Here is a 71,029-nt window from a genome sequence, read left to right as displayed (position 1 = left end):
TGCGAGAGGCGCCAAATGGGCACGGAGCCAAGCCCCCCCAGCGGGCCCGATCCTGGGTGATTGTGTCCACACCGCTTTGGGGCCCTGGCCAGTGCTCCCCTAAGCCATAAACAAGGCGAGGCAGAATTTTACGCCGTTGTTGGGCAGGATTGACCAGAAGGCCGGGGGGCGGGCACAGGGTGGTGCGCCTTGGGCACACACAACTCTGCCGATGCCCCTCAGTCCTTGCCTGCCGGCCCCCCCCCCCCCTCCAGTCCTATACCTCCCCCCCAACCGCTGCAGCGTCACCTCACTCACAACCTGCGCCAGCCCCGCTGCCCCACTCAGCCCAGACACGCACAGCTCTGCCCCGGGTGGCACCCACCGACGACCGGCAAGGCCCCCCCCCGCTATTCTATCTCAGGGCTTGCCTCTCATCTGCCCCTGGCCTAGACACCCCCCTTCAGCAACCGCTGCCGTGTCCACACCGGCATCCCCCCCGGGGCACGGCCCCCCCCCCCCCCGCGCCCCCAGACGTCCGTCTGTCCGACCTCCCCCCCCCCGCCAGCTGCAGCAGGATGTCAGCCGCACGCCAGGCCCACCGAGGCACCGTGCCGCCCCCCCCCCCCCCCCCCCCCATGCCGAGGCAGTCCGGCTCGGTGGCCATGCGTAGCACTGGGCTGTGGCGCTACTCTGGGGAGGGGCTTACAGGCCGCGGGGGGGCCAGAAGGAAGGAAAAAGCCCCTGCTGTCCTGTATGGATCGGCTGGCAAGCTGGAGTCGCTTCGTCAGGGTGGGGCTGGCGAGCGGGCTAAGGAGAGGCCTCAGCCTGACTCCGGTTCATGAGACCGGCCCACCCTGCCCTGCCGCCCCATCGCAGGCAGGGTCACGCGCTCTTGCTCAGCACTGCGCGGTGCCTTCTGCCCACCAGCCCCGGCCCGGGGAGCCCCCATGCCCAGCTGCCAGCGCCAGCCCTGCAGCTGCAATGCACATCCCCCCACCCAGCCCGCCGTGACTCTGCAGGCCAGGGCCCAGCTCGGGCGAGCCCAGGAATTTCTGAGCAACGCGCCAGAGACGCGCTTGTTGTGTTGCCAAGACGCAGCGTCCCACCCGCCTCGGCGCTCGCTCGGACGGCTCCCAGAGGGGTTGTGTCAGCCCGCCGGGCTAACAGGGCGGGAGCCTAGGCAGGTGCCCGCACCTCCGCCCGAAGGCGTGCCAGGCGCTTGCTCTCTCACACACACCTCCCCAGCCACAGCCGCCGCCTCAGTAGACTGCCAAGCCCAGCCCAGCACCAGGGTGTCCGCCGGGCCGTCCTCTAGGCCTGGAAGAACCCTCCAAATGGCAGCCGGGCTGGGGGCCGTTGCCCAGGTGTACCCTGGAGAACCATCCCACAGAGCAGAGCCCTGGCATGGTGGGGGACGGAGGGTGTGGAGCCAGTGTGGGTGGCGAAGGTTTCATTTCTCTGGAGGCGCGAGGAAACAGGACGGCCCAGCCCCGTCGCCTGCATGCTGGCTTTTCAGCATTGCCCCCGCCGTGGGTTGGCGTGGCACCATCAATAGCTGCCCATTTTCCTGACTTGGTGGGCGAGGAGGGGCTAGAGAAGCAAAGGCCGTTTCCTCAGCCAACAGCGAGAAAGGTGGTTTGAAATAAATGGGGAGCGGGGTTGCTGTGTCCCCTGAGCGCCAATGGCTGACTTGTCTGTGCCGGCAGCATCTCAGGCTGCTCCAGTTTGTTGCGCACACGAGGGGCGTCTTCCGGCCATCCCGCTGTGCCAGGGGGCTGCACAGACCCCACTGAGGTCAGGGCCCAGTTGTGCAACCCTGAAAGCAAGAGACGCCTCTCACCAGGCTAGGGTGACCCGATGGCAAGCGTAAAAAATGGGGCCAGAGAACGGCGGGGAAATAGGCACCTCTATAAGAAAAAGCCCCAAATATTGGGACTGTCCCTATAAAAACGGGACATTTGGTCTCCCTTCACCAAGCCAAGGGAGGCTGGACACCTGGCCCTGGGGGAGTCCATGCACCTTACACTTCAGGAAGCCAGTTTCATAGATTCATAGACTTGAAGGTCAGAAGGGACCGTTATGATAATCTAGTCTGACCTCCTGCACAACTCAGGCCACTGAACCTCACCTGTAATACCCCCTAACCTATAACTGCGTTACTGAAGTCCTCAAATCATGGTTTAAAGACTTCAAGCACAGCGAATCCACCACCAAGGGACCCACGCTGAAGAGGAAGGGTCAACAGACAAGACAGACAAAGGGCAGGAGGGGAAGTGACTTGCCCAAGGCCACCCAGTTGGTCAGTGGCAGGGAATAGAACCCAGGTCTTCTAACCACCTAGCCAGGGCCTCCCACACAGCCCAAGCCTGCTGGTAGGCCTCTGGCTGTGAGCAGGGGCCCCCAGCATCCTGTGTCCTTGCCCATTTCAAGGTGCAGGAATGGAGCAAGTCGAGCCAACCCCTCTCTCAACCGGACACAGCAAGCCAGGGGTCTGGAGCGTAAGAGGGGTCGTGCCGTGGGTAGGGTCTCAGGCGGGCGCTTGGACCCCAACGGCAGCCTCCAGTCCCATGGGCTGAAGCTGCCATCCAAGTGGAGCCGCACATGGGATACAGTGCGCTGGGGCGGTGCCCCCGGTTAGGGCAGGGTGGAGAAAATATTTGCGATGGAGGCTCAGGCAGGATGAGGCACGTCAGAAAGCCCGGGGACTGCGGCAGCTGTTGCAGTCCAGGAAGGACCCAGTCGTGGGAACTGGGACTGCAGAGCAATGGTGCAAATCGGTGACCGTCATCGAAGGGGGGTGGGGAGCAGTTAAAAGCAGCCGTCTCTCCAAAACAGCGACTTAAGGGGGAGCAAAACCCCGGCGCTCAGTGGTCTGGGTATGGTGGGGTTGGATACGTGGGCTGGCAGAGCCCCTGTGGCACCAGGCCAGGTATTCATCTCACAGTGGGAAAGGCTCTTCTCCCTTCGTCCTGCCGAGGCCTGCGTTTGTTTGGGAGCTTTGGGGACACACCCTCTGATTGAAGGCTTTGATAAACATTAAACACAGCACAGGTGTGGCAGGTGGAGGGGGGGGGGGAAAGGAACCACCTCAGAGCTGAGGAATCCCAGCAGCTGAGTCACCCACCGCCGAGAAGCTGGAGCAGGACTAGCGAAAGCAGCCTTGCACCCACCGGAGATATGGTCAAGCAATGGGAGGCCGGATTTCCCCAGGCCGACCTGATGCAAAGGGAGATGGGCCACCTCCAGTGCCGGGGTGTCTGGACTCCCTCCTGCAGTGGTAGCTGGACTCTTCCCCCTGTCTTCTTGCAAGGAAGTCTAGCTTGTGCTAACCAGCCTGATTGTTTCCCAGGGCAAAGGAGCATGATCTTGTTGATACACATGCTCCCGGCCTCTCCTAGTGCAGATATGCCTCGCCTCACCCCCTGCACTGGGGTGAGTGTATTAGTGACCAGCGTATCCCCATACCTGCGTGCTCCCATCCCAGCTCCCTCCACGGTGACACCTCCATATGCGTGAGCTCTTTCCCTGGGGGAAGGTTCAAAGATTGGGAAAGCTGCGGCCTCAGTTTCTAGCACTCAGGGTTGCAGAGAAAGGTTTAAAAGCAGGAGCCTTGAAGACACAAAAAACAGAAGGCCAAGGAAAAGAACCCCACATTAAATGTATATATTGAATCTCATGATTTTTAAGCCTAGCTCATGGATTCAGGGGCCTTGATGGCTGGTTTTTAATGCTGTTTACATCACCAGCAAGTCTGGCCCTCATAGGAACCAGACAAACCCTTCTAGATCCCTTCTGAGTCAACTGCTCCCCCCCCCTCCCCATCAGGCTTTGCTCCCTAGCACCTGGTTCCCAGGCTTTGTCCAGTTTAGCTTTCAGTGTATCAAACTGATGGGGGCAGCCTGGTCCTTCTGCACCCAGAGGGAGAGAAATTAAACTGCAGACACCCCGTGTCCACGTTACAGAGGCAATTTCCTGCCCTCGTTAATCGCACCAGCAGCAATCGCACCAGCAGCTAACGAGCACGTTCCAACCTGAGCATCCAGTTCACAGCGCTCCCCCAGGGCGATCGCCCACATATGTACCTGGAACATGCTCCACAGGTTACACAATGCAACTATGTAGGACACCAGCAGGCAGTGTCTTCAGATACCCTGCAGAGACGGGCCCCGATCCTGCAAGGGGCTGAGCGACTGCTGAGAAGGGCTGAGTCCCTGCAACTCCCGTGGGTTGGGGGCTCTTGGCATCTCCTGGGTGGGATTGCAGGATGGAGCTCAAAGGGGTAAAATTCTCCCCCATGAAAAGGGCCTGCACCCAGCCTATCCGCTGGCACGTCACGGGTGCAGGGAGCTCACGCTGGCCATTCGGAAGAGCAGCTACCCTCTCAGGGTCCCCTCCTCGGCAGATGCCAATCAGTATCGCGCGGCTGACTCCAATGGAGCTGCACTGGCGCGCACTGGCCCACAACGGGAGGATGCCCCATTGCTGCCCCCACCATCCAACAGCAGGTTCTGGGGGAGAGGGTCAATGTTTCTCTCTTCATTCTGTCTCTGGTCTGCTGTATCACAGACAGAGCAGCCCAAAGACCGAGAGAGACCACCACAGGCCAGCCCATCCCCTTTAGTCTGGAGTTCCCTTCTACTAGGAAAATGACCCAGGGTGGGTCCCACCCTCCCTCAAACGGGCGGCAAGCTGGCCTGAGATTGAAGAGAACCAGATCCAGTGCCTTGCTCTGCCACCGGCTTCCCATCTGACTGAAGCAGAGTTACTGCTGGTTTACCCGAGTGAAATCAGAACCCAGCCCTCCCTAACAGCCAAGGAAGTTGCAACCAGGAACAACTGGTGTACACGAGGCCTTAGTAAGGCCTGATCATTTGAGGGTCTGTCCTGGCTCCCCGTAGCAAAATCCCCCTTAGATTCGATGGAAGCAAGATCAGGCCCCTGGGTTGCAAGCTGACATGTGTCTCCTTTGTGCTGCTCGCTCTCTGCATGCATCAGGAAGCCTGGGGTTTGTTTGTTTTTTGCAAACTATCCCTGCCATGCGAGGAATGGGGTGGGGATGTTGTGACACAGCAGGTTGGACCCTGGACCGACCACCTCCCTCTGCGGTCTTCTTTTATTGCTCTCCTTAAGTGTTTTTCTTTCCTGATAGCATCTGGGAGTGGATGACTCCACCAGCGAGGCACAAGTTATTAAAACACAACTGGTGTGCTTAAGCAGCGTAAAGTCACAAATACAGGAAGCGGGAGATTAGAGACTGCTGAGGAAGATACCTGGGATTGCAAAAGATCCTATGCCTGTTGGATTGCCAGGGACAGCGTGTGTGCAAGTGGGGCGTGGGTTTATCTGTGTGGGTGTTCCCAGTTCCCACGCGTCTACGTGTGCAAGGAAAGGGCTTTGTTTACAGGCGTGAGCTTTGCTTCTGAGAGCAGAAGGGAAAGTCTGTGCACACATGCCTGCATTTGTGCATGTGAGTTTCTGTGCAGGCGTGCGCGAGCTCGTGGGCGTGCATGAGGCCATGTATGTGTGTGAATGTTTTCAGAGGCACGTCTGTGTTTGTGCATTAGTGCAGGTGTGTCTGCGTGCAGACACACTTGCCTGTGTGGGTATGCATGCTAGTGTGTGTGTGTGCGCGTGTGAGGTTTCAGTGTACAAGGGTATCTTGCTTTTTCCTCCTCAAGGTGAAAGACCAAAGACCGGACCCTCAGCTGGGCGTGACATTGCTCGGATGTCAAGCGTGCTTCATCCATTTACACCGGCTGATGGTCTGGCCCACAGAGGGAATCATTCCATCACCTTGACATTCAAGAAGCCCCTGGACACCCTGACACTGACAGACGGGCATCAGTTATGTCCTGAGAGCAAAGAAAGGGAAGTCTTTGTGGGCTGGTTCCGGCCGCAGCTATGTAGGAGGAGCGGTGATAGAGAAAGCTCCCAGTTAGCAAGGATAGTGAATTCATCTCAGGCTCTCGGCCCTACCTACACCAGAACAGGACCTGCTGTTGGCAGTGAGTCTCTGCTGCACCCCTCGGCTGGTGTGAAGAGCAGTGTAGCTGCTAGAGTGGACAGGAGAAAATCATTTTCACTTCTGTTACGGGAAGACATTTACACACAATGTCACTGGGCCTGATTCTGATCTCCCTTTCACCAGTGCACCTCCAATGGCCTAGAACCTCAGGGGGTGTAAAGTAGCCTAGCTCTGACTTTCCCGCACTGAGGCTCTGGCCTGCGGATTTAATTGGCGTCACTCCTGATTTACACCACTGCGAACCGTGGCCAATGCAGTCACGCTGGTTTAACCTGGTGTGAGCGCAGAGCCAGGCCTCAGTTCTGCGTCCAGATTTCCAAGTCGGCTCATATCCCTATATATCAACTGACCTCGCCTCCCCCCAGATCCCAATGCTCCAGAACTTTGCAAGGGGGGGGGGGGGGGGGGTTGGAATCCAGATGTGACTGTTGCATCTATAATCCACATCCAAAAGATTATGTCATCACAGGGCCAGTTCTGCAGGGTGCAAGGCTGCCGCCAGCTCCCGTTGAAGCAGCTGCGAGTTGAGGGTTCTTGACTGATCTGCTTCTTGTTAGTGACGCAGGCTGAGTTTGCTCTCATGGCCGTGCACTGGGTAACAGCAGGCTTAGCTTGGGTGGGATTTCTGCTACCTTATCACTGCATGCTCTGGGGCAGGGGTCCCAACCTTTGTGGCTCGAGGACCACAGGTATCATGTTTACAACCCTGAAGGGCCACCAGTTTCTGCCAGCAGGGCCCCCACTCCTCCCCCGACCCCCCCACTGCAGCCAGACGGAAGGAGTCTCGCTGATCTCCCGTCTCCCTGGCTGCAGCAGGGAAACAGCATGCATCTCTAGCCCTGTGCACTCCACCTGGGTCCCTAGGCAGTGGCTCCCTTCTGCAGCCAGGAGGACGGAAGATCAGTGCACTCCCCTCCCTCTGGCTCCAGCAGGGACCCCAGTGCCTATGGACGTAGGCGGAGCACTTTGCCTTGCTCCCTGCTGCAACTAGGGGCAGGGCAGCGCTGATCTCCCATCCCCTTGGCTGCAGCAAGAAGCCTGCACCCGTCTTTTAGCCCTGCAGCAACGCACTCCGCCTGGGTCCCTAGGCAGCGGCTCCCTTCTGCAGCCAGCAAGAGGGGAGCCGGGGGCCATTCTGAAAGACCCTGTGGGTCACTTTTGGCCCCCGGGTCACAGGGCCCTTTGGGCTGGAGAACGGAGGGAGACGCTGACAGCCCAGGCCCTCCCACTTCTCTTTCCACCTCTCTGGGACGGGAGACTTCATGCTTCTCAGACTGAGGCTGGTCCGCGCCCTGGCCCAAAGGCTTCTTTATTTCTTTTTTTTAATTTTCTTTGTCAGCATTGTTCCCAGCACAGGGCGGGCCCCAGGCCACGGGCCCCGCCCTGCACCTCCCTTCAAGTTTGCTGATCTCGGAGCTTGCAGCGTCCACCAGCCGTGGGAGTGGGGTGATCCCAGCAGGAGTAGGTGGCTCCAACCCGCTTTCCCTGGTTTGTGCGCATACGGCAAATCTTCCAGGCTTCAAAGCGGCTCCATCAGCAAATCAAAGGCTGCAGCCGACTCATGAACCTTTGTGTGGACCCAGGAGGCCAAAGTCGGTTTTGTGATGGGGCAACTCAGCAGCCCACTAGGAACAAGGCTGAGACCCGCCAACCTCATCTCACCCAACACCTGTCCGACAGGAATGGCTTTGGGTCTCAGCTCACCTGCGCTGGACTCAAACTGTTGATCTAGGAATAAGAGGTTCAGGGAAACACGGGGAGAACTTCATCGATAAATGAGCTGGGACCCAGTTGTTCTGCACGAGAATAAAATACGAAGCTGGGCAAGTTTAGAGCTTCCAGGTCTTGCTGCCCTGGAAATCTGAGACGGGCTCAGGCCCGACCCTTCCAAGTTTCAGCCCAAGTGGATCAGTTGGGATTTCCCTGGAGGAGAATTTTCACCCCCTCAGTGAACATACAGATGTAGCAGGTGGAATCTTACCCCAGGGAGATCAATGGCCAAATTCCCAGTGACTTCACTCAGGCCATGATTCCACGTACAGATTTGAAGGCCAGAAGGAACAATTATGATTATCTGCTCTGACCTCATGGCTTTACACAGGCCATAGACTTTCACCCAGCAAGGCAGTCTCCAGCCCACAGCTTGTGGTTCAACTAGAAGACCTTTTCTAGTAAGACCATCCAATCTTGGTTTAAAGACTTCGGCTGACGGAGAATCCTCCACATCCCCTCAGGAAGCTGCAAGTCCCTCACTAAAATATGACTCCATTATTCAGCAGGAGGCCAGTCTGATTTTGTTTCTACTGTGGCTGCCCTCTGGGAGCTAGCAATGCTTTCTGGGTAACAGCGTGCAAACCAGCACCCTGCTTCGAGTGTCAGGTCTGACACGGTCATTCCCTCCAACACGCTGTTGTCATGTGTCCAGATGGCATCAGATGTAAACTGGTGACACTTACTCGGTGCCTTAGTTTCCCCAGCTGTAAAATGTGCTTTGAGCTCCTCAAATAGCAGCTGCCACGTAGGTGGAAACTGTTGGACCCGTTTCTAGATAGTGTTTTGCAAGCACTTATGGTAGGAGATTTTTCCCACAAGGCCACACGCCTCACATGCATACTCTCACACAAACACCCTGCATGATCCACACATGCACAAACTACACATGCCCCGGGCGTGTATACACACAAGTACATGTCTGTATGCACACCCATGCACATACACTTAGTGTGTATGCCACATGCAAACACATTTACCTAAGGTCTTACCGACGCGGTTTAGATCTGCACACTTTGGCTGGGGTTCATTCCCCTGCCCTGTGCGGCTCATTCACTCTCTCCTCATTTTAAGCCTGCAAAGAAAACAGGAACCCTTTGCAAATATTTTCATTAGAAACGTTTTGTTTGCAATCCTTTTACGAGCTCCCCTCCTCCCCCCCCCCCCCCACTTCCGACACACACACACACTCTCCAGCTGCCTGCTCCCCGGATGCCTGAAGTCAGCACTTGGTACAAACCAGCTGAAGCCGGTCTCTGTTCTCGGAAAAAAAACAACTCACACATGCACACACAAACCAGAGAGCAGCGACCAGCCGGGGCCTGCAGCCTTGGCAGGGAGTGGACGAGTTCTGCTGGTGACACGCCGGTGAGAAATGCAGAACCAGAGCGAACACGGAGGCAGCAGGGTTAGGTCTCCCTTTTATACCTACCCCTCCAGGCAAAGCCCACTGTGTTTGGGCCGCTAGCTAGTCACCAGGGAATCTTGCCTGGGGAATGGCCTGACAAGACCCTGCTTGTCTTTACACTCCTCTTAGTGCCTTCATCTACAGCCCAGAGGGCTGCTGATCCCCACAGATCAGGACCTACCAACTCGCCGTGGCACCAGACCCTGCCCGAACAACAAATCTGAAACCTGCAGACGCATTTTCCACTGCTCCCATCATCAGCACACCTTCACAGCACACCTTTCGAGATTCGTCACGTGCCTATCACAACACATGGTGCACCTCGTCCCATGCATCACATCCCCCAGTGACAGCTGTGTAGGTGGAACCAATTCATACCTACCCTAGCAAATGAACTCACACAGAAAATGATAGAAGGCCCCCCAAAAAAAAATACCCACCTCCCTATCTCACCCGTGGGCACGTTTCGCAAAGCCATCATTCTATAGCTGACCTCTCAGTCCTGGTCCTCAAAGGAAAACGGCACGACACCTGCAAACAAGCGAGCCTGGGAACGTCAGTTCATAACTGTGCCAGACAGCAAAAACCATGGACTGAACTAGGACCATTTGTAGCACGCCTCACTGCTGGCTACCCTTAATTGCCCACTTCAAACCCGTTATGCATAATCATCTAATCCTCAATTTCCCACTTGGTTTCATGTGTCCGCCTACGCCACGCGTTACCCCTTCTGCTGAACAATCTGTCCCAACCTGTATTTAGTCCGGGCTGTGGGTTAGTCTGCACTTAAAACTAACAGCTGTACCGCTCTAAGAGGGGTTGTGTAACCGCATGATGTCCCGCTGACAGAACAAAAGCACCTAAACGAGCAGCGGTAGCTATGTTGGCCGGAGAGCGTCTCCTGCCGACATAACGCTGTTCCCACAACCACTTGTGCCGGCAAAACTTACATTGCTCAAGGGCTAAAATAAGACAAGTTGAGCTGCTGTTGTGCCTCAGTGTCAACTCTCGCTACAGCGACAGAAGGCCTTCTCCTGGCGCTGAGGGTAAGCCGCAGCCCTGAGAGGTGGTAGCTAGGCTGACGCAAGAATTCTTCTGTCCACCTAGCGCTGTCTACACCAGGGGTCAGGTCGGCTTAACTACATCTCTCAGGGGTGTGGACTTTTCACACCCCTGAGAGACACAGCTAAGCCGATGCAACTTTTCAGTGTAGACCAGCCCTCAGGCACCCGTCTTCCTTCCCAGACCTGAGGAAGAGCTCTGGGTAGCTTGAAACTGTACACTTGCCACCAACAGAAGCTGGTCCAGTGAAAGACGTAGGAGAGTAAAGAGTTAAAAGCTGGACAAATGGTCAGGCCTAAGTTGCAGGGAAAAGGCTCATGGCATGGGCAAACCTTCTTTCTGCTAATTGGTATGAATTTTAGTTGGAGTCAGTTATCTCTTCTTTTCCTCCCTTCCTGGCCATATGCACAAGGAATGAGGCTAACAAAATAATTATCTCCCCTCTTGCGCAAGACCTTTGGTGGGAAGAGGGCATTATCTCCTTTCCCTCCCTTGCATACTGATTATTTTAAAGAATGTGAGTGTAAAAATAATAGGTTTCAAGGTAATGCGCCTGCGCTCTGTCAGATAATTCTGTAAACAATAAACAGGGGCAGGTATAATTGTATCCATTGTATAGGTATTAATATTCATTTTATAGCTGTTAACGTAACCAAATAAGGGTCTACCGGGAGTCGCTGGAAATGAATACATTTACAGACTGTTATGGGTAAAAGGGTTGTGAAGTAACCCCCCCATCGCTCACTCACGGATGCGAGGTGGAACAAGCAGGCAATAAAGGGCAGCCGTCGACTCGATCCGCTCCTGGGACCCCCCGTTTCTTATTTCTAACCAAAGATATTATCTCGCCTGCCTGGTCTCTGCCACGGAATTAGCGAACGCGCGTGTTCAGGAGGAGGACGCGCTGTCTGACCCACCCAGGCTGGGGACCGCTCCCAAGGCCCTACTGCGCTTCTCTCATTTTAAGTCAGATGACATATTGAACAGTGGGGCTTCCTGCTTGTCCCTGGCACGAACACACGGTGGGAGGAAATCCATAAATGTTAAGGCCACGAGGGACAATTATTGACCATCTAGTCTGATCTCCACTGGGTCCTCGAGTTTTATAAAGCTCCTGTTGCTGCTCCCCCCTTTTAGACCTGGGGGGGGAGGGGGTACCTGTAACACACACAAATGCAGCTGCAGGTTTCAGGAGTCCTCCCCGGTTCTTTCCCCTCCCATTGAGCCACATAAACCTTTAACAAATTTACAGTCAGGACAAAAATCAAATCACCCAATTTGAGAGGGGGGGGGGGGAGGTTCAAATTCTGCCGGCTGCCCTCATGCAGAAGCTCTGCTCTAGGCCTTGTTTGCCATGAAAAGCCTGCAGCAATTGCTATATGTGACGCCTGGGAAGGCAATTTACCATTCACTTGGAAATCCCTAAGGAGAGCGCTGGAAAGCAGTGGGTGTTGGGCAGAGGGGCAGGATGGGGCAGGTGCTTCTGCAGGGTAATGACAATTGGACCGAGCCCTTTCTGGCATGGCTCTTAGGCTCTTTGTCTTGTCTTGCCTTTAGATGAAGGGTTCTGATGAAACCAGAGAAGAGGGAGAAATCTGCGATGTGCCCCTGAGAGAGCTGAGATAATGCAGTGATGGTTCTAAGTACTTGCTCTGGGACATTCAGGGTAACAGAAAATGTAGTGTTGGTTCTAGGTGCCCATCCTGGCAAATTCAGGATAACAGAGAACCCAGGGCTGGTTCTAGGTGCCTGCTCTGGAACATTCAGGATAACAAAGATTGCAATTATGGTGCTAGGTATCAGCTCTCAGAATTTCAAGACCTTTTATAATATTCACGGCACATATTCCCGAAGAGTCACTGCAGATTTTTGAAAAGGCTCCTGCTAATTCATGTGTCGCTGTGCACTGGCTTTTTAAAGCCCTGATTGTGCACAATGTGACACAAACTCACAAAGCAGATCGCACATTCGGGAGCATCTTCACAGCAGAGGGGCAAGCAGGGAGAAATGCATCAGCATGAGAGACAGGATCTCTGCAGTTCACAGGCAGTACCAGAGCATGGGCCTTCATTTTTGTCAACTGAGGTCAAGACATAATTGCCCTGGCATCTTCCATGCTCATGACAGGTCCATTTGGTTCTTATAACTTGCATGGCCCTGTAGATTATTCCTGAGCCTCCCATTCCTCCTGCCTGTCCACCCCCCATGCAATTCTGCAATGGGTGCCACTCTCTAGGTACCAAGGAAGGGAAAATGCTTCCTAAAAAGAGCATCCCATCTGAGACATTCTCCGTTGCAGAAAAGAAATATGGGCAACTCAGGGGGCAACACCCTACCACAAAGACCTCACCCCCATGCCTGAAACAGTGGCCCTTCTGGGAGGCCGCTGAGATTAAAGGGACCCAGAGAACAGGGGCTGAGAAATCTCATCCTCCAGCCAGGAGAGGAGACGCCCTGTTTGTTTCTTTTGATCTCGGCTGAGAAGACTACAGATCTGCCCCTCTCCTTTGATGTGTCATCCCACAGTTTGTTCTTTCTGGGGGAAGGCGGGCCTGTTGCAGCATGATGAACATGTTGAGTTAAGCGCCTGGATTCCAGTCTCCGTGTCACAAAGCTGCATTTCAGCAGCTGCAAAGTTCTTTGCAGACCTTGGAGTCTCCGGGCTGACCCCCCCGCCCCCGGCAGGCCAAGAATTGCCATGACCCCAACAGCCAGGTACACCAACACCCCGACAGCCAGGTACACAAAACCCCGACAGCCAGGTACACCAAAACCCACTTGTATGGATGCTACATAACTTATGACCACAGCAATAAAACTATGCCCCCCCCCCCCCCCCTTTTAGGAATGAGGCCATAGGATTTCTCCTGATGGGTCAGGTCATGGGCCCACCAAGTCCCACCTCTCCTGGGGGGCAATTTTAAATGCTTCAGCGGGGCGGCCATCACCTGGCTGCACATCCATACACACAAAGACACTGAATCCAGCCCCATTGGGCCCTGCTGGGCATGAAGGCGTAGGAATCAGAGCTGGCTGGAACATTCTCGACAAAATTTCATCTCATTGAAATACGCTGGCTCGTCAAAGCCAAAACATTCCGTGGAGACATATCGGTTTTGACAATGTTTTCACAGGGAGAGAAATGGAGAGAGGCTCTCTCACTTTCCATAGCCTGGTGGCATAGCAGGGGCCTGGACCTGGCGTGTGCACATGCATGCACCCAGCCTTTCATCCAGTCCAGCATAGAAAGTTGGACTAAGTCAGTCTCTCAAGGTCCCTTCCAGGCCGACATTTCTGATTTTATGAATCAAAAAGCTCACGTTTCGGTCTAGTGGGTGTGGATATGTCTACATTGAGATAAAAGACCCCTGGCACAGCCATGGCTAGCCCAGGTCAACTGACTCTAGTTCGCAGGGCTTGAGCTGTGGGGGCTATGAAATTGAAGTGTAGACATTCTGGTTCAGGCTGGAGCCCGGGTTCTGAGACTCCACAAGCAGGGGAAGAGACTGCCATCCTCTGATCAGCTCTGGTAAGAATCCCTTCCTGACATGCCGGCTCTGTGATGATCAGTTAACACTCTGACCCATGAGCTTTGAGTGCCCTAATGCTGCAAAAATTATTGCTTGTCAGACCTCCCCTACAGCCCCAAAGAGTCCAGTTTCCCTACAAAGGCTCCCCAGGACTCAGAGGTTTGCTGCATAGCCGCCACAACCCCAGTGCAGTGCAGAGATCAAGACAGCCAATAACCATCCTCAGCTTCTAGGCCTGATCTGAACCCCAGTGAAGTCAGTGGAAGTTTTTCCATGGATCGTGGACCAGGTCTGTATGGAGCACTTTCCTTCCTGAGATCTCTGACTGCTTTGCAGTTGCAAAGCCGCTTCCCCATCCCGCTGAGACAAAGAGGAAGGAAACTGCAGTGCTGAGAGTAGGAGCGGCTTGTCCAAAGCCACCCAGCAGAAGTTGCAATGGAACTCAGGTCACATGAATCTTAGCAAAGGGCCCCAGCCAGAGATCACCCTTAACATGGAAGAGGGGAGCTCGGTTGCCTCCAGCCATTCAGTCAACTAGTAACTTTTAATCATCTCAAACTCTTGCAAGGGGGTGGCCCAAAAATAGGCAGCAGGGGAGGGGGAATCTGAGCTGAGTAGGAAAAAGCTTTATCCCGAATCAGGATGAAACTGAGACCTCACCAAAAAACAGAGACAGGAGCAGCCCACCCCATCATGGCCACAGCATTTGCTCAGCATGGCGAAGACCCAGGTTCAAATCCCAGCTCTGAGCCAGGCAAAGCAGGGGTTTGAACCTGGATTTCCCACATGAAGGCCCCAAACGATTGGCTAGTCTGAGGACTCTGGTCTTGACTAAAAACTCCATTCGGTGACCAGAGAAACCTTCCCAATGAAAATTTTGTCAAAACCAACAGGCTCCCGTGAGACGTTTCAGTGTCGACAAATCACCATTTTCCAGCAGAAAAGAAAGTTTTGGCAAAAAAAATCCCAACTGGCTCAAGGGCACGGGGTGTGTGTGTGCATATGTGTGTGTATTTCTGAGTGCAAATCTGGGTATTGGGGGGGAGGGAGTGACTGCTCAAGGGGTCCCCATGTGCCACATCCCTCCCTGCCAGGAGACACTCCATTTTCCATGGGTCTGCAGCTCCCACACTTCCTCTGCCAGTTGCTGGCGAAGAGAAGAACTTGGTCCCAGAGCGATGAGGGAAATCATACCCATAAAGCAGAACACAGGAGAACTGCAGCCTCTGCCACAAGGAGCTTGTAGCAACAAGCTACCAGGCTTTCAGCTACAGAAAGCTGCTTCCCGGGGGGCGGGCAGAGGTGTCGTTGCTGATTCTTCTTTTCCAAACGTGAATATTTTACACCTTCAACCAGCTCAGGCTGCCTGTGGGAACTGAATTAATTGACCCATCCATTGCCAACGTTTTATTCGCCAAAAAATCTGGGATCAAGAGAGATGGGGAGTAGCTGCCACAGGGTGATCACCGACTTACCCGCTCTGATTTCCATATTAAAATCAATTTCCCTCCCACCTCTGCTCTTTGCACAAGTTCAGCTCTAACTATCCAGCAGGCAAAAATCCCTCCAAACCAAACCAGGCCTGGCTGCCAAGACGAGTCTACCAAGCCAGCCTGCCAAGCCTTTTCCACTCTTCCTCTTCGCAGGTTGCTGCACACATTGTAAATGGTTTCGATTTTTTTTTTAATTAAATAAAATTAAAGGGAATTTCAAAATGAAAACTCATTTTGCACCAAAAAAGTCAAAATGTTTCATGTACAATATGTCAAAATCAAACATTTTGACTTTTTCAGGATTTTTGTTTGCTTTTTTAAAGGGACAATTGGGCAAAATGGACACATCACCAAATCTGCTTTTTTTGCTAAAAGAAAAAAAAGTTTTGGTCCAAGGATTTCACCCATTTCTAGATGTGACTTTTGTGTGTGCGTATTTCTGTGCATGCATAACGCGTGTGCATGTGTGCAAACCTTCCTAAGCACCCCCTATTGGATCAGTTTCTGATCTCAGACCCACTAATGCAAATCCAGAGTTAAGTCCATTGAATGCAGCAGGACTTACTCCGGATTCACACTGGTGTGGGCCCTCTGAATCCATCTAAACCCACGGTTTGTGCTGTGTAACCCACAAGGGGAATAAAGACTCTGTGGGACAGGTGAGGAATTGCAGAGGAGATGGGAAGTAGGGCCCTTGTAGCATGAGCCATGAATTTCTTCAGTGGGGTGTAAGGCAAGGTACCCCGATGGAAAGTTTGGCTAATTCCTGCCATCTTGACACATTGAGCTTCCGAAGTTTCTCGGTGGAACCAGCATATAAATCATCCCTTGGTGAGATGTTGTAGTGATAGCCAGGAAGCACAGCAGGTGAGCCCCACTACAGAGAAAGAAGCTGCTTCTCCCCCTCCCCCACTTTAATGTGAACATTGAATCCGTCTGATTTAAATGTTCCGAGAGAGAAACCTTGAAAGAAAAGGAGCAACAGCAAACACTGAACTGAACAGATTTCCAAGAGCCAGGATTGTGTGGTGCGTCAGCGTCACCAACTGGACAATTTGGGTAACAGCATTAGATATGAATGGTATAAATGGGTGGGTTCCGTTGCCAGGAAAGATAGATATTTCGTGGTGTTGTGTGGAGAGGCCCTGATCCACGCCCACTAGTGGGAACTTTTCCATCAACTACAAGGGATGTTAGATCAGATTCTTATTTAGCAAGGTCATAGACACTACAGAAAATCCTAAAACAAAGAGTTTGAGGGTTGGGTTGACTCTTTAGGGAAATGGATGGCAGATTCATTTCCTCCCCCGCCTCCCCCAGTCGATCGTTAACTTTGTCGAGATTTTAACAACTGTTGTAACAAGATTAAATAATAATGAGATGTGGAAACTCATTTACACCAGGCTGGAAAGCTGGAGGATCTAGCTACCTAGAGTAAAACAAGCCACTCTGGGCTCACAATCCAACCACTCTGTCCAACTGACTTCCCCATAGAACGAGGGTAGAGGAAGTTAACTCTTTGGAAACTGAAAATCCATCCAACTAACGACCAATTATTGGGATTAAAATATTTTCCTCCTAGTCACACACAAAAGAAACTGAGCAAATACTGTAGCTTTTCCACAGCAGCCACAACTTTGATTGCAGTGGTATGACAGGGTTGATTGTGATGGAGAAGGAGAGAATGCGCTTTTATGTCTTATATTCATGCTTCAGGGTTTCAGCTAGACACCGGCAGGGGTCAGGAAGGGATATCTTCACTATCCACCCACTCAAACGCACTGTATTCTGGGCAGGTTTTTTAAATCTCCTTCCTCTGAAGCATCAGGAATGGCCATGGCTGGAGATGGGATATTGGGCAAGGTGGGCCAGGGCTCTGAGGTGGAACCCAGCATTCTCTCTCTCAGCTGCATGTCTGTCTGGTTCTTGGTTCCTGCACAGGGTCTAATTCATTGCCATGTGTGGTAAGGAATTTTTCTCCAGGGCAGACTGGCAATGACCCTAGGAGGGAGAGGGGTCACTTGCGAGGATTATCTGGGTGTATCTCACTTAATCATTTTCCTGCCATTGTAGGGACTCAAGCATTGGTGCACCAGAATTCCATCTATTCACTCCTGGTGGCACATAACTGTCTAATCCAATCTCCTGTGGGCTATAGTATTTTCATCTCCTTTCAGTTGTTGGGTTTAGCGTGCAAGCACTGGATGGTGTTCATGGCCTGTGATATACAGGAGATCAAACCAGACGGTCTCACAGCCTCTTTTTGCCTTTACCTCTATGACGTGAGACTGAATCATAGATTCCTGGAGGAGGCTCTAAAGTAGAATAATAAGAGGACCAAATTTCTCAGATGGTCTCAGGGCTAGGTCAGTCTACAGCCTGGAGACCTCTAAACAAAAGCCTCAGTTGTTAACACAGGAAGTAGTGCTGGTGATTCAGTCACAGTTTTATTTTTCCCTCTGAGTTGTCAAAGAAACAAGACCTCAGCATGACGCTAAGAGATGCTGTAAACTCATTTATCAAATGAGATGTGCCAGCCCCCTGTCCATTAAAGATCACATGGAACTTTACGTAACAGCAGTTTTGATTGCTAGTTTTGGGTGCTGCCCATGTTCCAACATGGGTAATTACATATCACCTCCCCAAATTCTCCTTGGAGTTTTGATTGGATACGGTGTTCTTCACTCTATCCTAAACGGTGCTCTGGAATTGTATGCTGCACTCCCATGTTCAACCCCATAGGTGGCTGCGTTTTAACAGGGAGCAAAATGATCACCAGAGCCCAGAAGAGATTTGACGAGTGCTAGGTGGAAAGAGTTTTTATAACCAGCAATTACTGTTACTTTATTTTTTTTCTTTGAACAAATTTATATTTCTGTAACCGACAATTTAATTAAAATTATTGTGATGGACAGCAATTGATTGATGCCTTTGAACACTAGCCATGAGGACTCAAAAAAGTCCTGGTCATCAAAAGGAAATATACCTTTGTTTGCCAGTATATTCAGAGATTCCAATAGCTAGTTTCGCTCACCCTTTACCTTTAGAACTCTCTGGCTTACTGTGCATGCTGTCAGAGGGTTTGATTTAAAATCTAAACTCATTATGGGTTTCTTAATTGTTTCCTCAAGCACTACACACAAGTATACTGTCACTTATAAAGCTCCAGTAAGGAAATAAAGTCAGTGTCATATAGATATGTAATCTGTGGCATTCTGCTTAACTGCATGATAGATTAGACAAGAACCCCTCCTTGTGGAAGTTAGTGTCACTGCAGTGAGTTTTCCCTTTCATTGTTTGTATCAGTACATTTCCTTTAATGATACTAGTAACTTACAATACATATCCAGCTTTACTCCAACTATTCTGTAAGAAAACTGGAACGTGTAACTGGAGTATCTTAAAACTTGCACCTATCTAAAGTCTTTGAAGAAGTGTACAAATTATAATTAAGCCACAAAATACTTAAAATCTGTTTTTAAGAATACATGTTAATTTTACTCATTATCAAAAGTACTAGAAATGTTTACTATCTTTAGAATACAGAGATGAACAATGTTAAGTAGAGCTAAGATTGGAAATATGTTGAAAATCATTAGTATCATTTAAGAAAGTGTAATGAGCTTAAAAAATGAAACAGAATTGCTGAAAAGGATTGAAATATTTCTTGATATAAAAAGAAATATTTGATAATTCCTTAACTATATATTTCCCACATTTTAAGGCTTTTTTTGTTTGTTTGTTTGATTACTGATGCCTTACCTGAAAATATAGTTTTTTCCTATGAATTTAAAATAAGGTATTTCAACTAAGGCCCTCGATTTCATGAAATATTAATTATCTTGTATATGAATAATATACAGGCAAAGGCATTTCTTTTATTATGAAATAATACTATAAACTCAATTAGCAGAAGCTTTGATTCCTAAAATGTAACTGGACAGACTCACTGGTTGAGTGGAAAGTTTAAGGAGAACAATAAAATGCATGTTTGATTAAAAATAAAAAATAGTTTATTTCAAGGTTATTTATCAAAGAGCTCTCACTTTTGTTACAGAATTATATGGATACACACCCCACAAAAACTTCATTCCATGGGACGATCAGACTCCACAAACTTTGGCATACCGCTGAAGTTTGCTTATGAGACAAGTGGCAGTAAAGATGCCTGGATATTGATCTTATCGCTAGCCAAATTCACATCCGATAGACAGTTCCAAAGAGGTGCCACTTATAAACAGCTAGGAAGCGCGGTCATAAAACAAAAAAGTTTGTTTGAAATATTTACTATAGAAAATATTACATGAGGTGAGATAAATGAATTATCATATGCGATAAGTGGAAGTGTTTTTATTCCCCTTTCTTAAAATCCCTGGGGAAAGGCAAATGCACTGTCCTTCTATGAAATAACCCTGTGTATGCACAAAGCACTTATATGGCACTTTTTATCTTCAAAAGCACTTTACAAGAACACCCCAAGGAATAGGTCACAATTATCCTCATGCAGATGGAGAAACTGAGGCACTTAAAGCCACTAACGGAATCAACACAAGATCTGGGATGGAGATTCAGAAGCTCCTGGTTCCCAATTCTCTGCTCAGACCATTAGCCCACACCACCACTCTCTCTCTCTCTGCATGGATGAAGGATGATGTTTTCATCAGATACACTGCGGCCCTTCCTCAGTGTTGCTTTTGAGTCAATCGGTTTGATTTAAAAAGCAAGAGGCTCCTGTTCCAGCTGGTGCTACCAAAGCAGCAGACCAGTTCCATGGCACCATCCTCGGTTAAGATCTGGGTTGTCCTCTCTGCTATGTCCCCGTTGATGGCAAGAGAGTGGAAGTGGTCAAAATCATTCCTACCCAGCTTCCGGAGGCGCCGGGCGGCTGCTCTATAACACTTCCACGGCTGGGGTTCAATAAGCAGGTACTTGCACAGAGATGAGAGGTAGGTTAAGAACTCCACTAGGCCATCATCCCCATGGTTCAGATGGATCCACATGGTCACCGACATACAAAAGCCAATGTCAAAGGTGGAACGGCTGAACCTGCTCAGATAGGAGCTCAAGAACTCCCGGGCGCCAGGATCCATGACGTCCAAGGTGGCGTAGGAGATGGAGCCAGGAAAGGGACTGCATCGCTCCGCTCTCTCAATCAGTGCTGCGTCAATGTCACAGCACAGGAGGTTCAGGTCCTTTCCGACAACAGGCTGGTCAGAACCGGCCTCGTTCTCCTGAAGGCCAAGGAAGTGTCTGTACAGAGCAACACTGAGCTCCTGCAGACAGAAAAATAGCATGGATTCATTCGGCATGCCCTGCTCAGTAACACATCACTCAGGTATAGGGCAGTGGTGGCATGCGGCTCTTTTACAGTTAAAGTGCGGCTCGTGGAGTCCCCTATGTCCCCTCCACTCTCCGCCAACCAGACTAGGGTGGGGAGCTCAGAGCTTCTGCCCTGCAGCAGGGTGGTAGAGCTAAGGGATTATTCTCAGTGGGCAGAGGGGTCTCGGGGGAGTCAGTAAGTCTGGCCACCCCATATGGGCCCAGCCTCAGCACTGGGATATAAGAATCAGGTCTCAGATTTTTCTTGATGTTTCAAAGTCCAGCAGAGTAGGGCAGCCCATTGATGGAGTCATCCTTTCTTTAACCAGACAAAAAATGTCACAGCACCTTCCATTTGAAGATCTCTAAGGGCCTTTAAAGACATTAATTATCCAAGCCTCACAACCACCCTATGTGTTATCCCCATTCTAGATGCATTAAAGCAACCTAATCAGGATCAAGCAGCAAGGACCTAATCCAATGCTTGTTTAATTCAATGGGCATCTTTCCATTGACTCTACTGGACTTGGAGTCATGCCTTAAATCAGCAGCAGAGCCAGGAACAGAAGCCAGGTCCCCTGACACTCACAACTCTGCTCTAACCATTGTATTAGTAGAACTAATCTCTGCCATACACTTTGATAAATATCCCTTTCCTTTGGAGAGGTAGATGCTATATTTGGCTTCCCTAGATGAGCCTTAGAAGACTCTGCTAGCATGAACAGAGATTTAGAAGGCCGTATTGATAGTCATGCACTTCCTCATCCTAATTACTCATGGAAAAATACTTATAAGCCATAAGACCGGTACTGTCAGGGCTTTCCCTTCCATTTCCTTTTGGGCTGTTCCATTGAATAGGAAAACATGCCTCCTTCCATCAAAGTTGCTGGTGAAATTCCCGAATGACATGATACCAAGTAATCAACAGCTGTGCGTATCTCTAGTGTGCAAGTAAAAAGACTATTTGGCGATGAAGGGATACGGTGCCCTCAAGTGGTCAAACACTTCCTCTTTGGCTTTTGTTATTTCAGACCAGTGTTTCTCAACCAGGGGAACGCATACCCTTGTAGGTACACAAAGGTCTTCCGGGGGTACATCAACTCATCTAGATATTTGCATAGCTTTACAATAGGCTACATAAAAAACACTAGTGAAGTCAGTACCAACTAAAATTTCATAAACAATAACTTGTTTATACTGCTCTACATGTTATACACTGAAATGTGAGTACAATATTTATATTCCAATTGATTTATTTTGTAATTATATGGTAAAAATGAGAAAGTGAGCCATTTTTCAGTAATAGTGTGCTGTGACACTTTTGTATTTTTATGTCTAATTTTGTAAGCAGTTTTTAAGTGAGGTGAAATGTGGGGTACACAAGACAAATCAGACTCCTGAAAGGGGTACAATAGTCTGGAAAGGTTGAGAATGACTGTTTTAGACACTGTGGCTGTGTGACCAGATGTTTAGCTGATCTCTTTTAAAGCTCATCTGAAATGAAGTCTAGAATCACTCATATATCCCTTAGATAATGCAAGGAGATGAAGTATTTTATGGTTTCCCAAGAACAACCGTGACAAATGATAACACAAATGCATCCAAATCAGAATGCAACATAGTACTTTTACTCACTATAATACACAAGTTTTAATTTTGTGTGTCATTAATTTTCTTTTAATATAGTTCTCAGACTAATAAAGTTCTCTTCATCCACAAAGACTTTAAAAATGGCCATGTCCAACTTATACAATAGATCACTTCTCTATGCACTAAAGAAGCGCAGCCACCTCTGGAATAGAACGCCACACCTACACGTAGTTCAGGGCAAAAAAATCAAAGAATATCCAAGATAAAATACGGGGGAAATTTATAGAAATAGAAGGTAGTTAGGAGCGCCTTGAAATTCTACTAGAACATCAGCCTTATGAAAATTACCGTGAGATTTTTAAATAACCACAAGTGGTCAGGACTAGAGCTGTCATTTCATTTCATCCCAGAACATTTAGTTGCAACTTTTAGGCATTCAGACAAAAGCAAAACTAGATTCACAAAACAGCCACCTCCCCACCCATAAGTTTTATCCCAGTTGCCATGGCACTTATCCAGGATGTGGGAAACCCAAGTTCATTCCCCCCACTTTGCCCAATGGGAAGCGTTTTGTACAGCTCAGAAGGATCACCTCACTCCCACCCCTCTGTAGTCTTCTCCACAGGTAAAAAAATACCCAGGGAGTAAGGAACATTTATTTGGTTGCTCTTAGAAATCCATCAGCTGTCATTTGGTTGATCTCAGCCATGTAAACAGACATGTTTGTCAGTTTGTTAGACTGGAAATGGAGTTCATACTCTGTTGCCATCTCAGGGCTGAACTGCATCTGAACAGTTAGCTCCTTTCATACTTTTAGTATCTCTATGCACTTGAGTGCTAGTGACTAGAGGGTGAAAATGGAAAATCAAGACAACTTAATACTGTCATCTGGAGGCATGCATGGTATCAGCCAACAGGTGTTTTTCATTTAAGAGCTGTGTGAGATTCCACAAGTCACATAAGGGACACATCACTGAGGATGGAAGAGCTGCCCATTGCTCATAATTTCCCTAGACACACTCAAGTCTTCCAGCTTCTGCACTCTTACAATTTCCCCTTCCCCTGGAGCAGTCTGACAGCTGGCTCTATGGTGGACCACAATACCTGTTAGGTGAATGGGTTTATGTGGCAGTCTGGGCCATTCCAAATCCTAGCCTCAAGGCCAAAGTAAGAAGAGGAGCAGAAGAGTGGAACACGAACACACACCAGAGTTAAGTCTCCCCATCACTTACCCTCACACTCCAATTTACTCTTCACAACCTACCCATCTTTCCCCATGTTCCTATATTATCCTTCCCATGGTACCTCCAGTGTTTCCCTCTCCACGTTACCCCGCACGGTCTCTCCCTCCTACATAGTATACTCCACCCACCACTCCCCATGCTACCCCAGTGTCTCCCTCATATCTTCCCCAGTTCACTGCCTCTATGTTAACCCCATGTCCTCCCCCATTCCCATTACCCCCAGTCCACTGCTCCCCAATGACAGGCCAGGGGCTCCCCCTCCCCCATGCTCCCTCAGTCCACTGACCCTCCCTCCCTCCCTGCTATCCCCAATGATCCGCCTTTCCCCCCTCTATCCCAAGGTATTCCCCTCCTCAAAGCCATCCCCACATTACCTCATCCATTGCCCCTCCCCATCCTACCCCCAGTCTCCCCTCCCCCATGCTGCCTCCAGGGCACTGCCCTCCCTGCACCCCCTATCCTCTGCTCCCCCTCCCCCGTGCGACCCCCGAGTCTCCCCTCCCCCATTACCCCCAGCCCACTGTCCCCAGGCCGCCCTCCCTCATGTTTCCCCCCAACCCATGTTACCGTTACCCCCGGGTCCTCTCACCCCCGAGTTGCAGCCGACGTCCAGCCCGAGCAGCGGGGAGGGCCCCGCGGGAAAGAGCCGCCACAGCAGCGCCGGCGGCAGGAGGCAGAGGCGGCCCTCGGGCGGGTGGAAGCGGGAGTAATTGGGGAAGTTCCCGTAAGGGGCCGCCCCGGGCTCCAAGCCACCGGGCGCCTCCTCGGCCCCTTGTTCCCTCCTGGGGGCCGCCATCTTGTTCTGTCCGGCAGCTCAGCCGCCCGGCGGGCCCCCCAGCGCCCGCGCTTTTCCGGCCGGGGGAGAAAGGTTCCGCTTGGCGGAACTGCGCGTGCGCGGTCTGAGAGGCTGGGGCGGAGCAGGCTTGAGCAGGGGCGGGGCAGCCACGCGCAGGGTGCAGTGGCAATTGGGTTCCCCAGCCTTAAGTTAGTTGACCCCAGTGCTGGGCCTTGTGCTGCTGACATGGGAACTGAGTGCCCATCTGGGGGTCTCTTTATGGGACTTCATGCCAGACCTGCCCTGGGTTGTTATTGTTTCTATTACTGTAGGACCTACACAGCTCCAAAGAGAGCAGGGCCCCATTGCATGACGCATTCAAAGACCTTATCGACATGGGGGGGTTATTCGGGACTCATATTGCTGATTGGGTATGCCTGAGTGACTCCGTGTGTGGACACCAGAGTAAAAATGCCTTATTGTGAATTAGCTTAATCCATTTGGACTAAACTAAATCAAAACAAGGCACTCTTACTCCAGAATAAGAGCATCCACACACCATTAATCAGGAACAGTTAATCTGCTTTAACTTCACATGCTATTTTATTCAGGATTAGTTTTCGTGTGTAGACAAACCCATAGTAAGAGACGGTCCCAGCTCCAAAGAGCTTACCTTCTAAATAGACCAGACAAACAAAGGGCAGGGAAGGGAAAGTAAGGGCTTGTCTACACCTGAAAGTTAATTTTAAATTCAGATAGGGTGTGAATTTAAAGCACAATAGCTATTTCTGAATAACTCCATGTTCCAGAATGAGAGTGCCCACACACAAAGCCCACACACTGACACCATGTCTAGACAAGTGCTAAAGTACAGAGTAGGAGAGTTACCTGTCATAACAATTCAGTGGTAGTATCAGGAATAGAGTTCACCTTTCATCAGTTCTATGCCAGGGCCTTATTCTCTGGACCAACACTACACACTGCTTAAGTAGACAGTGAGGTCCTAGCAAGTGGTGGTGATAGGAAAAGAGCAGAGAAGTTAGAGCCATGAAGGATGGAGTTGGAAGGAACGCTTTTCTGTGGTAGAGAATATTGTGGCTTATAACCTCTTCATCTCACCCCACCCCACTTTCCCCCTGTCCCAGCAGAATTCTCACCCCCAAGCTGTACAGGCTCAGGTGAAAAAAAAATGAAGCAGTTACTAATGTATATGGCGTTTGAAATGATCCTTAAGTGAATAATCATTATGCTTCCGCATTCAGGGTTATTAGCCACAAAGGAGAAAGTGCAAACATGCCCACATGGTGGTGCTAAAAGTTAAAAATAAAAGCGCTAATATCTCTGCAAAGCATTCTATACATCGGTTGTCGGTACAAACATGAAAGCAATGCTTTGCAAAGTTGGGTGTCCCAAATGAAACACATACATCCATATTTAGGCACCTAAATAAGTGGAAGAGAGTGCTCGGCACCTTAAAAAATCAGCACACTGAGTTAATTGCCTATATATAGATATAGGTGTCTATCTTTAGTTACTCAGCTCGAAATTTTTAGCCTATCCCTACTGCATGCTGGGGGATTTTTGACTTTCCCATGAGATTCTGCAAGCTGCTTGCGACAGGTGCTCTGCAGGAGTATGAGATGTCCGGTTGACGTAGCGTTACTCTTTTCCTGGGGTTGGATTTAATGCGTTGGCTAGAGAGCACTTCCAGGATTGATTGAGCAGGTCTCCACTGCCCGTTCAACTGATCTCACTACATCGATTCAGAGATCCCGACGCAGCGCCCGCAATATAGACATACCCATAGACTCATAGCTTTAAGGTCAGAAGGGACCAACATGATCATCTAGTCTGACCTCCTGCACAACGCAGGCCACAGAACCTCACCCACCCACTCCTGTAATAAACCCCTAACCTACGACTGAGTTATTAAAGTCTTCAAATCATGGTTTAAAGACTTTAAGGTACAGAGAATCCACCAGCCAGTGACCCGTGCCCCATGCTGCAGAGGAAAGCGAAAAACCCCCAGGGCCCCTGCCAATCTGCCCTGGGGGAAATTCCTTCCTGACCCCAAATATGGTGGTCAGATAAACCCTGAGCACGTGGGCAAGACTCACCAGCCAGACACCGGGAAAGAACCCTCCCCATAAAACTTCCCATCACAAGCCATTGCTCCAAAGAACTTCCAATATAAATAGGCCAGACAGACAAAGGAAGTATGACCATTCCCATTTCTCAAATGGAGAACTCCGCCATAGGAAGATCACATGAGTTGCCCCAGCTCACAATGGAAACCCGTGGCAGAGTGAGGCAATGAAGACGACAGCTTTCCCCAACGAGTGCCTTAACTGCAAGTCCATTGTTCCTTTTGGTCAGGCCATTTGACAAGGAGGATAAAAGGCAAAACCGGCAAAACCAGTAGCAGGAACTGTCGCGTGCCAAACTATTGGGGGAACTCCTCTAATCAAATCACTGAAATACAACAGTGAGATTTATCATTCTGAGTTTTATCGATCCTGTCTGTAACGTACCGAATATTCCCAAAGTCCTGCTCCAGCATGATCTGGGCTGAGTGGAAAAATTTAGAATGGATTCCAGAGTCCTGGTGAAAAACCTAGAAGCGATGACCCCAACAATGTATAGATGCTACAGAGAGCAGCAATCATTGTAACTGATCAGAAGGGTGGGTAAAATTTCTTCCAATGGAAAAAGTAGTTGAGAGAGCAGAGAAATGAGGGTGAGCAGCAGCAGACTGTCGAACGGAGTGAAAGTTGCAAAATACACAGCTGGAAGCAATTATAAGGCAAAGTACGTGGCAAGAGATAAATCCACTGACAGCCATAATTAGAATGGAAATAAAATTACCGTGGGCAGATAATTAATCTAGGTTTTATGGCAGCAGAGATTAAAAATTATGAAGCATCAAATAAGTGCCCCAGGACGCGAGGTTTCTGTGCTATGAGCATGATTCCACCAATTATCTCAAGCAAGAGCTGGAGAAAAGTTTGTTCCAAATCACAGCCTCGAATGTGTTAGTTGATGTCACGTTCGGTGTTTTAGAGGAAAGTTACTATGGGCAACTTCGAAAGGGTGTAAGTTTAAGAAGAGCTGAGCAAATAATTGATTTTTTTGTTTTGTTTTGTTTTGTTTCAGAGGCGGAACCAAAAAGTCAGGGGGGGAGAGGGAGGGAATGTGGTTCATTTTAAAGCAAAGCTGAATTTTTTATTTTTCTCAATTAAATGAAAAACTGAAACAAAATTCATTTGGGTCAAACAAAACGTTTCAAATGTTGATTCAAATCAATGCTTTTTCTTAACTTGAAGAAGTTGTTTTGAACCTAAGTGTCAAAATGGTTTGCATTTCCAAAAAAAAAAAAAGTGTCTCAAAATCTCCTGTCTCCTCTGCACTTAAGAAGCACAGGCTGTGGGAAGGTTCCTCTGCCCGGTTTGGGAGAGGACAGGACTGGGGGCAAAAAGCCAACTCCTAGGCTCTGTGGTTATCAATACTGCAGCTGGCCTCAACGGGAGGTGCCTAAATAAGTTTGAGGATTAGCACCTGGTGACAAGGCCTCACCGCAATGACCAGAGTTCACCACGGCTCCAGTAATTATGCCTTGATTCTGTTACTAAGCGGCTGGGACCTCTGGGGCAAGTCACTTCCCCTCTTTGATTTCCCCCAGTTTAGATCATAAACTCTTCAGGGCAGGACCTGTCTCTGCTTATTTGTTTGGAAATCAGCTGGCCAACGGAGCCCTCATCTTGGTGAGAGCTCGTTGTGGCTACTGTTGTATTAACAATAATAAATCCTGAATTAACAGGTGGCATCAAGGTATTCAAATGGAACGTTCCCTTTCTCAATTCACTCAACGTCTCTCAGATCCATCAGGCTCTGCCTTTCTTCTTGGGATAACTCCCAAGGACTGGTTTAGTTAATCAATCAATTATAGCTATTTGCAGGTTTGTATTATTTCTCCTCAGCCATACCAGTAACTCCATCCTGCCTACAGACCTTTTCTCCTTGAGTTTCGGCTGGATTCTGTATTGTTCCCATTTTCTGTCTTCCACTGCTGTGTTGCTGGGTGCGACTGAGACTGCGCCTACCTTCCACCCCCAGAGGCAGCTGCATTTCAGAAGCGGGGGAAAGTGCCTTTGGGGTTTGGCTCCTCTGAGATGAAAATGCTATGTATATGTAAGGAATTCTTTTAAATTAGCCAGGGGAACTCACTGGTCTAAGATATTGTGACCCAAGCACAGCAAGATTCGCAAAGGTTTGGAGCATTCTGTGGGAAATGAGGCCAGCCCCTGTTATACTGAATAGGAGTAAACGAAAAATGTGGAATCTGAGAATTGGGGAGGCAAAAACCAAATTAACGAAAAACTCATGTCCCCTTTAAGAAGGCCACTGAACCCATCCCAGCTAGCGGAGTTCCTAGTTGTGTTAGGATATGCCTACCCTGCCAGTGGGCTCAGGCTACAGAGCTGTTTTTTTGCGGTGTAGGAGTTCAGGCTGGGGGCTGCAGCCTGAGCTCTGAACCCCTCCCACGGTCCTACACCCAGAACATCTACACAATGAAAAAGCTCCTTAGTCCAATCTCCATGAGCCCGTCAGCTGGCACAGGCTAGCCACAGGTGTCTAATTATGCTGTAGACACACCCTTCTTGTTTAGCCAACTGAACAGGCAAGCTTTGTCCTTTCCCATTGGCATCACATCAGGGGAGGAACGGCTGAACCCGGATCATAAGGCCCTTACCACAGTCTCGAGTTAGAGCAACCAAATTTCTACTCTGAACAACAAAGGTCCCAGGTCAGGCTAGTGATCTGGGAGGGTTGCGCCCTGCAGTAGCCAGCCTGGCTCTGAGCCCCTTCTCCCGTGCTCTGCTTCCTTTTCCTGTTTATATGGCCCAGCCCCAAGGACAGAGCAGGGGCCTCCTTGACTGCACCCCCGGCTCTCTTGGGTGTCAGCGCTATACTTTGCCTTCTAGGTTTAGTACACTCCCCCCAGAGCACAGTGATATATATGCCCTCATGCTTTAGGGCGTAAACCAACTTCTAATTGTGGGGGTGTGGAAGAATTCACCCCAGTAGACAGAGTAGCCCTGAACTCACGGTAGGATTTCTTGCACCTTCCTCTGAAGCAGCTGATACGGGCCACAGTCAGATACAGGATCCTCCTACTGCTTTGATCCCGGACGGCAGTTCCTCTGAGCCCAGTCACCCACCCTCCCTCACTGAGAATCATCTGCTATTGTTCATTATGTTTGCGCAACAAGGATGTACCGGAACTAATTTAGCATTGCCACTCACAAAGCCACGCGTGCTGCCTGACTCATTGGCAATTTAGTCTGTTCAGTGTCGTAACAGGCTTCACCACTGAGGCCTTAATTAGCCCTCTTCTAATGGTAATAGATACAATGAGGTTTATATGGCAATGGCCCGAGTCAGTACTTTTCTAGGAATTCTGTCCTGTGATAGATTTCAAATTGAATAACTGCAACATACACAGATACCTGCGAGACTCAGACTCGGGCAAGCGATAAGTGTTTAATGCGTCTCCGGCAGCTCTTTCCAGCACATGATATTAAAAGACTGTGTGATTTAGTTATTAACCAGTCTGAGTTATTAACCAATCAGGATGCTTTCACTATGTTATTAACCAACTGTAGTTGATAAAATAATATTTGGTCAGTCATTTTGCTGTGAGCGTAATATATAGAGATATAAATATAAATAGTAAATGAAACAATGAATTCACACTACTCTGGTGCTTCTGGATAATGATTACTGCTAATTTGGCTCCTGTACCACTGAGGTCTGAGTATCACTGATATATCTATATAATCCTTTCATGGCCACAGCTGTTTAGGGCATTGCCATAAATAGGGTTGGAAGGTGCATCTTTGCGGTAATTACTGTTGAGACGCTGATGGCAAACCTATAGTAATGTGCACCCAAAATACCACGCAGTGTCAATTCATAAAGCATGTACCTAACGCAGCTGACACTTGTGGATCAGCCATGGAGAAAGCCTACGTGGCCCACTGCAGGTTGTGGCTTGTTTTCCCACATCCCACCTCCGTTGTGAGTGTGCGTGAGGGTGTTGCGGGGCGGGCAAGGGGCGGGGGATGTGTGGTTTCCCACACCATGCTTTCCTGGTCCCTACATGCCTGAGCCAATGATCATTGAAATCAGGAGACAGATTTCCAGGCCCAGATCCTCAAAGGTATTTAGGCACCTGACTCCCACTGAAATTATCCTAATCTCCGATGGCTTCTGCCCCTGTCCTCTGTGGCACAAAGAGCAGGCAATACTCAAGAGGGGAAATTCTATATGGCCCGAGAACATCCCCATTCTAGGCCATTGCTGTGACATAGCCTGAAAGCCTGCTTCCTTGATCCAGCCTGTACCTGGGGAGGAAACGTGCATATGTTGCATAAGTTGCAGAAGGTTGCATAAAGCAGATTCTAGGAACACTTATTGTGGGTGGATAGCCTGGGACAAATGTGTTCCCAGCCTGATTAGCTCCACAGAGTGCTAGGGAATCTCCATAAGCAGCAGTCTGGGAGAAATCCTCTTCCCCCAGCTACCAGGCCCTGGTGTATTATCTGCCTCTCCAGACACACAACCCTTAGACCCACCCCCCCAGCCCCAGCTCTGTGAGGGTCAGCAACCAAAGGATCCACTGTCCTTGACCGTGCTCACAGAAAGCCACCGTGTGCAGCCAGCTGGAGTCCCCATCTCAGAATCCTCCCCTCTCACCCCTGCCCCATTCCCATTGCACGCCAGAACCGCAGCAGTGCCCCTGTAGACTGGCTGCTCGCCTCTGTGTGGGAGAGGGCAGGATTTGGGGTAAAGAGCCCGATCCTGGACCTTTGGCTTGGGGGCGGGAGGGGAGGAGGGCAAAGCTGTGCCAGCATATAGAACATTATACGTGATTACATTACACCCTGCAAAGTCGGGGGCAGGGAGGCCGTGGGTGGAAGGCATAATGGAGCATACAGACCTATGAAAGGTTGGTCCCATAGCAAATGATGACCCTGTTTAGAAGGAATGAATCCTACCCTTCTCGCCAGACCATGAACCTTGATGGTCACAGATCCACTGGCACACCTCTTGATCTGCCCCCCCAGCGCTGCACAGGGAGCCCTGCAGAGCACAGAGGAGTGGTTTGCACGTGGGTGCAGACCCCAATTTATACAGGTTCTTGCACCCTGTCCTTCCCCTCCACCCCATCTCATGCAGTGGATCCACATTGAGTCTGTGAGCGTGTAGGCTTCCCCTCTTTATGTCCCGCAATTTCTCTTCTGGGCATTCGGCCCTAAGATACCCTCCAGCAAAAGCTACTCAGGAAAAATCCCAAGGGATTCAGGATCCTTACTGACGAGTTCCAGAGGGGTAGCCATGTTAGTTTGTTTTCAGCAAAGCAACGAGAGTTCTGTGGCACCTTAAAGACTAACACTTTATTTGGGCATAAGCTTTCGTGGGCAGAAACCCACTTTGTCAGATGCATCTGACGAAGCAGGATCCTTTTGTTTGTTTGTTTGTTTGAAAGCAACTGGACTGCAAAGAAAGCTATCCGAACTTGGCTGTCCCCTCCCTCTCAAACCTCCGTCTTCTGTCTGCAGAGGAGTTGAACAGAGGCAGACAGTGAGAGGTGAGACTAGATGATCACAGGGGTTCCTGGTGGCTTGAGAATCTATGAACCGATGATCTAAAAGGTCCTTTCTGATCTTAACAAAAAACCCGCATCGTCCAAGCCTTCCTTAGTGGATTCTGCTGTGCAACCAGCCTTCCCCCAACCCTAGCCCCCACCAGAAAGAAAACCAAGGATCCTCCCAGTTTTGTTTTGCAACAATTTATTAGCAATGTCCAGAGAAAATACAAAATTTTATTTACACCGAAATCAAAGGAATGGATGGAGGGAGGAGGGCGCTGGTCACATGTGGAGCTGGGATGTTTAGGATAGAGAACAAGTACAGACCAAGGGTATCCGTATGGATGGGGAGAAACAATCCTGCATCACCCAGTGTCACCTAGAGAAAACCCCAGCTCTTCCCCTCTGATGTTTCTCCCTTAGGGTCCCTATCCTGCGTCACTGGAACCAACAGAGACGTCCGTCTCTCTCGGTGTTTATGCATTCCTCATCACTGTTGTATTTCAGCACCTGGGACTTTTGCAGCTAGCTTCAACGGAGAGTGGGAGCGAGCCCTTGCTTGGATAGCTGGATCAGCTGCAACCGACGGAGGCTAAACAGCAGCCGGGACAGCAACAAAGAGAACTGACGGGATATGCAAGGATGGGAAGCCCTGCAATTCCACCAAGAAACACAAAGGGGCAGCAAGCTATTTTGTTTTAATCGATTTGCCTTGAGGAAAGAATAGCAGGTGCCATGCAGATGTTTTCCACTGGAAAGCAGGAGGCCTGGGGGCAGTACCAGCAACTCAGGCATTGCTAGTGAAAGATGCATCACTCCACACTGAAGAAGAGAGAGGGCCAAGTGGACAAGTTGGGATCCAGAGGTGGACTTCTCCCAAAGTGCACCTGGCATCTGGATCAGCCGATTGTAGAGCAAGGGGGCAAAGTTTGGACCTGGAGCCAGGTCCAAAGTTTGGACCTGGAGCCCTACTGTTGCCGTGAAGTTCTAAATAGCCACCGCGTGCAGCGCAGCAACATCTGGGAAGAAACGATGTGATCGTGGATTTGCTACACTATAGAACAGTCTATTGACTTTGGCCTGCAGCTTCTCTTGCATTCCTTCCCCTACAGGCCACAGGAATTTCATAAGGAAATTCATCTCTGAATTAGGGGTTGTCTTTTGTAAGAACTAATTCTCAAGGAGGCAGGCAGGGTAAATATGTCGGGAAGCAAATTGTGCTGGGACCAGTCTGAACCTAGCAATCTCTTTTCACCTGGTAGCATTCAGGCCTGCTTCTCTGCTAACCTGAGCCATGTGTCCTCATTTAGACCTAAGTTTTGTGCCCACTTTGCATCGGTGTCAGTGAAGATTCGTGAAGCAGGTCCATGGTGAGCTGGGTCCCAGCTTGGAAAGTTTCTGCAGCCAGCACTTTCTCTCTTCTGCTATTTTGATCTCCCAAGAATGCAAGGGAATCAAACTCCTCGCATCTTAACCTGCCACGAAAGCAACGGGGTCCTGATCTGTGAGTAGGACTCGAGGGGCTACTGCAACGCAAATAAATAATAATAATAATAGAACTCACTAGCCACTGCTGATCATTTTGGCCTGGGTTTGTAAACGGCTTTGAAGACGTTAAGTGCTAATTATTATGACCAAGACGTGTAACTCGAGTAAATGGTCGCCACTTCCTCCTAGCAGATCTCTTGGGATCCTGACCTAGCATGAGTCTCTAATGTAATCAGACGCATGATGGCAGCTTAGGTAGGCATATCCTAAACTACCTAGTACGACTAAAAACAGCAGTAAAGACACAGCAGCATGGGTTGTACAAGCCCCACTGGAACCCAGGATATGTATTCACACTGCTAGAACATGCCTGGATCCATGATGCCGTGTCTTCACTGCTATTTTTAACCGTGCTAGCTAGATTCGAGCCAGCCTACCCGCGCCGCAATCCTAACTCTGATTGGAGTGTCGACACAACATCCAGACAGGCCAAATCCTGTTCTCTGTCGTCACTGGTGTAAATCCAGAATAATGCCATCAACTCGCCCTGTTGTCGCTGTGACGTTCAGAGGGGCTGCCCTGGGAAGCGCTAAGACAATCTAGATAGGGCCTTCTGCGGACAGACAAGCATCCCCCTGGTGTCTGAGGGCCTGTATTGTGTCACAAACATGTACAAAAGAAGATTAGGGTTGGAAGGAACTTCAGGAGGTCCAACCCCAACAAAATCATCCCAGCCAGGGCTTTGTCAAGCCGGGCCTTAAAAACCTCTAAGGACGGAGATTCCACCTCCGTTATTATCAGCATTATTAGCAGGATTAGCTCTGAACGCAGGGGATCAGAAGAGGGGCAGTAAAGGAGCATGAGGCAGTCTTGCTTTCTGCAACACTTTCACTCTGTGTGCAGTAACTTTCCTCTGCTTGGCTCAGCGTGGGGCCGAGGCATGTGCGGAAGGCGTGTGCACACAGGTGGAGCAGGACAGCAACAGAGAAGGAATGTACCGTACCGAGAGCTTGGCACAGGTCCCCCCCCTCTAGCGGGTTGGAATTGCTGGAGGCAACCCACTGACGCACATGCTCTGGCCTTCCCAGGGAGATTGCAGATAAAGGGCCCTATCAAGGGGAAGGATCGCCTTTTAAATAAGAGTTAAATGCCTCTTATCTTATTTCCGCCTGGGGCCCTATGGCAAATTAGCCGTCTGATTTCCAAATGGGGAATATTAACAGGGCGAAGATGGAAAGATACCGGTGCACTCCGAAGCATCCAAAGGTGTTGCAGCTTGGAGCGCAGGGGAGCTGAAAACGAGGGTGCAAATGGTAGAGGCCATTGCTGGAATAGTTGAATAGCAAAGGGGCTGCTTTCACCACCTGGCGTTTCACAGCATGTGCTCAGGATAGATCTGTGAGGCTATGTCTACACAGCCAGCAGCACAGCCGGCAGTGCAGGATCAATTTTGCGGGTCCGATTGAGTGGCAGTAAAGACTCGCTCAGTCGAACCCAGAAGTCGACTCCATAAATCCACCCCGGCAAGTAGCGTGGTGCTGCGTCGACGGGAGGGCATTTCCCGTCGGCGCAGCGCAGGGGAGATGCTGTGGTAAGTAGATGTTAGGAAGTCAACGGGAAATACGCAAGTTACTGTACGTAGCTTGGGTATCTCTCGTTGACTGCCGCTGAAATCCACAGCCACTGTCGACCAGGCCTGAGAGACAGGGCCCCTGGGTAGTTCTTGGATAGTCCTCAAAGAGCCACCCGGACGGCAGCGTGAGTATTACTCAGTCATCCATCCGCCTAGTTCTTTGTAAGTAAAGTGGGCATTTCTCAAGGTGCCATTCTGTGCCAGCAGTGGGGGCATCCCCCCTTTTCTCCTCGCACACCCAGGCTAGAGCCCGAACTTACTTTTTCCTAAGATTCCCTCTACTGTTAAGTTCAACAACAACAAATATAAACGTCTCGCCAGAGCTTGCTCCTGAGTTTTGCTGCTTCTACAACTGCTCCCTGAAGGACCTCCTCTGCCCTCACCCTAGTGCTTCCTGTCTCAGGGAGACACTAAAATAGCCTCTTTATATCCTGGGTTGGACCTAATAGCATTAACCTGATCTGGCTGCCGGGATGAGTCAGCAGGACAGCTCTGCATCTTTTTTGCAGGGTCCTACAACCTGGCCCGAAGGTGCGAAGACCTGGCAGGTTCTCTGTTCCAAATTGTTTCTCGGCATGCCACCTCAGTAGCCCTCATTAAATGATGCATCTCCTGGGGACTCCCTTGGGATAGCATTCGGTTGCCTTCTTCAACACTGCATTGGGTTCCCAGGAAGGTGCCATAATGGGGCAGGATACCCCTCCATCGGTTCCTCTGCAACGTTATTCTCACTGACGGAATGGACTTTTTTAACCAGGAGTGTCAGTATTTGAGGCACAGGTCCTCCTTCGTTTGGTTCTGTCCATGCTGATCTGATCTGCTTCCCTGGCGACAGCTGTTGTTCTTTGAGTACCAAGTGCCTTCTGGAGGGGTGTCGAAACATCTTCTCCCCAGCACAGAGCAGGACGAGAAACACACGGCTCTGCGCACTTCATGCCAGCTCGCACATCGCAGGCCTGGCAACTGCATGGAGATCCAGGTTTATGGTGCCTGCCGCTGGCACCCCGTCCTTGGGTGACTCAGGGCTCACATGACATCCGTGTCTATGAGCTCCGTAGTTTCAGCAGCTCAGACTGGCCTCAGAAGGAGGAGGGGTGTTAGGGAATCTTGTTCAACGGTATTCATAATGTGACACTCCCCAGTGGTTAGAAAGACGCCCTATCCAGCACCCCCTGTTCAATCTGCAGGCCGGGGAGCATGCACAGGGGACATAGGTACAGTGCCACCAGTGTGTGGTGCAGACACCTCTCTGCCCTTCCAAGCTAGGGATGCTGGCCAAGCAATACAGCAGCACTCGTGACGGCGATGAACCCGCTACATGGAACTGTGGAGCATCTAGTGATCTAAGCCAGCATTGTAGGACACGCTAGTTATTTTTTTAGTAAAGGCATCAGAGACCTTACGAGTCTCTAGGGTCTTTGTTCAATCCCGCCATCTTCTCCATAGATACAGGGACCCTGGCTTTGCATAGGCTGGTGCATCTCAACCTTTTCCATCTCGGGACCCCAGGATCTGTCTCCCATCTTGCCAGGATCTAGCTGGGACCCCTCCTCCCCATTTAGGGCAGGGTGCTTACCATGACCCCTTGACTCCTCTTTGCAATCCCGCCTGGGGCCCATACTTTAGACAGCGCCAATCGGCTCATTCCCTGGGGCAATTGGCTGGGCAGGTGAGTCCTACATCAGTGATCAAACTGGCCTGGGAGGCATTGCAGGGGGAAAGCATGTCCTCAGCTTTGTGCTCTGCTGTAAAGGAGACGCAGGAAGGCCTGGCATGGTTCTGGAGGGTGCTGGGGGTGGGGAGTGTCTTAGGGGGCTGCCCCTGAAGGATAGCCGCTCTTATGACACCGAGTAGATGACTGCCAAGAGGTGCCGTTCACTTCTGGACTGTGTCTCTGCTGAAATCCCGTGGCCCAGATTATGAATGGAGGCGGGAGAGGAGGGAAGGTGGATATCGATGCAGTCCTGGAAGCCTAACCTTCTCCCTTCTTTTGTTCAGCTGCAGCCATGGCTGGTTCTCCTGCCAGGACCCTAGCAAAACCCCAGCCCCCGACTTTTCCCTTTCACGGCCGGGCTTTGCATCTCAGCAGCCTACCCGGTAACGCGCATACATGCAGCAATGTGCCGGAGCCAGGCGGGGAACCCTAGTGACCTTTGCAAACGGAAGATGCCGGGACGGCTGCCCCACTGGCAATACTGCCCCTGCTCTGGTTTGATTGCCGGGGGTGGGAGGAAGCATAGCGTTTCCACCCCGGTTTGCTTTCTGGGTCACAAAGGGTTAACAGCATATGTACAAGCTGCAGAAGGAACCCGGGGGGGTTGCTCACTTGATGGAATGGAGCTGGCAAGGGGGCCCAAAAGGTTGGCTATTTTTCTCCCTCTCTCTCTCTCTCTCTTTTTTTTTTTTTTTTTTTTACATTTTTCTGTTTTGCCGGGTGAGGACAGAAGCTTCCTCACTGCGCTCACTCCCGGCTGGAGCCGAAGAGCTGGAGGAAGAAGGAGAAGATGTAGACGATGTCCAGGTAAATATTGAGGGCTCCGAAGATGTATTCCTCCGGGCTCAGTGAGTACCGGCGGTTCCCCATCAGCAGCTGCGTGTCAAACGCCAGGAACTGGGAGGAGAGAGCGGAAAAACAGATATGCAAAGAGGATCAGGCAATGACATCCCACGCTTGGCACAGGTCCCTTTCGCCCTCCAAAGCATCCCAATCAACAGCTACATGAAGTGCTTAATTATACCCATTATCAAAATGCAGCTGCTTCTTGGTAGAACTCAACTGCTGTTTAACACCCCACGACAACACTGAAAAACTGTATTATGGTGAGGCAGCGTGGTCCAGTGGGCAAAGCAGGGGACTGGTACTCAGGAGACCTGGATTCTAGTCCTGACTTGCCTGCTGAATGACTGTCTAGATGGCTATGTATAGGGATAAACAGATGGATGTGCAGGGATGGATAGATATTGCTACGCTCCAAAAGGAGATTTGGCCAAGCTACCACCCCGTTATCTCTCAGTGCATTGAATTATTCCCGTGATGGGAGACGCAAGAGGAATGATGTGCTGTGTGTTAATGACTCAGCTCCTCCTCATGGAGGCAGGATCACAACGGTGACCCGAACTTGCTTCACTCCAGCCCTGCCCCTAGCCCTGGACAATTCAATTCCAGCCGAGGATAAGGAGGGAGGATTCTCTCTGGGATGGGTGATGGCAACCCAACCTTAATTTCCAGGCTAAGCTGGTGCCAGTCCCGGCTCAGCAAAAGCTCCTTGCCTGAGTGCCACCCCGGTGCGAACACGCCTGGCTAGAGCCTGGTACCAGCAGCAGATGGGAGTGACCGAAAGCATCAGGGTCACTGTGTTCTCCTGATTGTTCCTTGCGAGGCCCTTCCCCCGATCCCGGGATCATATCTGTTGCTTTTCTCTGCATTTCCTCCACTTGAGCAATACCTGTCTGGTAACGTGCTGTACCGAACCCAGCGCAGCATTCCAGGGGCAGTCACGCTAAAGCGATAAAGAATTATATCTGTCCCCTCCCGGCGCGGTAACTGGTGACTTTGCCAACCGGCCCAGAGCGGGAGCCCGGTCTAGCAGACTGGGAATCAGGGGACCTGAACTGTATTGCTGGCTCTGCTGCTGACCTGCGTGAGTCTGGGCTAGTCTCTGAGCCTCCGATTCCCTCTACCGCCTTGTGTCTGTCTTGTCTGGTAACCTTCTATGTGACCTCCGCCAAGTCCCTGCGCCTTCTCTGGTTGGACTCTGCTCTTCGGGGCGGCCTGTGTGAATGTGCAATGCCCAGCGCAATGGGATCTGGGTTTCCTATGTGCTACTGTGACAGAAATAATTCATAATTGACCATATAGGCCAGCTCCATTGGCATCAGCAGTGGAGGATCTGACTATAGACCAGTGGTTCTCAACCCGCGGCCCGCTTGTGGCCCAGTCAGCACGCAGCGGCAGCCCATATGACATCCTCAGGGCCATGCAGGGAGTGTATATATTGTGCGGATGCGGCTCACATAACACAGAGAGCTGCACGGGCGCCCCACAATGGTAAAAGGGTTGAGAACCGCTGCTGTATACATTTACGAGCCAGGTCTATAAACCTTTTAATTCTACGCCCATTTTACAGGGCAATCGTAAATCAGGGCTGAAACATCTGAGCTCTCCAGAACTGACTTTATGAGCTATTAAAGAAATTGCTCAACTGCTGTTGTTATTCACAACATGCCCCGCGGGCATCGCCTCGCCCCAAGGCAGCTGTCCTCCTCACCCCCCATCCGAGGGGGGCCCCCACATGCTCCTTTGGTGGATGCTTCCCGGTTTCTGAATGGCAAATGTGATTCTGCTAAAAGGAGCTCTGGAAAAACACCTGCACGTTAAGCTGCCTGGAAGCTCCCACAGATACGGGCCCGCCCTTTGTTCTGCACTTGGGGTAATGAAGCAAGTGCTTTTGACCCCAAAGTGTAGGGGCCTCAGGAGTGGGGGATGGGGCACAGAGTTCTGTGTGGGACCCCACCCAGCTATGGCAGCCCCCCCAGCTGATACCTCAGTCCTTAATTCTACACAGGGCTCTGCCAAGTCGTTTCAATCCTGCCCCAGGTCACACACACATGCTCTAGTCTCAGGCTGCCCACGCCCATCTCTCTGGCAATGCCCCTTGTCACTGCCCCCTCCTTGGGGCTGCAGGCAGGATTTCAGGGGCCTAGGGTTGCCAACACTGTATTTGCAAAATACAGGACAGACCTCAGATGTCCCCGGTCTTGACTTGAACTGTCCCTTCCCCCAGTGCTTCCTAGGTTTTCTCTCTCTCCAGCTCTGGATGCTGCAGAGAATCCAGGGCCCCAGATCCCAGCTCCCTCCCTCCCTGCAGGCACAGCTCTGCTGGTGCCCCTCAATCCCAGCCTGCAGCCCCCTGTGCCCTCTGCAGCTTCAACCTCAGTCCTGGCCGGTTTCAGCCCAGCGGCCCCACCTCGACCCCAGAGACGCACACATCTCTGCCAAAGCACCTCCATCCTGATCTCCTCTCCCAGCTCTGCTGAGGCACCTCGCACCCTGGGGCGCCCTCTGCTATTCCATACTGAGGCTGGCCTTAGACCAGGGCTGCCCGCCAGGACAGACTCTGCCCTGATGTTGTGAGAAGGACACACGCACGCTAGGGACTAAGCCGAGATGATCACCAGAATTGCTATAGGTCATCCACGTGTGGACGTGAAGCTCTCCTGAAGGGAAAGTCCGAAACACGACCCGGTTACGTTCAATACAGCCCCTCCGACCACCGCCACCACCCCTTCCCCGTGCTCGTCTTGTCTATCAAGAGACAGGTATTTATCCTGCTGAGCTGCAGATTCCCATTCCTTGGGATTTGGCACCACTTACCAAAGTAAAGACAATCGCACCCAGCACGGCGTATATCGCGTGGAGCCACGGCACCTAAAGGCAACAGACAAATACGCTGGTCAGCTTCCGGGGCAAACCCAAGCAGCAAGGGCTCGACTCCCGACAGGGAGGACACCGTTTAGAGAAAGCAGCGCGGTCCAGTGGGTAGGGCACAGAGAGGCGACGTGACTTGCCCAGAGCATCCCAGCAGGGCAGTGGCGGAGTTGGGAATAGAATCTAGGTCTCCTGTATCCGAAAGCCAGTACACTAGCCACTAGACCACACTGCCTTCTGAGCACCTGACCCAGGGACATAAGCCCTTTTGGAGCAGCATGCTCACACACACCTGTGTGGAAGTGACCACACAGAGCATATTTCGGGTGCCCAGGGCTTGCTTTCAGAGGGTGCCACGCAGGCACGGCTGCCGTTGACTTCCCCTGGCCCAGCAAACGCTCAGCCATCCTGAATGTCAGACCCATGGCGTCACACATCGAGACACCCCTGCATCAGACGTCCCTTGGGAAAACGTTGGCTTTAGTATCTACGTGTCCTCAGCCATGAGCTAAGACACTTAAAGAGCCCAGGGCTGTCCCCACACACCTTGACCTTCAGGAAAGAACAGGGTCCATTCAGAAGCCGGGCGAGACGTTTATCTGAGGAGAGATCAATGCTGATGGCTGCTTAAAGCAGCTGCGATCAGAGATGAACGCAGCTGTCCTCAGCCTAGAGGAATATGCCCAACTGCTTGGGGAACGTTGGGACAGTAGCGAGGGCCCAGACGGATACAGGTAAACAACTGTGGACCGAAGCTGCAAGACTCTGGGCAACGTTCCCCTTTGTCAACATTTCCCACCATCTGTCGAGCTCTCAGAGATGAAGAATTGCAAAATAAAAGCTCCTTGATGGAGAACAAGACGCCAAAGGCTGGGATTCCGGCCTCCCCCATTGCAATCAATCATGGTCATTTGCCAACCCTAGCAGGATGTCGGTCGGGAACAGCAAACACTGCACGTGAACAGGGTTGAGCGCCAAAAGCTTCCGCTGGAGTGGAAAAAGACATGACAAAGGGGAAGCAGATGGAAACTGGGGTGAAGGTGGCAAAGTGGGGAGAGGTGAGTGAGGGTGAAAATAATCCACAAAGAGATGGCCACACACATGTGGTCCCCGGATATTGCTGATTTCATTCAAACCCACTGATAAGTAGCCAGGATTCCTGAGGTCTATTCCCTGCTTTGGGAAGGGAATGAAGTGCAAGGGTTAGAGCCACTGACTGGGCGTCTGGATTCCTGGGTTCTGCTCCCAGTATGGGGAGAAAAGTGTAGTGCAGAGATTAGAGCAGCTGACTGGACATCAGGACTCCTGGGTTCTATTCCCTGTTTTAAGAGGGGCCTGGCCATGTACTGGTTAGATCAACTGACAATGAGCCAGGACTCCTGAGTTCACTTCCCAGCTCTGGGAGGAGAATATGGTGCAGTCATTAGAGCAGGAGAATGGGAGTTAGGACCCCCGCCCCCCATCCCTTTCCTTTCTTTGCCACTATGTGACCCCAGGGCAAAGATCATCATTTTCAGACAACCCAGGATTGGTCTACACTGCTGGTGAAATTCGGTGGCAGTCAACGGGTCAACTTCCTAACTGCTACCTACCGCGGCGTCCCCACGATGCTGTGCCGACGGGAAACACGGATGCAGCATTACTCTTTTTGCAGGGGTGGATTAGCAGCATTGACTTCCGAATCGATGGAGCGGGTCAGTCGATCCTGCAGCATCGATCGGCGGCACCAACCGGGCTGCCGTCAATATAGACACACCCACAACCTCCAAGGAAGGAACAAATCCTTTAATTCAATCAATTGATCTAGCCGATTGGACCAGATCTTGTTATCGGTCACTCCAGGGTCAATCTAGGCTCAGTGGGACTCCCAGAAAATGCATGAAGGACAGAGGTTTAGGCTGAATGAAGGGGGTAGCCTGGCATGATCCAAAAGGGATGCTGAGCACAGGAGTTGGGATTGCCAAAGATGCTTTAGGATATGTCTGCCCTGCAGTCAGAGGAATGATTGCAACATATGCAAACATGCCCAAACTAACTGGAATCTAGCTAGCTTGGGTACCAGTGAAACCTGGGCTGCATGCGGTTCAGTGCAGTCTGTACAAGCCCGGCTGGGACTGTGTGTATTACTCGGCTCACCCATCCTGAAAGTCCAGGCTGCCACAGCTTCATGGCTATTGGTTCTCACCCTCGCTAGATTAAAGCTAGTTCAGATATGCTGCGACCACCTATTTAACTGCAGTGTAGGCATGCCCTAAGGGAGTTAGGCACCTAAATCCCATTGATATTCAAGGCTTGCAAGCTACTTTGAAAATCCCTGTCTTGATGCCCTTCAGTGGGGTTAGTTTTTTATATGGATTTAAAGCATAATCCCAGCTCTACTGACCATCTTTAAACATTGGTCTGAAATTCTGCACTGGGGCCATTTCTACTTAGTCCATTCAATGGGCAGAATAGTTCCTCTTTGACATCTGACATTCACACCTAAGGGAATGGAGCTTTATTCAGCTCAGAGGGTTTAGGGGTGTAGGGGGAGACCTGAATCTCCAGGTATTCTAAGAAGCCACTCCCCAAAATCCCTAGGACATAATCTGGTTCAGTGCAAGGAAGGAAAATTAGCTAGATAGATGTGTATGGGACTAGATTAGAAAACTAGATGTGTAATAATACTCCACTTCTTCTCAGCTGTAGTTTTCAAAGCATTTTACAATGGAGATCAGGATCATTATCCCCATTTTGCAGATGGGGAAACTGAGGAACTCAACAGGGAAGCAACTTGCCCGAGGTCACCCAGCAGCAGGAACAGAACCCAGCTCTCCTGAGACCTAGTCTACTACATACTCTACAAGGCTGCATCGCTGCCTCCTGGATGGGGATAGATACAATAAATCACACTTGCCCAAGAGTACTTGGCGTGTCTATCAGTTTCTTCAGTGGTGCATACATCAGCCTGGGAATCCCCATTGAGGGCAAGGAGATTATATTTGACAAACTGCTGGCAATTTCCTGGCCTTATCTCTGCAAGCACTTTAGCTGTTCTGAAAACAATCGCTAAGCTGATATTCAGATCCTGGATTTAAAAGGCCTGGCTGTTTATTCAATGCTGAAGTAGCAAGGCGGGGGCGGCATTTTTTCCCCCCCATAAGCAGATCAAGTTGTTGGGCCAAACATCCTACTACTCAGTGACACCGGTGTAAATCCAGCGTCACTCCATGGAGTTCGGCAGATGTTACTCAGATCCTGTGGGATGAGAAACAGGCGCTGCAGGGCTGGGAGTTAATAATCATTATCATTATGGTTACATGCATTTCAGTTGCACTTAGGAGCCCCAGTCATGGACCAGGACACCATGGTGCTAGGCGCTGTACAAACACAGAACAATAAGATAGGCCCTGCCCCAAAGAGCTTCCAAACTTACACCTAAATGGTTTGAACCAACCAGCAACACCAACGGCCATGTGACTCAGCAATTCTTTCCCCAGTCCTTTTCAGAGTCAGGAGCTGGAATTTTTTACCCCCAGCTGTTCCCTGATAGGATGCCCTTGCTAGTCCCCTTGGCCTTCGCCGCGCTTGGCTGCTGTTTCTGAGACATGGGAGATTTGGGGGCTCAGCTGTGCGCTCTTCCCGGCTGTACGATGATTAACAGGATTGATTGTGATGGCTCCCCCAATCTCCAAGCCTTTGGGTCTGCTTCCGCTTCTCTGTGGTGGAAACTCTACAGAGGCTGGAGAATGCTGACAAAGGGGCAAGCGGCTGTGGGTTCCGGCTCACCGAGACTCTCTATTTATCACCACAGGTTGTCCCTTTGTTGGTCTAGCTTCCCTGTGTCCAGATGCCCCACACTTCTCACCTACGTATGGGCATCGATGGGAACATAACCACGTACGGTACCTATACAGAAATACCCACTTATAGGCATCTATGAGTAGCTATAGGGACACATCCACTTATGGGCAGCTATAGGGAAATAGAGTTCCAGAGGGGTAGCCGTGTTCAGTCTATTTTTAGCAAAGCAACGAGAGTTCTGTGGCACCTTAAAGACTAACGAATGTATTTGGGCATAAGCTTTCGTGGGCAGAAAGCCACTTGGTCAGATGCATGAAGTGGAAACTTCAGTTAGGGAGGTAGATAGACACACGCAAGGATGGGTGAGTTACATCCCAGTGAGGAAGGCGAGTGTTAAGGAGGTTAATTCAATCAGGGTGGATGAGGCCCATTCACAACAGTTGCTGAGAAGATGTGAATGCCAAAAGAGGGAACGTTATTTTTTGTAGTGGGCGAGCTGCTCCCAGTCTCTGTTCAGACCTAGTCTGACAGTGTCAAATTTGCATACGAGTTCCAGCTCTGCGGTTTTGTGCTGGAGTTTGGTTTTGAAGTTGTTTTGTGGAAGTGTGGCAACTTTTCAAGTCTGTTACTGAGTGTCCAGGGAGATTGAAGTGCTCTCCTACTGGTTTTTGAATGTTACCATTCTTGATGTCTGAGTTGTGTCCGTTTTTTCTTTTACATAGAGACACAGGGAAATGTTTACTCGTTCCAGAGGCACCGCTGCTCAGATCACACACATATCCACGGAGTAGCCCCGAACCCTGATAATGCTGGTATCCATCCAGAGCCATGCCAGTGGCTTGACACGGCTGTAACTGAGATCAGAACCTGCCCTGTTGACTCCAGGGGGAGTTACCTCCAAATCACTCCAAGCATGAGTTGAGCCCCGTGTTTGGAAAGGCAAGGAAGTGGCCAAAAGTGTGTGTGTGTGTGTGTGTGTGTGTGTGTGTGTGTGTGGGGGGGGGGAGTTTACAAATAGGAGAGGTTGCCCCTCCCAACCAGGAATCAGGCTGCTTTGCGATTGGCATCACAGGCCATCCCTGTCTGACCCGGAAGAGCAAGAACTTCTTCACTGGATTTCTGCAGAACAGGGACCCCGGGGCTGCCTGGATTCCCGAGAGAAGAGGCCACTTACATACTGGAAGGGGAGGAGGACAGCCAGGAGGATCCCGCTGATGAGCAGCACCATGAGCATGACGAAGAGGACGCCCTGGCAGGAGGTGAAGTCAAACTGCGGAGGTAAAGGGGCCCGTCAGTCTCACTGGCTCGGTGCGCGGGCTGGGCGCAAGGTGCTGACAGGGCAGGAGTCGATGCCAAGGTGCTGGCTTCTTCACGCCCCCTGCTCAGGCACGGACCCAGCATCGCACGTATCGCCCTGGCAGTCACTAGCCCACCTATGCTCCCACCCAGCACACCCCATCTATACTCGCATCCAGCACCCAGCACACCCCGCCTATACCCCCATCCAGCACCCAGCACACCCCACCCTGCACACCCCACCTATACCCCCACCCAGCATCCGGCACACCCCACCTATACCCCCACCCAGCACCTTTCCCCTGCCCCATACCCAACAGGCTGGGTTCGTCTCACCTTAGTCTGGAAGCTGAAGAGGGTGACGGAAAGACACACCAAGGCCGTGATCCCCAGGCACAAGAGAACCGACGTGGTGTTGTAATAGCTGCAAAAGTCACATTTCTAATTAGATCCCCCCAAATGGACGGAAGGAGAGAAACAATTACAAGTTCAACAGGGGTATGCAGCTGAAGCATGGGTGCTAGGGTCAGGCCAACAGGCATCAGGGTGTCGAGATTACCCTGCACCTCCTATATGGCTAGATAGTGGGGTTCCTGGCTAGTGAAAGAAAATAATTGTTTGCTTGACCACAGTTACTCCATTTTAGTTCTTTTTAGTGTTCTGCTATTTTGTAGAGATTGCCAGCCCTCTCCTTTTCTGTTCTTACAGTGCTTGTTTTGTACCAGGGTCAGAGACAGTGTTCCTAGAAGAAGCAAGGAGATAGCCTCAACTGGTTTTAACTAGTTATATAGCCTTGAGAGAGACCCAGCAGCCCAGAGAGATAAGCTGAAATCTTTTGTTAGCATGTTTTTTGTTATGAATACCTTTAGAAGAAGTAGGCCAATAGTAATAGGGATAATTTGAATGTACCTATAAGCATTAAGCATTAAGAATTTATGCATATATAATTTCTTTGTCTGTGTTTGTATAAATATGCAAAAGAGCATGCCTTCGGGGTCTCACACTGACCACTTGCTGGGAAGTGTCTGACCTCTGCAGAAATAAAACTTGGAGACTGCCCAACTACCTGCGTGGATCTCTTTTCTATCTGGTGCAGGGTAAACGAACCTCATTTGGAATCTTTTCCCAACACTAGACAGGTATGGAAAAGACTGAGAAATGACTGACATGGATCCTCCTTCTGCTATAGATGGAAGGAGGCTGCTGGCATGGTTAGCATTGAGCCTGCAATTTGCTTCCTTCTATCCCTCTTTGGCCGGCAGGAGTCTGGGTCTGTTAACCTTCTGCAGCATGGGAACTGCCAGACTGGATCCGTCCCAGGGTTCATATAATCCAATAGTCCTTCTCCGTTCCTTCAGAGGAAGGTACAAGAACTCCACAGTCAGCAGATTCTGGGGTGATCTGCCCCACCAGGAAGGTCTGCTCCTGATCCCCAATTGTTACAGATTGGGCCAAAGTGGTGGGTTCAGGCTGGAGTGTAGGCTGGGGTGTTGTGATGCATGTCACTGCAGTGTGAAAATATATGTGACAATGCTGCAGCCTCTATTCTATATTCAGGCAGGATATAGTAGACGTTGAAAGATTAAGTGGGTGGGTGGATGGATAGAAGAAAGAAAGAAAGAAAGAAAGAAAGAAAGAACATTTGGATGGCAGAAATTCCAGACTATGGGCCTAATTGACTTCAGTGGGGTTACATCAGCAGAGACTTTGTCCCTATGTGTGTTAGTGTTTCACTGCCTCTGCTGTTCCCCTAGGTTCACGCTGGGAGAGGTGGAACTGCCTACACAGCTGCTGGGAGAGGCCTGAGCCACCCCGCAGCCAGTATTCCTGCCCCGCTCCCTACAGCACCTCCTGCTTGGAGTTGCCGCAACAGGAATGGTAGTGAACTCCCCAAAAGCCAATGCCCCGGCAGCAACGTTGGGTGGTGAGCTCTCTCTGGGGCTGGAGAGGATTTGAGCTTCACCACAGCCAGCGGCTGGCAAAACGCAAGGGGCTCACACCGCCCTCCAGCAGCTGGTGTAAAAGGAAGGGTCCGGTTTTGCTTGGCTTTTTTAACAGCTCCGCGAGCAGCAGAGGGCCTGTGTCGCTCAGATCATTCTAACGTGGGAAGGGCCTTTGCAAGGAAGAGCTGGGACGTGGAACCGAATGGAGGAAAAGAAATCTTGATGCCCGTCTGATCGACCTACCTGGAGAGCATTCCAGTGAGATAGGACATGGAGAGCGTCTGAAGAGGGGGAAAGAGAAACGGTTAGTGATGGGATATGCACTTAGTTACTCCACAAATAATTACTCAGAGATGCCCCGTAATTGTCCTCCATGGAGGCAGGGGGGTGAGGGTAGAAGAGTTATCTTGCAGGTGGCTTTCCAGTTCCCTTGGCCGCTGAGGTGGGCTTCATCCTGGCCAGTGGTGGGGCCAGGTGGGCCACTTAAGAGTTACAGAGGGGCAGCAGAAGCTATTCCAACCCATAGATGTGGCGAGGTTGTGCTGCAATCCTGCAGTCTGCTCACAGGCCGGGAACCAAGACGAAGTGGTGCTCCACACAGCCCTCACTTGCTCCACATCCACCGCTCAGTTACGGCAGCGACACAAGCTTGCTCAGCTCACTCAGAGACAGGCACCCAATTATTTTAGACTTCTTTCAATTACTCCAGCTGTGGCACTCAGCGTAACCAAGAAGGCAGTTTGAACAGGTGCCCCGATGGAGACTGTTTCTGGAGGGCCGATGCTCACATTCAGAGAGTAAAGCCCACAAGAGGGATTTAACAGGTAGGCACATCCCAATGCTTAGAGCTAAAAGTGATGCTACCACAGCCCCCCATTGCTGCATGGGACCAGGATGCCCCTCTGCCACTAGCCACTCAACCTGTCTCCTCCTACATTTTTTCCTCATCTCCGACTTACCCGCCTCTAGTTCAACCAGCAGGTCTTGGGCTTAATGTAGCAATTACTGGACAAAACTCTACGACCTGTGTTAACTAGATGATCATAATTTGGCCTTCACCTCTATGAAATTTACATCACTCAAAAGAGCAGTGTAGTCACTATCCAAGTCAGTTACTTACGAAGACACTCAAGAGGATCAGATTCCATGGAAAGTATCTCCTGCAAGTGAAGTGAAAGGGTCAGTCGGTAACACGCTCCAAAGAGCAGTCGTTTAAAGGCATTGCATAATACGCTGCAGAAGGTGAATTACATAATTAATGATCTGTGCAGCATACGAGGGTGAGGCAATGCTATTGTTCATTCTGCTGGGTAACTACAATGCAATGCCCAGGGGACTTCTACGGTGCAACACAAATGTATCCGCTCTATTAGGGCAAAGCAAACAGGAATCTCCGGCTCTGGAACAAGACTGTAACATCTTCAGCATAGAATAATAAACAGCATTTCTGGCTGTGCAGCCCTGAGATACAACGGCATCTCCTCTGCTGTTTCAGTTCCTACACAACGGAGGCTTTTCCTACCAAGTTACAACGGTGATGCAGCAACTTGCAACTGCTCCATGTGTCAGCACGCGCCTGCTCCATGCACCAACACACAACTCTAGCACATCTGCTGCCTAGGAGCACCTGCCCCCATGAATCTCCAGCAAGGAGACAGAACAGCATTACCTGTGCTACATACAATGCAGCACTGGGGCTGCATCTGCTCGGAGCTACAACTTCAGCATGTATATCTTTGCTGTGCTGCTACAGCCCACGAGACAGGAACATACGGGATTTGAGACGTGATAGGGAAGGGCTGGTACATCAGCTCATTGGGTTGTTTAAAGCAGAAGGAAGCATTTTACCTGGGTCCGGAGCAGCAGGCCAGGATCAAGTACGTCACAAAGAACACGGCACTGTGAGAAAGGAGAGAGAGGCAAAGGACGGGGTTACGGAGGAAGAACCTGGCTCTGAATGAGATGTTAACGTGAGAAAGGGAGCGTTCTCTGGCTTCAGATCGGCACTGCTGCGTTTTGCGCCCGGGGGATGTGCAGCAGAACGCTCTTAGAACACCTTAGGAGCTGGATGTACCATCCAGATCAGATTAGAGACAGGATAGAGCTTAAGATGGATTCTTAGGGTAAATCTACACTGCAGAAAGAGACACACAGCAGCGAGATGCAGAGCCCGGCTCCACTGATTCAAGCTCGCAGCTAAAAATAGCAGGGGAGACGTTCCTGCTTGGACTGGAGCCCAGGCTCTGGACTCCAGCAAGAGGGGTCGGCCTCAGAACCCGAGCCCAAATGAGCACACTGCTATTCTAGCCCCAGGGTGCGAGCGCCGCGAGCCCGTCAGTTGAGCTGGGCTCTGAGACTCGGCGCCCTCGGGTTCTTTTGCAGATGAGATGGACCCTAAGGTTCCTGTACTGGGCCCACGGCCACAGCATCCGAGTGCAACACCCCGGTGAGACGGCACAGGGCTATCACCCCCATTTTACAGAAGGGGAACTGGGACTCAGAGGAAGTAAGGCCCAGACCCTCAAAGATATTGAGGTAGGCACCTACAAACTTTGAGGATCTAGGCTTATATGACATGCTCAAGGCCACACAGGAAGTCTGCAGCGGGGCAGGTCAACCCCAGGTCTGCAGAGTCCCAGGTTAGTGCCTCAACCACCAGCCCATTCTTCCTTGACAATAATAATCATAATAACTGTTCATTTCAACAGGAAAAGAAATCTGAGGGGACACGACACCACCCAGGCCAAAACCTATTAAACTGGTCCGCAAACCAAGCAGCCAAATTGCCAGAGAGTTGACCGACTCCCGAGAGTTGGCCATCTCGGGAGAGGTGACCAGCTCCCAGCAATGAAGGGACCCTCCATCCCTGCCCAGAGCATCACACGGCCCGGTGTTTTTCCACAGGACCGACAGTTAGCCTATCACGATAAACCAGTAACACCTGTTGCCCGAGGCAGCCAGGTAGTAGGTGAGAAGGCAGGTTCCAAAAGCACGGATGGTAATCAGGAAACTGGCTGTTCTGTGTGTCTAAAGAATAAGGAACATGAATGCGGAGGCAAGCCTCACAGTCCCTGAGAAATGCACCGTTGATAGATCTGTGCTCTGCTCCTGCAGAAAGTGCTGGGGACAGGAATTATCATGGGAGAGTGGAAGGAAGGAAGTTTCCCACAGAGAGAGGGAAAGAGAGAGAGGGCCTGATTCTCATTACACTAAGGCCTCATTTTGCCTCTCTATCAGTATAGAGGGACCTTTAAGTAGGTGTCCATTACAGTCACACCACTGTAAGGACCCTTTCCACCGCCTGAGTGTTGTAAAGCAGTCATACGGGAATCAGGCCCAGAGGGAATAAATAAAGCAACAGGATAAATAGAAAGGGGGGCATGTTGGGTGGATGGAAGGAAGGAAAGGGAAGATAAGGAGAGTGGATGGATGGATGGATGGATGGAAAGGACAGATGAAGAGACATAAGGAAAGGAAAGGAAAGGATCCTCCTTTATACTGCAACAGGCGAAGCACACATGAGCAGCCAGGGATGTGATTTGCAGCTCAGGTAGCCATACCCATGCTAGCTTGACCTAACTAGCTCACTAAAAATAGCAGTGAGGACATGCAGGCCGCACAAGCGAAGTACATCCCCCGGTGGTCAAGCCTACTTGTGCAGCCCACGTTGAAGGCCACACCACCGCCCCCTTGCTGCTACGTGTGGCGTATTGAGGACTGTGTTGGAATTACAAGCTATACATTTAAGAGTAGGGGGATGGGCCTTCACTTGGTCTTGCATGCAGTCTAGGAGGCTCTGTAGCAAAGCATCTGGGAGCAGCAGCAGTTGGTTTGCAGATAGTTTATAGTAAGGTGGGGTGAGTGGTGCTGCTCTGTTTTCGAGAGCAGCCTGTTTTCTCTCCCTCTCTTTTGGGTTCTTATGTGTTTCCGTTCTGAATTCTAAGAAATAAAGCAGTGTTATGTTGCAACCTTCAAAAAAAGTTGTTACATTTTGATCTAATTTCGCTGTATGTATGGTGTGAACATAACACTATTGGTACCAGAGCTAGCAAGATTAAAGCTAGTTGTGGGTATGTCTACACAAGCAGCAAGTCGCACACCCTGGTCCCAGTGTACACATATCCTTAGTGGTCAAGGCTGAGTTTCAGCTTCCATTCTAATTCTCTTTTAACATTGCTGGTACCTTTGTCAAGCTAATTCCCCTGGGGCTGATTTTTTTTTCCATGCTTAGACTCAGCTCAAAGGTGAATTTTCTTTTACGTGGTCTGAATCACATCAATGCAGCTGCTTATGAGTGAATAAAAACAATGCATCCATTCTAAGTGGCAATTTATCAGCGCAGTAACATGATACTGGATAAAAGCAAATATATCAAACGTAGCTGATTTTGTTAGATCTCACTGAGATCTGAGCAAGCTGGCCAAGTTTGAAGAAAATTTGACAACAGGCAGACAGTTGTGATTGCTGAGACGTCCGCTCAACATGCTGACCAATATTGTCTCATTGTTTCCTTGTGCTCCCTCGTCTGTCTGCAATCACCTGTTGTCTCTTGTCTTATAATTTGATTGTAAATTTTGGGGGGCAGGGTTCAACTTTTTGTTCTGCATCCGTACAATGCCTAGCACAATGGGTCCCGGTCCATGACGGGGGCTCCTAGAAGCTATCACAATAATAATAATAATAATTATTTAATCTTGAAGAATAATAATTAATAAATAATCATGAAAATTGGTACAGTAATTTTCAAGCTGTGAGCATTTCAGTTGGAAGGGTTTCATGGATTCATAAATTCTAAGACCAGAAGGGAACCACTGTGATCATCTAGTCTGACCTACTGTTTCTGCAGGCACAGTAGAATTTTGCCATCTGGTCTTTCTCATCAATCTAAAAAGTGATAGATTATGTGTAAACTTTTCTATAGTGCTTAAGTGACTTAGGAATTTAAGTCAATAGAAGTGAGGTTTGTAAGCCACTGGGGCGCTTTTGAACATTTCACCCTGTATGATTGATAGCTTAGAAAATCCTTTCAACTCTGACCTCTGCTGAATTTACCACCACAGGTGATATTTCAAAACTGTCTGCTTGGTGGGACCTTAACAATACTTTGTTTAAACTGCGGTACGTTCGATAGCATGAAGTGTTTTGATTGCATTCATCTCAGTACAGTAGCAAACACTCTAGCTAAGGTCACAGTGAGGCTTCCGTTGTACACCTCTTGTTTTTCACAGGCTCATGGCTTTCCAAAGAATCCTCACTTACAGGGGAAATTATCCAAGCTTGTTCTCATCTCAAAGGTGAATTTCCTCTCCTACAGTTGGGGCAGGCGTTCAGAAGCAGCAGTGTGCTAAGGATGCTATAAAAATGCCTCCAAATAAATTCAGTTGTCTGCTCAGCCATTTTTTAATGAAAAAAGGTATTTGATACTTACTAGGAAGCCCAGTACCAGGCGGGGTTTGACTGGACATAACCTTTGACTGGCTCGCTGCAGGAGAGAGAATGAAAAGGGAAGGTGAGGATAATTCAGAGGACAGAGAACAGCAATCACTTCACAGACTGTTGCCTAAATGTATCCCAAGGAAGTGCGTAGTGGACATAGAGTGCATGGGGGTGATGGCCACTATCTTAGCTGACATACCAGGGAGTGAACCGGGAACTCCAGAGTTAAAATCATGAGCTGTTAACACCACGCCTCTATAGCTCATATCCCCAGTGCCCCAATCACTGGGCCATCCTTCCTCTCCTGCAGAGGTTTAACTGATTGGAAATAAACGACACTGTCCAATAGAAAGCCTGGTCTTGAGGAGGAGGCATTAGTTTAAGATGAATAAAGGACAGGTTCTGTTCCCCCCTTTCTCATCACTTTCCTGCGTGACTTTGTGTGTCACTTAAGTTCACCATTCTGCATCTGCACACAGGGCCTAATTATCCTTTCTTTGTGCATTCTCCATTTAGATTGTCAGCTCTTTGGAGCAGGGCCCATGTTTTACTATGTGCACTGCAGTGATGTTAATGATTAACCCATCATCAAAGCACTTCCCTATACCAATTAATTACAGAAACCTCACAAACACCCATGGGAGGTAGGCCAGTATCATGATCCCCCATTTTATTGATAGGGAAACTGAGGCATAAAAAGGGAGTAAGATTTGCCCAAGATCCCACAGTCAGTGGCAAAGATAGAATTAGAAGCCAGGGATGCTGATTCCCAGGCTGCCACACACTCCCTTCTGAAGTCATTATTAAAACCCAGGAGACCAGACTCAGTCTCCCTTCTCTGAACATTAGTTCCCTCCAAATATGCATATTAAATATGAAATAAACTTTTTCTAAAAGAGCCAGCAATAGACAACCAAGTGTTAACAATTATGCAGCCAAGCCTGCCTGAGGGAAATGGATTCAGCTTCTTAGACAGGTAGCTGAACTTCTTCAAGTGATGGCGATCTATTATTAATCCTAAATGCAATCTGATCTATGTGCATCCAAAACATTAAGTTACAGGGAGCCTGATGCCTGCTGACTTGAGTACAGATAAGCTACTCTCCAACAGAAAGATACCCAAACATCTGGGGGTGACTTGATAATGCCCAAAATAAAGATATCCAGGTATCAGAATGACAGATAATGCTAAATGGAACGATACCCAGGTATCAACGCCAGTTAATACCCACGGAAAAGATCTGCAGGTACCTACGTGATAGATAACATCCAAGGGAAAGAAACCCAGGTACCTGAGTAACTAATACCGAAGGAAAAGATACCGAGGTATCAGACTGACAGATAGCACTCAAGGGAATGTTCTCCAGGTACCCCAGTAATTGATAATGACCAAGTGAAAGTTCTCACGGTCCTGCAAAGATACCCATGTGCAAAAGTAAGACCTCAGAGCTGAGGATTGTTGCTAACTCAGAGACCTACCAGAAGGTGAAGAGAGCCACAATGCTGACTGTGACAGACAGCTGGAGCATAAGAATGGCATATACCTGAAACGAGAAACCAGAACATCTTGTCAGTGCAGGTTACACTCCAGCCTGGCTACGGACAAATTCCGCCCCCACGTTCCCCTATGGAACGGAGGTGGGGTCCTCATCTGATGGAAATCCTTGGCTGGAGCCTCAGGCGATGTAAGTGGCCCCACTGACTGCAATGGCGCTAACTGATTTACCGCAGTTGGGGGGGTCTGATTCATTGGCTTCAATGGAGCAATGCTGGTTTACGCCAGCCCAGGAACTATTTGACTGCCCCAATACCACTTAAGAACATATGTTCCAAGTGCATGACGGAGACAGCCCTGCAGTCTCACCAGGATCTGACATGGCAGCGTTAATAAACTCTTCCTCCATCATCCTGGGCTCATCTGCCATGGTAGGCGGAGGTGGGCCTGAGCCAGGCAGCTCAGCTGCAGATCTGAACATGCCCTGATTTATGGTAGCATTAAGGCCTCCCAGCATGGCTCTAACTGGAGCTGATGAGCCATCCAAGTACCGCATTGCACTGGCTGGGCTCTTGGAGCTGCGTCTCACTTCATTCTCCACCATCCCCTCCCCCTGGGGCCCATTAGCGTGGCACATTTCTGCGTACGTTTGGGATGCTGTCCCCAGGGTTACCTTTCTGACGAACAGTCTGCGCACATTTTTGTCATCCCAGCTGAAGGTCGTGAGAAGCTCCGTGTCCCCTGGGTACCCTCCACTGCCATAGTTTGGGCTGGTACCTAGCGGGAGAAAGACATCAAATGCCATCACCCAGTTCTGCCTATCACCCCAGCTGTGTCCTGCCGCTTCCCCAGGGTGTGTCTGAAACCAAGGGTGGATTAAAGTTTATAGGAGGCCTGGATTACCCCCAAACCTCAAAGTCTCCCGCACACATTGCGCCACCAGCCCTCGGAGATACTTCTGCTCGGCATCCCAGGTTAGACCCTGTCCTCCTGAGCCCTTGATCTTCCTATCCAGCCAACCATATCAAGAACTTCTTCCTGTAGCTTTGACTCTAAATTCTCAACTGCATCCTGATCCTGCCTGAGCTCAGATCCTGCCTCGGTCCATCCCTGGCCTGAGACACAATTCAAGGTCTAAGGAAAGGTCAAAAGAAGAAAAGGCCCTTCTTGGAGCTGCGAGCTGGGCGGTACAAGTGTTTTGCTGTCTGCATTCCGACTGTGAGAAGTGCCACTCAGCAGAGGAGGAGAACGAACGGCACAGATCTCCTAGGAGCTGCAACCACAAGCCCTGCCCTGGCATGAAAGGATCGGAACAATAACATTCCTCCTGCACTGGACAACAACTGCATGTGCAGGGGTGCAGGACTTAATGCAGAGCCACGCGGCGCCTTCTGGAGCTTCTGCCTTGTAACCCAGCCCGACGCAGAGAAATCACGCGCCAATGGGCTGGCACCTGGAGCTGTAGGAAAGTTACTGGCCTGCCTAGTGTCTTTCGCTCAGCGGGAGGAGAGAGTTGTTTCAACTATGCAGGTGACAAACGGGCTGCTGGGAGACCGTTCGCTGCGGTGTATCACCTGTTGGGTGTCCATTTTAGGGCGGGGATGGGGATCTCGAGGCCAAGACAGTCAACTCCTCATGTTCCCCAGGGATGAGCCCCGGGAACAGCAATGGTCACCTTCTCTTGGACCACATTTAGGGCGAGGGGTCCCAGAGAAGAAATGGGCCCGCACACCCTTGTGCCTCACCCCATGGAGGGAGTCCTGGAGCAGAACTGCTTACATCGTATAGTGACCTACTCCAAGGGTGGGAGTGCACCTGATTATCTGAGTGTGCCCCTGATTATCTTCACCTGACTTTGGGCATGGTGAGAGGGCATTAGGCCACCATTGCACTCTGGGACTGTGCCGGGCCCTGCCCAGCTTCAGGGTAAGTTAGGGTTAGGCACCCTAACTTCTCATGGCTGCCTATGGGCTCTGAAAAAGAGAGAACTGTCACAGCACAGTGCCCTCCGGCCAGGTACCCCTATCCACTCCCTCAGCCGGCAAAGCCCTCCACAAAAGTGGGTTCTCAGGCGGGAGGTTCAAACCCCCTGTGAGTCCACTTTACACTGCCGGAAAGGCATAAATCGGCCGTCGTATACCTGAGAACTGGGCTCTGTAACTGTTAGAAAGGAAGCATGTTTCTGGAAACCGGCCCCTCCCTCCCCTTTGAGCACAGAGTGCACGGAAAGTTTTAAGTCTGTTAAGCGAGCGGTTTAGGAGTTGCCGTATGTGACAACATAAAAGGTCAGAACCTACTGTAAAAAAAAAAAAAAAGGAGTTGATTAACCCATCCACAACTCAAAAAGAAATAAAAAGTATGTCCCAGTTCTGGTTAAACAGACTCAGCCGCAGAGTTCTTAGCCTTGGAACACCAGGCTGCAATGACCACTGAGCCCAGAGGAGTTCTGCTGTACGAGGAGGAGATTAATGGTCCACCTGAAGATTGCTCCATAACCTGACCATCAGGACTGGATCCTGTGGCTTGCGGTGTGGACTGCAGAGCCGGGTAACGAATGGGTTTTTCTGGTTCACTGGCAATTTTGAAAAGTTAGAGGGGAATCGTTTCAGGTCGGCTGGGAAACGAACATAAGTAAAGAAGTCAAAGTTGAAAAGTAAAACCAAAAATATGCGGGGAGGTGGAACAAACCGGTTTGTGTCGACCCCATTCTTCATGGGTTTGAATCGTGTTTTAATTAAATAAAAGGAAGCTCTGAAATGAAAAGTTTCAGGAGTTCCTTGGGAGGGCGCAGCAGCTGTTTAACAGCAGTGCGGTGTGGCGGTTTGGGGTAGGAGGCAGAGCAGAATCCTGTTTCTGTGGAGAGTTTACAGAAGTGGAATATAATTATCCAAACTAGAGTGCAGCCAAAATACCAGATCTAACGCCCGTATTCTTGCTAACAGTGTCATGGGATCTTTAATTGCTATAATGAGGGCTCAGATTATACCCTTACTTTCCAGCCATGGCCGGAGGCCTCACCTTTCACTGACCCAAGGGTACGTATACCTCTTCACCCACAGCACTCTCCTACGCTAGTTCTGCAATCCCCTGGTGCTTTCTAACTGCCTGAGATTAACATGTGCCTGCCTTATTTCTTGAGACAACCCATTTCCCCTGCGATACGCTCATCCCAGGTGCAGGGTCTGCTTTTCACAGAGGTCCTCTTCCCTGTGCCTGATGGGAGTTACACGAAGGGACACTGACTGACTTGCACACAATCACAGAGTGAGTCGGCACTGAGCCTAGATCAGAGAGAACCCAGGTCATTTACTGCCTTCCAGACTTTTCCCAAACCACCAGTCTCCTCTTCCAGAAAGCCTTCTTTGTCTATAATGAAACAAAAACAGGGAGGACCAAACCTGCCACGCGGATCATCTCTGAGGTTTAGCTCACAGGATCTAGGCCTGCAGCAAATGTCGCCACTGGTTTATGGGAAGGTTAAGAGCAGGGAAATCCTCAGGTACATGGGACAATCTGGATGACTGAGTTGATAGGAGAGGACTGGAGGTGATGTAACAATAGCCATGGCAACCAGTGATGCCTTTGCAGAATAATAATAATCCCTAGCTCTTATGACCAGATCTCAAAGCACTTTGCAAAGGAGGTTAGTATCATTATCCCCATTTTACAGATGAGGAAACTGAGGCAGAGGGCGGGGAAGTGACTTGCTCAAGGTCACCCAGCAAACCAATGACAGACCCAGGAATAGACAAATAGGCCTCCTGGGTCTCCATCCAGCGTTCTAGCCACTAGGCCACATGACCTAGTGAGAAAGGATGAAGAATAACCCAAATGGGGAAACTGAGGCACAGAGCGGGACCACAAATCAGGTTTAGAATTCAGTAGTCTCTGGCTCCTAGCTCTGTATCCTACACTCTACATCGGATCAGGTAGACAACGAGAAATACCACGCACGTGATTAGACAGCTGGGCAGACAGGCACATACAGAGAGGAGGATGATAGATAGGTACCACAGATGCCACAGGCTGATGGAGCTCACATATTTCATTGAGATGTAAATATGACGAGCGGGTGGACTGGGAGCAGACGGCACGGCTGATAACAACCATGGTGTGGACAAATAACAATAATATTGTAGCTACTGAAATGGAGAGGGCTGCTGGTGCTGAGAAGGAAGTGTTCACCAAGAGATTACCAAGGCCATATTGCACCTAGCCCATCCCACCCAAGGCTCCCAATGCTCTTTACAAACAATTCTCAGTTTCGCTACACAGTCCTTTTGTGATGCAGCCAGGTGTCGTCCTCTGGATTTTACAAATGAGGACAGCGAAGCGCAGAGAGAGACTTCGGTGCCTAGATATCTTTGTGAATCCCACCCAAAGTGACTTGCTCAAGGTCACAGGGGGAACCTTTGGCATTGCCAGAAACAGAAGCCAGGATCCCGAAGTGCCTGAGCCATAAGACATATTCCTTGCTGGTGGACGTCCAGTGACTCCTCTGTTCTCTGCCTCAGACCCAGGGCATGGTTCACTTCAACACAACCCTCCATAATCCAATGCTCCGCAGCTCAGCATCAGCCAATGTTACACAATGTACCTTCAGAACCACCTCACATCACCCACTGCAAGGGCAGGTGTTGGCTTTGCCAAGCCCAGTTAACCACTGGCCCCCCTGCATCCCAGCTCCCACCGGTGGGCTTAATGCCCACAGCATCGTGGGGAGGTGAAAAACACCACCTTGCACGGAGCCTCTTGTGTAGTGCCATACGGTCCACAGGGAGCCCTCAAGAATAACCGTTGCCATGTGCTTTGCTGCCGGAAGCGCTGTTACCTTTGTCATTCCCTTATTTTGTGTAAATGTTATGAAGGGTCTATCATTTTAGAATCCCAGTCTCAAGGACACGCCCTGCAGCAGTGAGTTCCACAGGTTTGAACCCCCTTGTCAATGTGTGGAACCCCTCCAGAGGCAGTGCTAGGCCATTGGTGGCCCTAAGCAGGAATAATTTGGGGGGGGCCCCCGCACACAACAAAAGGTGAATAGTGGGCCGCCTTGACCTGCTTAAGACCCTAAGTAATTGCTTAGTTTGCTTAGGCCTGGAGCCGGCTCTGTCCTCCTCCATGCCACAGAGGACATGAGTCTGTTACAGCTGCCAGCTCAAGATGTATAGACTCATCTGGTTAGCCCTGGTCTGTCCCTGCTCGGTTGGCCAAGATAGCAACCGTCACACCAGGGTGTCAAGTACTGCAGCTTAATATCTCCCCAAAGACCTTCTCCCCTCCTCACCTGCCCTATCATCCAGACTTGCAAACCCACCTACCAACCGTTCTCAGACAGCTCCTCTTCCCATACTATCTGAACACCTTACAATCTATAATGCATTCATCTTCCCAACACTGCTCCAGAGAGGGCAGTGATATTACCTCCAATTTACAAATGGCAACTGAGGCACAGATAGGCTCACGGTCATACAGGAAACCCGACACAGAGCAGGGACTTGAACCCAGATCTTCCAAATCCTTGGCTAACACGCTAAACACTAGGCCAGCTTTCCCTTTAAATCCACTCTCACCTTACCTCCGGGATGCTGCCACCTCTTCCCCTGCTTTGCCCGTTAACTCACTGCTTCCTCAGGCAAAGGCTCAAAATCAATGAGACTTTAGCCTGGGTTAGTGTCTCGGGATCTGCTGCTCTGCTAATAAACTGAACTCAGTGCATCTGCCTAGGCAGGGCCTCTCACACTAAAATAAACGAAAGCCCATCATTTTGCATCGCTCAGTGCATTTGTTTGCCTCTCAATACTTCGTACGTTACACAGGGGCTGTCAGTGCAACACAATGCAATGTCACACTCACAGCCCCGGTATGTGATCCCTGCTGGGGTCAAAAGAGCAGAGAAATAAGAGGAACGTGGTGGCCCAGAAGGGAGCTGCCCGGGAGATGCTACGGGGTTATCAACATGGTGGCACATAGAACTGAGCACACAGCGGCAGCATGGGAATTCTGCCAGGTTCATAAACTTGCATGGGCTTGGAGTTGATAGATCATAACAATTGCCCAGTGTATTTATAACCGTGTTACATCTTCTTTATCGCCTCTCTGCCATGGACACGTCTATGAAGGCAGAAAGGGATGTGACAAAAAGATTCAGAAGCAGTGAAGGTTCACGTGTCTTCAGAGAGCTCCAGGTAAACAGCTCAGCGACATACTAGCCCCAAGTTTCCCTGCAGCTGGAGGTCTCCATGGATGCATCTTTAGCGTCATTGGAGTCCCAAGGCTGCAGTTACAGGATGTAACAGAAATAATCCCCATATACATACTCCTGGAAGTGAAATCCAAACAAGCCGGGAGTGAGAAGCGCTCACCAAAGACACTATAACATGACCAGCTATTTGCTTACTAAGAAATCAGCCCTACCAGGGGCCACACAGGCTGGCTTTGGATAGATTTACCCCTCCAATCCCGCTGAGATGGCTCTGGGGCATTTTAACCCTTGATTATCTGTATTCAGACCTGGACACATGCAGACACCAAACCGCTCAGTGTCGCTGACACAGCTGTTTGAATTTTGTGACCTCAGCGGCTATTTGAAAGTAAAAGCTGAATAGACGCGAGAGAGAAACGTTCCCTATTGAGGAGAGGAAAAGGCTTGAGTCAGGACTCTGGAGTTATATCCCCAGCTCTGAGAGGGAGTAGGATCTAGTGATTAGATCAGGGGAGCAGAAGTCAGGACTCCTGGGTTCTAGTCCCAGGTCCACGAGAGAGTGTGGGCCAATGGTTAGAGCAAGGGACCAGCATCAGGTCTCCTGGATTCTATCCCCTGCTCTGAGAAGGAGTGGAATCAAGACGCCTGGGGTCTATTCCTAGCTCTGGCCCTGACTAGTTCTGTGACCTGGGCCAAGTCTTTGTAGCTCATCAGTAAAACCGGGACAATAAATCAACTGAGTGAATTTCACAGCAATGCAGGGAAGCGAGTACTCACTGGGGTCCACATAAGCCCAGCTGGGGTGGAGGGGCACAGATGGTGGAGGGGAGAACGCCTCCGTTTTCATCCCTTCCCCTGAAGTCGCTTCCTCGTAAGTCGGGGGTGCCGACGGGGTGGTCGCATTGTCCTTTTTCTCTCCCCGTCCTTGCTGTCCCTCAGAATTCGGAGGCTTGTTATTCACCGAGAGCTGCATGACAGAGAAAACAGGACTAAAATAGCCAAGACAGGACGAAGGGGAATAAGAACAGTCTTGCAGCTGGAAACATCAGCTGACGCATCACATCCGTGGGGTGCCAACTCATCTGTGGTGCGGGCCTAATCCAAAGCTCACCAACGTCAAGACGGAAAGACGCCCGTCAACTTCAATGGGCTTTGGATCTCGCCCTTGGGTGAACTGACTCCGGTCCCCTCGGAAACATTCAGCATTGGGAAGTGGAGGGTGAAGAGAACCCGCACGCCAGGCCCCATCCCAAGAAAGCCTGGAAGGAGGTCAAAATGGAGGAGGAAACCGAGCCAACTAGGGCTAGATATGTTGTGGAGAAGGGAGCAAAGGAAGGACAAAATGGAGGCGAGAGAGAGGGCCAGCTAGGAATGAATATGGAGTGGAGAGGGATGCAGGAAAGGACAAAATGGAGGCGAGAGAGAGGGCCAGTTAGGGACATATATGGAGAGAAGAGGGACACGGGAGAGGACAAATGGAGGGAAGAGAAGGCCAACTAGGGATAGAAAGGGAAAGAGATGAAAAGAGGAGAGGAAAAATACATAGATGATGGAATTCAGTTGGGGAGGAGACATAGGATGGAAAATTATTGGCAACTGAGTGTGAGAGGAGGCACAGCTGGTTGAAATGGCTGAGGGCGGTGGTGTACCATGGGGGGCCAATACTTGTGTTTGCACCCCCTCCCCCCCGTCAGAGGCAGGGCCCCGCAGGGGAGGGGGTGTCTGTGGTCCCGTTTCTCGCTTTCGCCCACTCCCCTACCCCCACTGTGGGGGCTGCAGGGGCAGCGGGGAGTGGGAGTGACAGGGGCAGATGTCCCTGGGCTGCCCGGCGGGGGGGTGAGGGGGCTTCCTGGCCACTGTGCAGCCGGGGTCCCCGTGGCTCCCTCGTTGTGCCCAGTGCAGGGGTGGAGGGGCTGAGAGGACAGGAGGTGGAGGGGGCTGGGTCAGCGCGGCCGCTGGGGATGTCAGTGGGGGGGTGGCTCCTCCGAGGAGGGCCTGGCCGGTGCCCCCCCCAGGCCAGTGCCCGGAGGCATGGCCCCCACCTGTCCCCCCTTGGTACTCCACTAGCTGAGGGAGAGTCCTCTATCCATCAGAACCCTTAGGGTGTCTCAGGGTGGGCACCTAAAATCACTAGGCACGAGCACTGGATGACAAATGTGAATTCATTTCCATGGAACGTATTTTTTAATTGATTTTTTCAACCTTTCCTACCAACACATTTTCATTTCTTTGAAAAAGAAAAAGAAATAACCCCCCCCCCCCCACACACACACACACACATGCACACAATTTTACTAAAAACCCTTTTACTGCCCACATTTTTTGTTTCCGTTTTTATGTTGTTGGGTTTTTTGTTTGTTTTTTGCAAAATTTGCCATGAACATTTTCATTTGGTCAAAAAAAAAAAAAAATTCCCCCTCCCCGCCCCCGCAACCCCCAAGGAAAAGGTTTGGAAAACAAAAAAATTAACCAGCTCCACTTGTCAGTTTTGAAAATTGTGGCCCCCCGTACTTTACACTGAGTAAAACTTTCAGAAACGTCTAAGTAATTTAGGAACCTAAGCCCCATTAAAAGTCACCTAGGGCCAGATTGACAAAGGTATTTAGACTCCTAAAGAGGCAGATAGATGCCTTGTGGGATTTTCAAAAGCACCTAGCTGTCACTGACTTTCAATGGGAGTTAGGCACCGATCTGTACCTTTAGGCACCTAAATATATTTGTAGATCAGCCCTTAGGTGCTTTTGAAAATGTTACGCTCCACAATCAGTCTCTAAGCCAACACTCCAGGAAAGTTCTCAAGGAACTTCCTTATATGAAATATCTAGCAAAGACTCATCCACAACACCCCAGACAGTCTCTGTCTCCATGAGAACGTTCTCCTATCAGCCTGGTGTTTCTGTTCTCAAATAGGTCCCAGACAACTGGGCATGAAACTGATCCACTTTCATCAGCTGTTTCTTTGAAACTACCATTTCAATAATAGATTTTAAGGTCAGAGCGAACCATTGTGTTCATCTGCTCTGACCTCCCATATAGCACAGGCCAGAGAATTGCATCTAGTAATTCCTGCATCAAGCCCGTAACTTCTGGCTGAGTTAGAGTATAAATCAGAGTGAAAATAGAGCTGGAAGTTTAAGCAGTGTTTTAAGTAATATAATTCTTTTACAGATGCTGAATGGTTCTGACATCATATTTCCCACCTTTGCCATTCTCCAGAACCAAGATGGGATGAGACAGGATATTAGTCCAGTTTTAATTGAGAAAATTAATCACTATTACAACTTGGTCCAAATTCACCCCCAAATTCAATAGCTGGTGTAACTCTGTGTACTTCAGTGCAGTTACATCCGGGATGAACTGATTCCTCCTGGTGGATGCAATGGGACAATGAAGCAAGACTGGGAACAGGGTAAGAGAATGGGTTAAAATCAGAATGGAAGCTCATGAAAAAATGGCTCGCAGAGATCATTTCTGCCCTTGCTTGAGCAGCACCGTCAGTTTTCCTCTGTCTCATAGGCTTGAATGAGGTTCCACAGGAAGGCCATCAGTGCAGAATAACATGTCTTTTCAACAGTAGAATGTAAGCTGAACATAGAAGGCGCTGTAGCCTAGCAGAGAGAGCACTGGACTGGAACCCAGGAGATCTCAGTCCACTCTCAGCTCTGACCTGCTAGATGACCTTCAACAAGTCACTTCTGCTCTCCGTGCCTCAGTTTCCCTATCTGTAAATGGGAACAATGATACGCACCTCCTTTCTAAAGCATTTTGACATCTACGCGTGAAAGGTGCTATATAAGAAGTAGGTATTATTCATGGTTATTATTATTATTAAAAAGAAGTCTATCACCGTGCCAGGAGCTGAAATAATATTCTGCTTCCTTTCCCATGGATATCAATGGTAGTTTGCCATTGATTTTAAGAGGAGATGACTTGGGCCCATAAACAATCCCAAATTATAAAACAGCCAAAGATGGACCCATATAGAGAGTCTATGCCCCTGCACAGAGAGAGATAATGAGCATGATATAGGGCAAAGCAACTACGGATGGTACCACCCCATTTAGTGTCAGCCCCACCATTTTGTGTGTATCCACAAGCACCACGCAAAGATGACGCCAGCTCAATATGCACCAATCATAGGCTAAGCTAGCTCCATATGCACCTGCTAACAACTAGATACACCCAATATCAACCAATCACTGGTTGTGTCAGCTCAACATGCACCAATCACAGGCGAGCTCAACTCAGACCGCACCAATCATAAGCCCAGGTGGACTCCACCAACAACGCCAATCATTGGCTGAAGAAAGCCACATCCCAACACAACGTGAACCAATCGCCAGCGAGGTAAAACCAGCCTAAACCAATCAGAGATGACACGTGACCACCATCAACCAATGTCAGATTTTGCATCAACGCCACATGAGACAGGAGGAGGTGACCTATGATTTTATGATTCTATGACCTCATTCAAATGGGGGAGAAGCACCTAGAAGGCGAGGAATAGGAAGAGAATCCTTGCAAAATGGTCTTTTCATGCAATGATTTCCTGTGCAAGGCGCTGGAACCCGCCCCAGGCACGTGCCCCCCTCCTGTACTCAGAGGCCCTGTGCATCCTGTCAGGGACAGCAAGTGGAACCGACTGCGTGCTGAATATTGGCTCTGACTCTCCCTCTGCCGATAAAGGAGCATCCTTGCTGCAGCTACCCAGAAAAAAACATATCTCGCTGTCCCAGGACAGGCCAGGAGCTGGTTATGTAACCCCTGGAACCCTATCGGCCGGGGCTTACGTAACCAGCCCATGGTTGCACGACAGACGCTGTGATAGCCGACCCTCCTCTGCATCTAGGCAGCCATTCATCTGGCATTTACGGCGAAGGCGCATTGTGTCCGTGTGGGATCTAGAAACCCAGGCACGGCTCAAAACTAAAACTCAGCCAGGGAGACCCCTGCAGCACAGATGCATCCAGGATTGTGAATCATAGAAGATTAGGGCTGGAAAGGACCTCAGGAGGTCACCTAGTCCAACCCCTTGCTGAAAGCAGGACCAACCCCAACTAATATATATATATATATATATGTTGGTAACCATAGGATGCTGTGTTGGCATGGCAACTGAGTTCTCAAGCTAGGAGTGGGAAAACACAACCCCCCCTTCCCCCCCCAATTTCAATTCACTACATGCCAGTGGTACCGACAGAATAACCTTAACCAAATGGCAAGGATGGATCTAGCGTGGGCAGGATACCCTAGAGCGATGCATAAATGCCGACTGCGTCAGCACGCCCACCCTAGATATCCAGCTCTCCACTCCATTTCCCTGCTGGATCCCTTCTCTTACAGGCACCCGATTCATGCACAAGGCTCTCGGCTCCATCCTGACACACCGGTTTTGATTCCCTGGGCCTGATTATTCCCACTCCCCCGTTTTGCAAAGTTTGGGGGAAGAAACTTCAGCCCGGTGTTCGGGTCCCAACTTACCTTCCCCTGGGTCATGGCACTTTCGCTGAAGATGCTCTTCTGCTTGGGGCACCGACACTTCAGAGCACTGGGAATCGCCGAGAGAGAAAGAGCGACTCTGGCCTCGCTTGTGCCCTCCTGGTGATAGATTCGCTTGCTGCAACCACCGAACCAGCCTCTGCAGCTTTCCTGCTGATGCTCTTATGTTCTAGCAACATCCACAGAGCTAACAGTCCGCTGGAGCAGGGGATTGTACCATTTCCACATTGCAGGGCAGGGGGAAGCCAGCAAAAGGCGGGGGAGGAGGAGGAGGAGGAGGATGCAATCACATGCCAGGACAAAAGCCCAGCAAGTGCCAGGATGGAGCTGAGTTGCGGGGGGAGCGGGAGAGGGGGAAATGGAGCGATGCAGAAGAGATGCTCTTCCTGCAGCATCTCTCTCTGCTACATCACATCAGAGCCAACCGCAGCCCAGGGGGGTGAGTAATTCCCCATGGCTCCTCAGCCCTGTCGCTAGGGGTGGCCAGCCCCCCAGGATTGTCCCGGAGTCTCCATGAATCAAAGATTCATCTTTAATTAGAGAGTATGTCATGTGATGAAACCTCCTGGAATACGTCCAACCAAAATTGTGCTGTCCCTGGAGAGGATGTCCTTGGAGCGAAAGGGGGCTGCTCTGGAATCAAGTGCAGAGGGGGGCCTGAGACAAGCTCTGTAGCGTGAGACAGAGGAGTGAAATGCACACCGGGGCGGATCACTGATGCAGGGAGGAGATCATGGACCCCAGGGCCCCCGCTCGCTCACCCTGTTCAAACCCGGTTCTATGGTGCCAGGAGGGGATCAGGAACCCCACAGGAAGGGGTGCAAACCTCACACAGACCCCCAACTCAGACCCAGCTCTGTGACACAGGCAGGGGGTCACAGACCTCACAGTTCAGGGGAAGGAGCCCCCCGAGACCTGATTCTGACCCACCTCTGTAATGCAAGGAGGGACTCAGCCGGGACTTCATAACCCAGGGTCGGAGACCCAGGTCCCCAACTCTGTGGCCTGCTGCGTTAGGAGCGATTGTCATTAACGTGATCAGTCATCTGGAGGGAAATTAGAAACAACAGAGTCTGAATGAAAACAGATTAATTCAACTACACAAGTGGGTGAGACCAGAGCTCCATTTACCACACTCCACCCTGGCAAGACCTCCGTGCTGCAGGCTATCCAGCAGGGGGCAGCATAAGGTGGCTTATAATGGCCCTTTGCCATCCCTGCTCTGGGGTAATTCTCCAGAGGGACCCCCTGCACCCCCTTCACATCACGAACAGACGACAGGACTTGTCCAGCCCGCTGACCAAACGTCTGATTTGGAAAGAAAGACTGAATTCTCTGGGGGGAAAAAACCATGAATGAACATGCAGCAAAACAGTCAGGCTTTCTGTCAAATTTCCATTTATAAATAGTTTATGAAAGGGTTATGAAATGATCAGGAAATGCTTTGATTCAAGCTGAGCAAATAATTGATTGTTCAGTTCAGGGACAGAACAAACAAACAAAAAAAAAGATTTGGCTTAGTTCCAACCGAAAATGAATTTTTTTTTTTCTGATTTTTCTCACCAAACCGAAAAAAATGAAAAACATGGTTTTGTTTCAGGTTGATTTTCAGGGCAGGGCACTCCACTCCACTCTCCCCACCCCATTTTTTTAATTAAAAAATAAAGCTATATTTTGAAATTAAATGCCTTTTGGAAACAAAAAGTCAAAATTTTTCATCAAGCAGAGAGAAACCAAGATGTCTCTCTCTCCTTTCCCTCTCTTCCTGTTCCTTTATTTATTTATCTATTTATTGGGGGGGGGTGTCTTTTTTTTCTGTTCTCCTCTTATTTGTGAAACAAAAAAGAATTTCCATAAAATATAGATTTTTTTTTAAAAGGAAAAGAAATGGCTGAAATAAAAAACATTGCAACTTTTTCTAATTTTTTTTTCCTGTTTGTTTTTTCAGCCGAAACTATTCGCCCAATTCGACCCACATTCACAAATAGGTTTGGTGCCCCGAAAAATGCATTTTTTGTCAAATAGTAAATTGGCCCCCCCAAAATTCACCCAGCTCTAGTTTTAATAAATGGTTAATCAAATTGTTACAGATCATCATGGCTAACGCTGATAACATACCTGCTGGAAGGAACAGAAGGGAGGGGATATTAAACTTCATACTTCAGGGCTTAAACTGATTTCTAACACTAAGGGTGAGACCTAATATGGGAGGCAAATTATCCTAAAATCTACCAGTTGTGGGTTTCTTATACCTTCCTCTGGAGCACCTGGCCATGGTCAGAAACAGAACACTGCCTTAGATGGACCTGTGGTCTGAGCTACAGGTGGACAAATAATTTATTTCTTTGGTTCGGTTGCTATGATGGCCCCCTTTCTTCTTCAGAACAGGGGGCCACCAGGAGCAGAAGACAATTTCTCTTGTACTTCTGAGGAACCTCTTCTATGGCTCCTTGACAAAGCCACAAAACGACGTCTTTCTGTAATAGACTTTCTAGGAGAAGGGTCCTTGAAGAGGGACGGAGAAGGAAAGAAGGTGAGAAAATGATTCAGGTAGTCATGGACAACTCTGTCCAATGCCCACTTGTCCGTGGGGATATCAACCCAGACTGACGGAATGGGGCCAAGTGGCTCCCAAAGATTGATTCCTGATTCATTCGGGTGGGAGGCTCCTGAGTATGAATTTGAAGCTAGGAGTGTCGGGGCACACAGCTTGCTCCCAGCCTGGTCGCTAGTCAACCTGCAGGTTCTGCTGGGCCCAGTGAGCCCCCTCCAAAGAGTTGCATGTTCTGACTGGGCCGGGGAACCAGCGGTCTGCTACGTGAGCCCTGCAGCAGCCACACAGCAGCAGCTCGACGCGTACCACACCCACAGCTACGCTTACCCTGATCTCACTTCCGCTGCCTGCTCCTGCCTTGTTCCAAGCCCTGCTCCTGCTCCAGTACCATGCTCCCTGCTCCATTCTGGTTGCTGACTGCTGGCTCCAACTCTTATATCTCTGTCTATGACTCCAGCTTACCCTTCAGCTTAGGCTTTGGCTTCTGACTCCAGTTCTGACCTTCGGCTTGGCCCCTTGACCCTGACTCTGTCTAGATGTCTTAACGAAGGTCTGGCCTATTCAACCCATATAGTCATAGAATCATAGACAATTAGGGTTAGAAGGGACCTCAGGAGGTCATCTAGTCCGACCCCCTGCTCAAAGCAGGACCAACCCCAACTAAATCACTAAGTCCCAGTAGCAAGCAGCTACTGTCTCCTGTATGATCCAATGGTACACTGTGCTCCACATTACAGAAAGCATTAGGCCTTGTCTACACACAGAAACTGTCTCAGTTGAACCAGAATCAATCTGGAGTAACTCCACTCAAGCGAGGTGACATTACTGTCTGAATTGCTTTACAGTGGCTCTGTTGTCTGAAGGATGCGTTCTGTTGTCATGGCAAGAGTCACTTCAGAAGAGACCAGGTAGGCCGTGTGAAGCACAGGGCTCTTTAAAAAATCATGAATATTCATTTATGAGGGGATTACACGTCACTCATGCTCAAAACCAAGAGCGATTTCACGGGGATTAACGCAATTGTGCTGAAAACCCGTGGGCATCAAAACCAAGGGACAGAAAACCTGATGGGTGAGTTAAAAGATAACTGCTACGTTAACACAACCAGTCTTACACCTTCCTCCATGGCAATGGGAACATGCCACTCCTCAGCAGGGGTGAAATCCTGACTCCACTGAAGTGAAAGAGAGTTTTGCCATTGACTCTAAAATAGTCCAGAATCCAGTCCAGGTGTTTAGTCAACTAAATCAGAACTAGATTATCCATGCTCTATCCATGCTCCGGGTCTCATTCTGCAGGGCAGATTAGCAAAAGCGTTCTAAAAGCTACGACCAGAGCAGTGTGAAATTTTTCCCACAAACCCTTTTTTCGGCAGATTCAGTGACACCAAAACCTTCCGGTCCTCTAACCCTGCCCCACATCCTCCAGCTGCTCCTTCCCCCCGCCCCCACATGGCTAGATGTGCTCCTAACCCAGTAGTGTAGAGTAAGGAGGGAAGGCTAAGTAGATAGTACTGCTATGGTGTTCTGCTGTGTCCCAGCTCCAGACACCACTGTCTAGCCCCCAATGGAGACTTGATATAAAATTTTCCAAAGCAACTAAGTACTTTAGTTCCAGAGGGGTAGCCGTGTTAGTCTGTTTTTAGCAAAACAGCAAGAGTCCTGTGGCACCTTAAAGACTAACAAATTTATTTCGGCTACGTTTCCATGGGCAGAAACCCATTTCGTCAGATGCAAGTAATTTAAACACCTCAGGGCCATTGACTTTCATTGGTACTGAGCCCCCTAAGTCACTGACAGCCAGATCCTCAAAGGCATTGAGGCACCTGGCATTGAAATAACTTTACAGATCTGGGCTCTTTGGCCACTTTGGAACACTTTATCCACGCTTCTTTAAATGCCTCCAGATCTGGGGAGTGTATTTGGTTTAATGAAACAGCCACAATGGTAAAGTTAAAAACGAAAGCAAACAAAATTCCACACTCCCTGAAAGTAGAACATATTATGCCAGAGGGTGGTAATGAGTGGACAGATAAATATTAAGACAAGACACTCCCTGAGATTAAATTATTCAGCTATTGAGGAGTACATTTGGGTCATCACCCGGAGAAGAACATGTTCTTATTACACCCTGGTGTGTATTAAATGCTATTAAGTGAAGGTGGTTGCACAGATATGCAAAGTTGCACTACCAGGATTGAGGGAGTGAAACAGGTTCAGGTGATATTTGAAACGAACATGGTCTTTCTGTGCCTATGTACAGTCCCTTCTCTAAAGCAAACTATTATAATGATACTTTATATAATAACATGATTCAGAGGTCTGTGCAAATGAGCTCTTAAATGTTCATCAGATTGACCAGCGGGTGACCTGTAGGTGCCTTGAAGTGACAGTGACAGGTAGATTCAGGTGATCAAAGCAGGG

At 49.9% G+C, this 71,029-nt stretch overlaps 2 protein-coding genes across 2 annotated transcripts; both read right to left on the bottom strand.

The window, feature by feature from the left end:
- Nucleotides 1–19,266: 19,266 nt before the first annotated feature.
- Nucleotides 19,267–24,228, bottom strand: BCDIN3D (BCDIN3 domain containing RNA methyltransferase). Its single transcript, XM_067529639.1, has 2 exons — nucleotides 24,013–24,228; nucleotides 19,267–20,543 (listed from the first exon to the last, which is right to left on the bottom strand). The coding sequence occupies exons 1-2, from the start codon at nucleotides 24,217–24,219 to the stop codon at nucleotides 19,953–19,955; spliced, it is 798 nt and encodes a 265-aa protein (XP_067385740.1). The 5' UTR covers nucleotides 24,220–24,228; the 3' UTR covers nucleotides 19,267–19,952.
- Nucleotides 24,229–32,034: 7,806 nt separating this feature from the next.
- FAIM2 (Fas apoptotic inhibitory molecule 2) lies at nucleotides 32,035–66,195 on the bottom strand. The gene is made up of 12 exons (XM_067529641.1): nucleotides 66,035–66,195; nucleotides 61,331–61,520; nucleotides 55,025–55,128; nucleotides 54,336–54,400; nucleotides 52,849–52,902; nucleotides 49,269–49,319; nucleotides 48,541–48,580; nucleotides 47,664–47,701; nucleotides 45,814–45,901; nucleotides 45,356–45,451; nucleotides 40,345–40,398; nucleotides 32,035–37,581 (listed from the first exon to the last, which is right to left on the bottom strand). The coding sequence occupies exons 1-12, from the start codon at nucleotides 66,047–66,049 to the stop codon at nucleotides 37,432–37,434; spliced, it is 945 nt and encodes a 314-aa protein (XP_067385742.1). The 5' UTR covers nucleotides 66,050–66,195; the 3' UTR covers nucleotides 32,035–37,431.
- Between the last annotated feature and the right edge of the window lie 4,834 nt (nucleotides 66,196–71,029).

This window comes from Emydura macquarii, unplaced genomic scaffold, assembly GCF_026122565.2.
Source record: "Emydura macquarii macquarii isolate MOO-44397 ecotype Brisbane River unplaced genomic scaffold, CSIRO-AGI_Emac_v2 contig_2994, whole genome shotgun sequence".
NCBI lineage: Eukaryota > Metazoa > Chordata > Testudines > Chelidae > Emydura > Emydura macquarii.
The sequence above is the reverse complement of the archived record's forward strand: the minus strand, read 5'-3'. Positions and strand labels throughout refer to the sequence as shown.

What these genes read in the sequence shown, in the direction of transcription:
- BCDIN3D (XM_067529639.1), bottom strand. Translation starts at nt 24,219, where the DNA reads ATGGCGGCCCCCAGGAGGGAACAAGGGGCCGAGGAGGCGCCCGGTGGC. An exon ending in ACGTCGGCTGCAACTCGGGG is followed by an intron (nt 20,544 to 24,012) that starts GTGAGAGGACCC and finishes TTCTGTCTGCAG; the next exon opens with GAGCTCAGTGTTGCTCTGTA.
- FAIM2 (XM_067529641.1), bottom strand. An exon ending in CTCACTGGAATGCTCTCCAG is followed by an intron (nt 45,902 to 47,663) that starts GTAGGTCGATCA and finishes TGACTTTTGCAG; the next exon opens with CTATTACAACACCACGTCGG. An exon ending in TCTTCAGCTTCCAGACTAAG is followed by an intron (nt 45,452 to 45,813) that starts GTGAGACGAACC and finishes TTACCTCCGCAG; the next exon opens with TTTGACTTCACCTCCTGCCA.